The 70144-nt window shown below is 43.5% G+C and overlaps 5 protein-coding genes across 10 annotated transcripts in view; 2 read left to right on the top strand and 3 right to left on the bottom strand.

Annotated features, from left to right (window-relative positions):
* The window catches only part of LOC139409942 (transmembrane protein 141), a 1633-nt gene extending 385 nt beyond the window's left edge, over positions 1-1248 (bottom strand). The window contains exons 1-5 of the mRNA XM_071155350.1: positions 1080-1248; positions 743-809; positions 542-625; positions 282-389; positions 1-113 (exon numbers count right to left, since the gene is read on the bottom strand). The exon at positions 1-113 is cut by the window's left edge and continues 385 nt beyond it. Coding sequence (XP_071011451.1) covers positions 46-113; positions 282-389; positions 542-625; positions 743-809; positions 1080-1133 — 381 coding nt within the window. The 5' untranslated portion in view covers positions 1134-1248 and the 3' untranslated portion in view covers positions 1-45. The remainder of the gene's footprint in view (positions 114-281; positions 390-541; positions 626-742; positions 810-1079) is intronic.
* Positions 1249-17439: 16191 nt separating this feature from the next.
* On the bottom strand, positions 17440-22555 carry LOC139408620 (zinc finger MYND domain-containing protein 19-like). 2 transcript variants are annotated; one of them, XM_071152710.1, is made up of 6 exons: positions 22301-22555; positions 21168-21227; positions 20908-21014; positions 20604-20744; positions 19965-20145; positions 17440-19755 (listed from the first exon to the last, which is right to left on the bottom strand). In XM_071152710.1, exons 1-6 carry the CDS (start codon positions 22349-22351, stop codon positions 19612-19614), a joined length of 684 nt encoding a protein of 227 aa, XP_071008811.1. In that variant the 5' UTR covers positions 22352-22555; the 3' UTR covers positions 17440-19611. The 2 variants fall into 2 exon arrangements, with proteins under 2 accessions (XP_071008811.1, XP_071008812.1); XM_071152711.1 differs by having other exon boundaries at positions 22447-22513.
* Positions 22556-24230: 1675 nt separating this feature from the next.
* Positions 24231-32381, top strand: LOC139409941 (B-box and SPRY domain containing). Its single transcript, XM_071155349.1, has 6 exons — positions 24231-24623; positions 25273-25371; positions 25521-25751; positions 30915-30940; positions 31053-31177; positions 31320-32381. Exons 1-6 carry the CDS (start codon positions 24231-24233, stop codon positions 31853-31855), a joined length of 1410 nt encoding a protein of 469 aa, XP_071011450.1. The 3' UTR covers positions 31856-32381.
* Positions 32382-37668: 5287 nt separating this feature from the next.
* Positions 37669-43364, bottom strand: LOC139408619 (coenzyme Q4 homolog (S. cerevisiae)). 3 transcript variants are annotated; one of them, XM_071152707.1, is made up of 7 exons: positions 43251-43364; positions 41017-41169; positions 40457-40553; positions 40216-40318; positions 40001-40130; positions 39819-39912; positions 37669-39130 (listed from the first exon to the last, which is right to left on the bottom strand). In XM_071152707.1, the coding sequence occupies exons 1-7, from the start codon at positions 43312-43314 to the stop codon at positions 38938-38940; spliced, it is 834 nt and encodes a 277-aa protein (XP_071008808.1). In that variant the 5' UTR covers positions 43315-43364; the 3' UTR covers positions 37669-38937. The 3 variants fall into 3 exon arrangements, with proteins under 3 accessions (XP_071008808.1, XP_071008810.1, XP_071008809.1); XM_071152709.1 differs by having other exon boundaries at positions 43275-43353; XM_071152708.1 differs by having other exon boundaries at positions 43269-43290.
* An 11-nt stretch (positions 43365-43375) lies between these two features.
* LOC139408618 (Tnf receptor-associated factor 2b) lies at positions 43376-63723 on the top strand. 3 transcript variants are annotated; one of them, XM_071152704.1, is made up of 12 exons: positions 43376-43577; positions 43762-43815; positions 50758-50956; positions 52104-52182; positions 52491-52589; positions 54835-54996; positions 55107-55181; positions 60154-60228; positions 61504-61740; positions 62032-62335; positions 62498-62646; positions 62789-63723. In XM_071152704.1, the coding sequence occupies exons 3-12, from the start codon at positions 50787-50789 to the stop codon at positions 63005-63007; spliced, it is 1569 nt and encodes a 522-aa protein (XP_071008805.1). In that variant the 5' UTR covers positions 43376-43577; positions 43762-43815; positions 50758-50786; the 3' UTR covers positions 63008-63723. The 3 variants fall into 3 exon arrangements, with proteins under 3 accessions (XP_071008805.1, XP_071008806.1, XP_071008807.1); XM_071152705.1 differs by lacking the exon at positions 43762-43815 and having other exon boundaries at positions 43379-43577; XM_071152706.1 differs by lacking the exons at positions 43376-43577; positions 43762-43815; positions 50758-50956 and adding an exon at positions 51537-51771.
* The last annotated feature ends 6421 nt before the right edge of the window (positions 63724-70144 follow it).

Below are 70144 nucleotides of genomic sequence, written 5' to 3'. Positions count from 1 at the left end.
TGAAGCAGAGGACTGGGGTTGCCTGTACATGAGCATGTCCTGTGGTCATTCCATCACATCTCCATATGGGGTCTTCTTAGGCCCAGCTGGTTCCTCAGGGGCAGGCTCTGCTACTGCAATACAGACAGACACAGAGAGATGTCAGAGACCTGAGAGCTGAATAAACCGCTGACCTAATGTCTACCCCTCTTATTTTGTGTCCGTCTTCACAACCGGCATTGAGATTTAGTCCACGTAGTATAGAATGGCATAGAATAGAGTAGAACCACAGCTATACTCACTGTGGGGTGTTCGGTCTGGTACTTTCCCTGTCTCTATTAGCATCCATAGGTCAGTGCACTTCATTGTCTCCCAGCGTGTCACTGCATAGCTGCCCACTGACGAAGCCGCTGAAGGGGAATAGAGAGGGCAATGAAAGGAACAAGGTGAGACAAAGAGGTAGACATGATTGACGTTTAGACAATCATTCTAAACTCTATATTACTGCAAGTTATAGCTAAACATCACATTCTGTAATTTGAGTACACAGGCACACTCTCACCTGTTGAAATCAGCAGGTTCCACTGCAAAGGATATGGAAGCCTCTTCTGAATAACTTTTTGTATGAGAAATAATCCACTTGTCCCTACAATAGAGTACAGAAAATGTTAGGGTACATGAAAGAGGCTCCACGATGCATTCATGCATAAATAAATTGCTATTATATGAAGTGAAAACAAAGCATTGGGAGAGTGTCACTCACCCAATATAAAGGTCGCTGTCCCTTTCATGAAGGCATGAGACTGACAGGCAGCATACTGCTGTAAACCCTGAGAGAAGAAAGATCGCAAATGGGTTGAATACAAAATGCAATCATCATGTGAGATTATTTTATGTTCAATATGTGTCCCAGGTTAGGTAGCTCTGGTAAGAAATCTAAGAACACAACTAGCAAGGAAGGCTGTAAAACCTAGCAAATGTATATAATCGTGTTAAAAACGTCAAAACACAAAGCACGTGTAATCTACAGCTGAGCTACAGCAACCATTCAGCAGTGTCTTCCGTAAAAGGTTAAAGCAGTAAAAAGATAAAGGACCAACCGGATGTTTTGCTGCAAGCGCATCGTCCACTTTTGTGAGTCCAAGGTTGACCATTTCGTAAATAAACACTTTAATTAAGTTGACGTATTTATTATACCACTACAATATCCAACATATACAAGCCAATGTGTACATAACTGTTATGAAACTTGCAACTTCCGCATAGAGTAAAAGAAATCCCGAAGGGTATACTTTTATGAAGGTTTCTGTGATACTAAATGACTCACGACGCCTCGTGGTGTGGGGGCGTCAGTGCAGCTCTTAACTAATGAGGCATAAAGTGTGCATTACTGTATTCACTTTTATGGGTAGATAAATCATATTGGTATAGTTTGTTTTCTGCTGTGTAAAGATTTGTCATTTATATATTATGCAAAAGTTTAAGATTTAGCATACAAAAAAATGAAAAGACCCATAATCAAAACTACAATAGAACATGCTTGTCACAGTCTTGATTATTTTCTTCTCTGAACATGTAAGATTTTTCAGTGTGATCCAATGCTTTACTCTACTAGTCATAGTCAGCTTTTATTTAGGCAAGTCAGTTAAGAATACATTCTTATTTACAATGATGGCCTACCAAAAGGCAAAAGGCCTCCTGCGGGGACGGTGCTGGGGTTAAAAATAAAATAATAGGACAAAACACACATCACGACAAGAGAGACACTACAACACTACATAAAGAGAGACCTAAGACAACAACATAGCAAGGCAGCAACACATGACAAAACAGCATAGCAGCAGCACAACATGGTAGCAGCACAAAACATGGTACAAACATTATTGGGCACAGACAACCGCACAAAGGGCAAGAAGGTAGAGACAACAATACATCAAGCAAAGCAGCCACAACTGTCAGTAAGAGTGTCCATGATTGAGTCTTTGAATGAAGAGATTGAGATAAAACTGTCCAGTTTAAGTGATTGTTGCAGCCCATTCCAGTCGCTAGCTGCAGCTAACTGAAAAGATGACCGACCCAGGGATGTGTGTGCTTTGGGGATCTTGTGACTGGCAGAACGGGTGTGACTTGCAGAACGGGTGTTGTATGTGGAGGATGAGGGCTGCAGTAGATATCTCAGATAGGGGGGAGTGAGGCCTAAGAGAGTTTTATAAATAAGCAGCAACCAGTGGGTCTTGCGACTGGTATACAGAGATGACCAGTTTACAGGAGTATAGAGTGCAGTGATGTGTCCTATAAGGGGCATTGGTGGCAAATCTGATGGCCGAATGGTAATGAACAGCTAGCCGCTCGAGAGCACCCTTACCTGCTGATCTATAAATTACGTCTCCGTAATCTAGCATGGGTAGGATGGTCATCTTAATCAGGGTTAGTTTGGCAGCTGTGGTGAAAGAGGAGCGATTACGATAGAGGAAACCAAGTCTAGATTGAACTTTAGCCTGTAGCTTTGATATGTGCTGAGAGAAGGACAGTGTTACCATCTGACCATACTTCCAAGTACTTGTATGAGGTGACTAGCTCAATCTCTAAACCCTCAGGAGGTAGTAATCACACCTGTGGGGAGATTCTTCTTACCAAACCATATGACCTTTGTTTTGGAGGTGTTCAGAACAAGGTGAAAGGCAGAAAAAGCTTGTTGGACACTAAGAAAGCTTTGTTGTACAGCGTTTAACACAAAATCCGGGGAGGGGCCAGCTGAGTATAACTGCATATACATGGAGGAGAGAGCTTCCTACTGCCTGAGCTATGTTGTTGATGTAAATTGAGAAGAGCGTGGGGCCTAGGACCGAGCCTTGGGGTATTCCCTTGGTGACAGGCAGTGGCTGAGACAGCAGATGTTCTGACTTTATACACTGAACTCTTTGAGAGAGGTAGTTAGCCAACCAGGCTAAAGAGCCCTCAGAGACACCAATACTCCTTAGCTGGCCCACAAGAATTGAATGGTCTATCATATCAAAAGCTTTGGCCAAGTCAATAAAAATAGCAGCACAACATTCCTTAATATCAAGGGCAATGGTAACATAATTGAGGACCTTTAAGGTTACAGTGTCACAGTCCATAACCTGAGCGGAAATCAGATTGCATACCCGAGAGAATACTTTAGACATCAAGAAAGCCAGTCAAGCCTCCAGGGTGGCGCAGTGGTCTAAGGCACTGCATGACAGTGCTAGCTGTGCCACCAGAGATTCTAGATTTGCGCCCAGGCTCTGTCGCAGCCGGCCGCGACCAGGAGGCTCATGGGGCGGCGCACAATTGGCCCAGCGTCGTCCGGGTTAGGGAGGGTTTGGCCGGGCAGGGATATCCTTGTCTCATTGCGCATTGGTGCAGCTGGCTTCCGGGTTGGATGTGCATTGTGTCAAGAAGCAGTGCGGCTTGGTTGGGTTGTGTTTCGGAGGATGCATGGCTCTCAACCTTCGCCTCTCCCGAGTCCGTACAGGAGTTGCAGCGATGAGACAAGACTGTAACTACTACCAATTGGATACCACGAAATTGGGGAGAAAAAGGGGTAAATTATTTTTTAAATAAAAGCCAGTCAGTTGATTATTCAAGTTTTTTCAATAGTTTTGATAAAAAGGGCAAAATAGAAATAGGCCTATAACAGTTAGGATCAGCTTGAGCTCCCCCTTTAAATGAAGAATGAACCATGGCTGCCTTCCAAGCAATGGGAACCTCCCCAGAGTGGAGAGACAGGTTAAAACGTTTGGAGATAGGCTTGGCAATGATAGGGGCAGCAACCTTAATTGAGGAGAAAGGGTCTAAACCATGTTTAGAAGCTCAGAAGTTTAAGAAGCTCCTTTAGCACCTCGGACTCAGTGACCACCTGCAAGGAGAAACTTTGTAGCAGGGCAGGGGAAAAAGAGGGATAAGCATCGGGGATAGTCATGTTAGAAGGGGTGGGAGATGAGGAAATGTTGGATGGGCAAGGATGCATGGCAGAGTCAAATAGGAATCCTGACTTAATGAAGTGGTGATTAAAGAGCTCAGCCATGTGCTTCTTGTCAGTAACAATCACATCATCAACATTGAGGGAAATGGGCAGCTGTGAGGAAGAGGGTTTATTCTCCAGGTCTTTAACCATTTTCCAGAACTTCTTGGGGTTAGACCCACAGAGAGAGAACCGCTCCTTAAAGTAACTAACTTTGGCCTTCGAGATAGCCTGAGTGCACTTATTTCTCATTTGTCTGAACAAGAGCCAGTCAGCCTGAGTATGCATGTGCCTGAGTATGCATGTAAATCCGCAAGATCACTGTCGAACCAGGGGCTGAACCTGTTTTTATTTGTGAGGATAACGTAGAGGAGAGGAGCCTTTTCTGCGTGTATGGAGTCATACCTTTTAGGATTGGTAATAATATGAGAAAGATTTATGGAGTCCCATTGCTTTAGGACTTGGTCAGATGGTTTAAGCATGTCCCAGTGTAGGTCACCTAGCAGGACACATTCATACTTAGTGTATGGGGGCAGAAGAGAGTTTAGGGCAGGTAGGGTACAGGCCGGTGCTGGAGGAGGACGATAGCACCTAGCATCAGTCAACAAAGAGCTATTTGAAAGTTTAATACTTAAAACCAGCTAATCAAATTGTTTGGGGACAGACTTGGTGGAGACAACTGAGCACTGAAGGTGATTGTTGGTAAAGATTCCCACTCCCCCACCTTTGGAAGATTTGTCTTGTCGAAAAATGTTACAACCAGAAAGGTTAACATTAGTATTCAAAAATAGTCTTCCTTAACCACGTCTCAGTAATAACCAACACATTTGGCTTGGAGCTGTGAACCCACACTTTTAATTGATCCATTTTAGGTAATAAGCTTCTAGTGTTAACGTGCAGAAAACCCAGGCTTTTCCGAGAGCAGAAATCAGTGTAGCAGATATCAGAGCACAAGTCAGAATTGTGGCTAGCAACAGTAGATGGGTCAGGGTGTACATGCACATTTCCAGACATCATCAGCAGTAATACAATCAAGGCACGGCAGAGGACAAGGAGAGCTCTGCAGTGTTGATTTATGACATTTGAATGTGCATTAGATGACAACAAGATCATATTGTACAGCAATTTCAGTAACATTAATACAAAGCCAGAGAGAGGTGGTTAGAATAGGATGGAAGGCCAAAAGTCAGTGTAACCAATAGAGAGTCAGAGTCCCGAGTGTGGGAACAAACAGTCTGTCCCACGGTTGGGTAAACAAGAAAGTTCATAGTCAACAAAGCATGCAGGAGTCACGAGGCAAAAAACAAAATAGCAAAATGCACACAATTCTTTTTCCATATATAACGACTTGGGGCTAGTCATTGTAAGTTCAGAGTCACTCGCCCCAACAGTGCGTGTGTGCTCGATGCGAGCGAAAGCTTGGGGGTACCTGACAGGGGGAGACAGAAGGTGAACAGATCACCAGGTGGAATTCAAGCAGCAGTGCAGCAGGCAATAGGAGTAGGTGACACACCCACTTGAGAGAAGCTTTTATTTCTGGAAGCAGATTTCTTGTAGAAAAGGCCAGTGGATGGTCTCTGAACAGCAGGAAGGGGCTTCAAAGGCCTCTGGATTTGGGTGGGGCAGGCTGCGAGGCACTCCTGCACTTGTTGGGCCCAAAGGCCTCAACACCTCTCACTTCACACCCCAGTGCTAATTGAAGTTGCATCTGGTCTGTCCTAGCAAGCCTGGCAGCCTTAACTCAGCATTCAGTCCCCATAAAGTTTGGTCAAGTTTGTTGTCAGAGAATGGCTTCCTCTGATTTCGCTCTGTACTCTTGGTCCTGTTATAAGCCTGGTCCTAGAACAGAGAGGGTTATTGTTATAGGAAGGGATTTCAAAGCATAATACACGACACAACGATGAGACGGTCTACATGGAGGTCAGAAACCCGGCAATGTGGTGCCAGGATAACCTCTCCCTCAACGTCACTAAGACAATGCAACTGATTGTGGCATGGACTCTACAAGGTGCTGAAAGCATTCCACAGGGATGCCGGCCCATGTTGACTCCAAAGCTTCCCACAGTTAGTTCTCCTTCGGGTGGTAGACCATTCTTGATACACAGGAAACTTGAGTGTGAAACACCCAGCGGCATTGCAGTTCTTGACACTAACCAGTGTGCCTGGCACCTACTACCATACCGAGTTCAAAGGCACTTAAATATTTTGTCTTTCCCATTCACCGTCTCAATGGCACAAATACACAATCCATGTCTCAATTGACTCAAGTCTTAAAAAATCCTTCTTTAACCGGTCTTCTCCCCTTATCTTCACACTCCCTAAGTCCAGAACAGACTCCGGGAAACACACAGTACTACATGGAACTCTATTCCACGGCAAGTTACTCATGCAAGCAGTAAAATCAGATTGAAAAAAAAAAACACCTTATGGAACAACAAACTGTGAGGAGACACATGCTAGCACACGCACTCCACACATAATGGTATTGTTGTATGGTTCTATTGTACATTTTGTGTTGTGAATAAGTAGTGGTGTAGTAATTGTCACACCCTGACCATAGTTTACTTTGTATATTTCTATGTTGTGGTTGGTCAGGGTGTGATCTGAGTGGGCATTCTATGTTACATGTCTAGTTTGTCTAGTTCTATGTTCGGCCTGATATGGTTCTCAATCAGAGGCAGGTGTTCGTCATTGTCTCTGATTGGGAACCATATTTAGGTAGCCTGGGTTTCACTGTGTGTTGGTGGGTGATTGTTCCTGTCTATGTGTTTTTTCACCAGATAGGCTGTTTTAGGTTTTCGTTACGTTCATCACGTTCTTTATTTTGTAGTGTTTGCATTGATTCGTGTTTTACGTTTGTTCATTAAAACATGGATCGCAATCTACACGCTGCATTTTGGTCCGACTCTCCTTCTCATAAAGAAAACCGTTACAGAATCACCCACCACAAAAGGACCAAGCAGCGTGTCAACAGGCAGGAGCAGCGCGAGGAGACGCGCAATAAGGATTTCTGGACATGGGAGGAAATCCTCGACGGGAGAGGACCCTGGGCTAAACCAGGGGAGTGTAGCCGCCCAAAGGTGCAGCAGGAGAAGAGGCAACAGGAGCAGCCCAAAGAGGAATACAGTATGGAGTACACGACTTGGGAGGAGATCGACAGGTGGGCGGCCGACCCAGGGAGAGTGCCGGAGCCCGCCTGGGATTCGATGGAGCAGTGCGCGGAAGGTTATCAGAGAATGGAGTTGGCGAAGCAGGCACGGCGGCGCGGAAGGAAGCCCGAGAGGCAGCCCCAAAAAATTCTTGGGGGGGGGCTAACAGGGAGTATGGCTACGCCAGGTAGGAGACCTGGGCAGACTCCCTGTGCTTACCGGGGGGCTAGAGAGACCGGACAGGCACCGTGTTATGCAGTGGTGCGCACGGTGTCTCCAGTGCGGGTGCATAGCCCGGTGCGGTATATTCCAGCTCCGCGTGTCGGCCGGGCTAGATTGAGCGTCGAGCCTAATGCCATGAAGCCGGCTCTACGCAGCTGGTCCCCAGTGCGTCTCCTTGGGCCGGCTTACATGGCACCAGCCTTGCGCTCGGTGTCTCCGGTTCGCCTGCATAGCCCAGTGCAGGCTATTCCACCTCGCTGCACTGGCAGGGCGACCGTGAGCATTCAACCAGGTAAGGTTGGGCAGGCTCGGTGCTCAAGAGCTCCAGTGCGCCTGCACGGTCCGGTTTTTCCAGTACCACCTCCACACCCCAGCCCTCCGGTAGCAGCTCCCCGCACCAGGCTTCCTGTGCGTGTCCTCGGCCCAGTACCACCAGTGCCAGCACCACGCATCAGGCCTACAGTGCGCCTCGCCTGTCCAGCGCTGCCAGAGCCTTCCTCCTCTTCAGCGCTGTCGGGTTCTCCCGCCTGTTTAGCGCTGTCAGAGCTTTCCGCCTCTACAGCGCTGCCGGAGTCTCCCGCCTGTTCAGAACTGCCAGTTTGCAAGGAGCTGCCAGTTTGCAAGGAGCTGCCAGTTTGCAAGGAGCTGCCAGTTTGCAAGGAGCTGCCAGTTTGCAAGGAGCTGCCAGTTAGCAAGGAGCTGCCAGTTAGCATAGAGCTGCCAGTTAGCAAGGAGCTGCCAGTCTGCATAGAGCTGCCAGTCTGCATAGAGCTGCCAGTCTGCAAGGAGCTGCCAGTCTGCAAGGAGCTGCCAGTCTGCAAGGAGCTGCCAGTCTGCAAGGAGCCGCCAGAGCTGCCTTTCTGCAGGATGCCGCCAAAGCTGCCAGTCTGCAAGGAGCCGCCAGAGCTGCCAGTTAGCATGGAGCCGCCAGTCAGCATGGAGCAGCCAGGGCCGCCAGTCAGCATGGAGCAGCCAGGGCCGCCAGTCAGCATGGAGCAGCCAGTCAGCATGGAGCAGCCGGAGCAGCCAGTCAGCATGGAGCAGCCAGAGCAGCCAGTCAGCATGGAGCAGCCAGAGCTGCCAGTCAGCATGGAGCAGCCAGTCAGCACGGAGCAGCCAGAGCTGTCAGTCGACCAGACTCTTCCAGATCTGCCAGTCGACCAGACTCTTCCAGATCTGCCAGTCGACCAGACTCTTCCAGATCCGCCAGTCGACCAGACTCTTCCAGATCTGCCAGTCGACCAGACTCTTCCAGATCCGCCAGTCGGCCAGACTCTTCCAGATCCGCCAGTCGGCCAGACTCTTCCAGATCCGCCAGTCGGCCAGACTCTTCCAGATCCGCCAGTCGGCCAGACTCTTCCAGATCCGCCAGTCGGCCAGACTCTTCCAGATCCGCCAGTCGGCCAGACTCTGCCAGATCCGCCAGTCGGCCAGGATCTGCCAGATCCGCCAGTCGGCCAGGATCTGCCAGAACCGCCAGCCGGCCAGGATCTGCCAGAACCGCCAGCCGGCCAGGATCTGCCAGAACCGCCAGCCGGCCAGGATCTGCCAGAACCGCCAGCCGGCCAGGATCTGCCAGAACCGCCAGCCGGCCAGGATCTGCCAGAACCGCCAGCCGGCCAGGATCTGCCAGAACCGCCAGCCGGCCAGGATCTGCCAGAACCGCCAGCCGGCCAGGATCTGCCAGAACCGCCAGCCGGCCAGGATCTGCCAGAACCGCCAGCCGGCCAGGATCTGCCAGAACCGCCAGCCGGCCAGGATCTGCCAGAACCGCCAGCCGGCCAGGATCTGCCAGAACCGCCAGCCGGCCAGGATCTGCCAGAACCGCCAGCCGGCCAGGATCTGCCAGAACCGCCAGCCGGCCAGGTTCTGCCGGATCCAACTACCTGCCTGGGCTTCCTCTCAGTGCTGAGCTACCCATCAGTCCCGAGCTACCTCTGTCCCGAGCTGTCCCTCTGTCCCGAGCGGTCATTAAGGAGGGTAACCTATCTAGGGACGCTAAGGAGGTGGACTAAAACGATTATGGAGTGGGGTCCACGTCCAGCGCCAGAGCCGCCACCGCGGACAGATGCCCACCCAGACCCTCCCCTATAGGTTCAGGTTTTGCGGCCGGAGTCCGCACCTTGGGGGGGGGGTACTGTCACACCCTGACCATAGTTTACTTTGTATATTTCTATGTTGTGGTTGGTCAGGGTGTGATCTGAGTGGGCATTCTATGTTACATGTCTAGTTTGTCTAGTTCTATGTTCGGCCTGATATGGTTCTCAATCAGAGGCAGGTGTTCGTCATTGTCTCTGATTGGGAACCATATTTAGGTAGCCTGGGTTTCACTGTGTGTTTGTGGGTGATTGTTCCTGTCTTTGTGTAGTGTTCACCAGATAGGCTGTATTAGGTTTCACGTTCCGTTTGTTGTTTTCGTATTCATTTAGTTATTTCATGTATCGTCAATTATTGATTAAAGAACATGAGTAATCACCACGCTGCATTTCGGTCCTCTCTTTCAACAAACGAAGAACGCCGTTACAGTAATGTTATATGATCTGTTTTATTTGCAATTTTTTATGTGATGTGCCTTAATGTTTTTGGACCCACGGAAGAGTAGCCGCTGCCTTGGCAACAGCTAATTGGGATCCCTAATAAAATACATGGATTAAACAAGTGACATCAATAAGGTATCATAGATTTCACCTGGACAGTCATGGAAAGAGCAGGTGTTCGTAATATGTTGTACACTCTATGTACACATCTACCTCCTTCTACCCCTGCACGTCGACTCGGTACTGGTACCCCGTGTATATAGTGGAGTTATTGTTAATCATTGGGAATTGATTTATTGTGTTATATTTTTCTATTATGTCTCTGCATTGTTGGGAAGGGCCCAAAAGTAAGAATCACTGCTAGTCTATACCTGTTGTTTATGAAAACGTGACAAATAAAATTAGATATGATATACACTGCTCAAAAAAATAAAGGGAACACTAAAATAACACATCCTAGATCTGAATGAATGAAATATTCTTATTAAATACTTTTTTCTTTACATAGTTGAATGTGCTGACAACAAAATCACACAAAAATGATCAATGGAAATCAAATTTATCAACCCATGGCGGTCTAAATTTGGAGTCACACTCAAAATTAAAGTGGAAACCCACACTACAGGCTGATCCAACTTTGATGTAATGTCCTTAAAACAAGTCAAAATGAGGCTCAGTAGTGTCTGTGGCCTCCACGTGCCTGTATGACCTCCCTACAACGCCTGGGCATGCTCCTGATGAGGTGGCGGATGGTCTCCTGAGGGATCTCAGACCTGGACTAAAGCATCCGCTAACTCCTGGACAGTCTGTGGTGCAACGTGGCGTTGGTGGATGGAGCGAGACATGATGTCCCAGATGTGCTCAATTGGATTCAGTTCTGGGGAACGGGCGGGCCAGTCGATAGCATCAATGCCTTCCTCTTGCAGGAACTGCTGACACACTCCAGCCACATGAGGTCTAGCATTGTCTTGCATTAGGAGGAACCCAGGGCCAACCGCACCAGCATATGGTCTCACAAGGGGTCTGAGGATCTCATCTCGGTACCTAATGACAGTCAGGCTACCTCTGGCGAGCACATGGAGGGCTGTGCGGCCCCCCAAAGAAATGCCACCCCACACCATGACTGACCCACCGCCAAACCGGTCATGCTGGAGGATGTTGCAGACTGCAGAACGTTCTCTACGGCGTCTCCAGACTCTGTCATGTCTGTCACGTGCTCAGTGTGAACCTGCTTTCATCTGTGAAGAGCACAGGACGCCAGTGGCAAATTTTCCAATCTTGGTGTTCTCTGGCAAATGCCAAACGTCCTGCACGGTGTTGGGCTGTAAGCTCAACCCCCACCTGTGGACGTTGGGCCCTCTACCACCCTCATGGAGTCTGTTTCTGACCGTTTGAGCAGACACATGCACATTTGTGGCCTGCTGGAGGTCATTTTGCAGGGCTCTGGCAGTGCTCCTCCTGCTCCTCCTTGCACAAAGGCGGAGGTAGCAGTCCTGCTGCTGGGTTGTTGCCCTCCTACGGCCTCCTCCACATCTCCTGATGTACTGGCCTGTCTCCTGGTAGCGCCTCCATGTTCTGGACACTACGCTGACAGACACAGCAAACCTTCTTGCCTCAGCTCGCATTGATGTGCCATCCTGGATGAGCTGCACTACCGGAGCCACTTGTGTGGGTTGTAGACACCGTCTCATGCTACCACTAGAGTGAAAGCACCGCCAGCATTCAAAAGTGACCAAAACATCAGCCAGGAAGCATAGGAACTGAGAAGTGGTCTGTGGTCACCACCTGCAGAACCACTCTTTTATTGGGGGTGTCTTGCTAATTGCCTATAATTTCCACCTGTTGTCTATTCAATTTGCACAACAGCATTTGAAATTTATTGTCAATCAGTGTTGCTTCCTAAGTGGACAGTTTGATTTCACAGAAGTGTGATTGACTTGGAGTTACATTGTGTTGTTTAAGTGTTCCCTTTATTTTTTTGAGCAGTGTATGTAACATGCTCTGATACTCACCAACAGTGCATTCAGAAAGTATTCAGACCCCTTGACTTTTTCCACGTTTTGTAACATTACAGCCTTATTCAAATGAAATCCCCCCCTCCTCTCAATCTACACATAATACCCCATAATAACAAAACAAAAACAGGTTTAGATGTGCAAATGTATAAAAAATTAAAAACAGAAATATCACATTTACATAAGTATTCAGACCCTTTACTCAGTACTTTGTTGAAGCACCTTTGGCAGCGATTACAGCTTCAAGTCTTATTTGGTATGACGCTACAAGCTTGGCACACCTGTATTTGGAGAGTTTCTCCCATTCTTCTCTGTGGATCCTTTCAAGCTCTGTCAGGTAGGATGGAGAGCATTGTTGCACGACTATTTTCAAGTCTCTCCAGAGATGTTCGATTGGGTTCAAGTCCAGGCTCATTTACTCAAAGACATTCAGAGACTTGTCCCAAAGCCACTCCTGCATTGTCTTGGCTGTGTGCTTAGGGTCATTGTCCTGTTTGACCTCTTGTCCTGTCGGTCCTCTTGGTGATGGGCAGTCTCTAACAGCGCCCTTTGGAAGTGATGGCCGTTACAGTACATGTATAGGCTGTGTTGGTGGCCTCGTCCGTACGGACCTTCACCGCCACACAGGGGCCAACCTCTTCCCCAGGCCCCACTGCACACACACTCAGCTGGTCCAGGGTTCCTGGGGACAGACCACCCACTATAGCCCTAGCAAATATAAATGTACAAAAGACATTTGGTGTTATGGTAAATGTTTAAGGCTGCTGTTAGTAAAATCTGCATTGACTGGAGTAGCATAATTTATCCCAGCTCTATTAGCGCTTGACCACGATACAGTTGATACACCTTGGGCTTTAGCTTGCCCGCCAGTGAAACCCAACTCCGTCGCACATGAGACGCTGTGCATCCAATCACACGCAGCTCCTGTGGAGGACCAGGCCTTGTCCCTCCATCCTCTGATTCTATGGCATGATTCAGAGGTAGAGTGGAGTAGTCGGAGTGAGAGTTCAATGTCCATGTTTGAGGATAAAGACAGACAAGGTCACAAGACTTAGGGTTCCAAGATAGAGAACAGTCTCTGTCCAGAAGGCTGAGGACCGAAAAAGAGTTTCAGGCAACTGCTTACACAATGATACCTTTTGATATTGGTTGACTATTTCCAATTCTACATTGATTGACACAATGTTGCTTGTCCATGTAACAATTATTATTTTTTTTTTCATTTATGTTTCTGCTAAAAATATTGAGCCTTGGAGTGGGTCTATTTGGTGAAAAGGTCCCTATAATAAAACTCCTTTTTATTTGGCAGTCAGCTGACCTGTATGTGATCTCTAGGCCATTCTCAAGGAACACTTCTCCTAGGACACAGGGGAGGAGTCTAGTTGTCAGGGGCAATGGCTTGGAAAACAGCTACAGGTTCCTAAGACATGAGTTCACTTCCTCCCTGAGCTCCTGGCCAATGGAGGGAGAGCTGGAGAGAGACTGGAGGGGAGTCAGAATGGGATTGAGACCACAGGAGGTTGGTAGTACCTTAATTGGGGAGGATGGGCTCGTGGTAATGGATGGAGCAGAATGGTATGAAATACATCAAACATTGTTTCCATGTGTTTGATGTCATTCGCTCCGTTCCAGCCATTATGAGCCGTCCTCCCCTCAGCAGCCTCCCCTGATTGAGAAATAAATGCAAGTAACAACAAAATGTAAATTTCATTGGTTGAGGTGTTGTTTATCCATATTGAAAAGAATATGCCATTGTCATTTTCATGTAATTATACCACCAGTAATTGATAACTAATGGATATTGATATATAATCAACCTTATGATATGATCAATACAGTAATAGACATCCAATTGATATTACTCTATTTTTCAAGCTATGTAATACTGTAACTGACCAACCAAGCATACATGGCATTCGAGGTTTGTTGGAATAATCTGGTTCAACAGAGATGTTCCAGAGAGTACTGTAATGAGCCAATTTTCAGTCGCTACTCGAGGAACCTGTGCTCTCACGTGTAATAATTCCAGCTGTTCGTGACAGTACTTTCACTGCCCTGTGAGAGCGAGAGAGGATGGAAAGGGTGAGGGGCTGTGCTTCAGCCAGGTATCTATCTGGCTACACTATGATAGATTGTGAAATATTTTCCATGTTCTCTAATGGTACAGTAACAGCGAGATTAATGCTTCTTGATGACAGAATGAGCCAGGCACTAGGGTGTCAGACGGAGTGATGGACATACATGGCAGCGAACCAGGAACTGTCCTGGTCTTCTGTTTGTAAGCGGTAAAGAAGGGAATCAAGCAGACTGGGGAAGGAGGGGCTACCCAGCACCAGATCGTGTCCATCTTCTGTTACTAGGCAACTCAATGCAAAACAGGCCTTCTGTCCCGCCTCTGGCTCAGCCACCTCACTCATCAGGGCTTGTAGACGGTGAACCTGGAGAGATTAACAAAACAATACCCCTTTGAATAACAGAGCTTGGTGTGGATTCAAAATCAAGATAACCTGTCAGTGTCAATATTTGATGAAACAATCTGAGGTAGTGAAGCAATAACACAATTCCTACTGGCATGGCATTCTGGGATCAACAGCGCAGTATCATGGCAGCGCTGTGTTTTGCCACACAAGACCTTATCCCCCTGTGTCCTTGCCTCTGTCCGATGTGGCTTTGTGCCAGGTGGCTTAAGGTGCTGGGGACTGAAGGGTGGCATAACAAGCCTTGGCAGGCCACCTTACACAGAGACAGCCTGGCCAGGATCAGGGCAGCAGAGTTGACTGTTCTCCCGTCTTTGGTCCAGCAGGGTCAACAGGCTGGTCAAGACCTGCCCAAACACAGCCTGATCTCTCTGTAGCCACCCACGCCCAGCCGAGCTCTCAACCTGAGAGAGAGGGATGATTCAAGACAGAGGGTTACTGGTAAGGCTGCCACACCCACACACCAAAGAGGCTAAGGCACCAGCAGCATTCATCACAATGTCTGGATCATGTCTGGTTAGGAGTTGCCCTAGAGTCCCTACAAGGCCGTTGCTGCACTTTGGAGCCATGGCCTGCAGATGCTGCACAACCTCTTTCCACCAGGACTTCAAGAAGATAGGCTGCAGTACTGCAAAGCCTGAATGAGCAGGGGAAAAAACATTAACCACCGGTCAGGAGCTGTCACATTGTAAAGCCTGACATTAATATGCTTTAGAGATTATGTATGTGCGTCTCAGAACCATGATCATACAAATTACAAACAGTAGCAGTAAACATTATTTTCAGTAGTCACCTTATACTCAGGCGTAGTCAAGTGAAGCCAGCTTCCAGCCTCCATATCACTTATTGGTGTGACATGGGTCAGGACAGGCCATCAGTTGTCATGTATTGTATTATTTCAGGACTTTAGTGCCTTTTGTGGTTAATGTAACCTTTATTTAAAAAGGCAAGTCAGTTAAGAACAAATTCTTATTTACAATGAAGGCCTACCCCAGCCAACGCTGGGCCAATTGTGCGCCGCCCTATGGGACTCCCAATCACAGCCGTATGTGATACAGCCTGGATTCAAACCAGGGACTGTAGTGACACCGCTTGCAGTGAGATGCAGTGCCTTAGACCGCTGCGCCACTCGGGAGCCCTATAAAAAGGGAGTCTAAGTTTAATGATTTGGATATGATTGCCTGTGTAGCGTTCCAACAAGATGCAGTCTGTCTTAAAATAATACCCATTTCATCATATTAACATAACCCTTAAAATACTCACTGGGTCAGTGCTGAGTGAGAGTTGTGGCTCAGATACAGACGTTTGAAATCCATAAAGGATGTCCGTTATGTCCAGTTAAATATCCACTGTGCTCAGGTGTGCAAAGATATTGTTTTGTTGAAAGCATTGCAATCTGTCCGTTAGTGCTACGATAACACCATTCGAGCCTCTGGGCAAATTGTACCGCAATGAAGATAGACTTGTGACATTTTCTAGTAGCAGTCGCAGTGTTTTTCCAGAATTTTTTTTTTATCCTTTAACTGCTTTTTCACATAGGTCCTAATTCATTAGTGAGGGTTTCTCACTCCTCTGCCTGGGTTGGGTTCGCTTGGGGAATGTGAAGGAGAGGGAGGGGATAAACATCACAGGCTCCTTCTCCTCCTATCTCTTGTCCTAGAGAGCTGCACAGTACCAGACCAGCCCACTGATCACTATGGTGACGTTGAGTAAAGGTTATTCATTCCATTTTACTTAGACACACATCAAACTGTCCAGGCTCCTTTATTTGTACATTTGCCTACTGTCCCCTCTTTACTCTAGTTTATTCACACCTGCAAATAGATTTAGGCAATAGCCTACATTTTCAAGAGGTAACGATCTGATTTTACAAGCTCCACCAATAAATTCCCTGCTATCATTTTCTGAGCCTAACCCTGATATGCAACCCCTTCAAATTGCCCCTTTGTAAAACTATTATAGTATGCTAAATGAAAGATTGACCGTTTCGTTAATGTACAGTGCATTCGGAAAGTATTGAGTCCCCTTGATTCTTCCCACATTTTGATGCATAACAGCCTTATTCTAAAATTTATTAAATATCATCTGTCAGGTTGTATGGGGAGCGTCGCTGCACTGCTATTTTCAGGTCTCTCCAGAGATGTTCGTCAGGTTCAAGTCCGGGCCACTCAAGGACATTCAGACTTGTCCTGAAGTTAGTCCTGCTTTGCCTTGGCTGTGTGCCTAGGGACCGTCGCCCCAGTCTGAGGTCCTGCACACTCTTTAGCAGGTTTTCATCAAGGATCTCTCTGTACTTTGCTTGATTGATCATTCCTGCGATCCTGACTAATCTCCCAGTCCCTGCTGCTGAAAAACTGTTGCACCACCATGCTTCACCGTAGGGGTGGTGCCAGGTTTCCTCCAGATGTAGCGCTTGGCATTCAGGCCAAAGAGTTCAATCTTAGTTTCATCAGACCAGAGAATTATGTTTCTCATGGTCTGAGTCCTTTAGGTGCCTTTTGGCAAACACCAAGCAGGCTGTCATGTGCCTTTTACTGAGGATTGGCTTCCATCTGGCCACTCTACCATAAAGGCCTTATTGGTGGAGTGCTGCATAGATGGTTGTCCTTCTGGAAGGTTCTCCCATCTCCACAGAGGAACTCTCAGAGTGACCATCGTGTTCTTGGTCACCTCCATGACCAAGGCTCTTCTCCCCCGATTGCTCAGTTTGGCAGGGCGGCCAGCTCTAGGAAGTCTTGGTGGTGCCAAACTTCTTCCATTTAAGAATGATGGAGGCCACTGTGTTCTTGGGGACCTTCAATGCAGCAGACATTTTTTGATAGCCTTCCCTAGATCTGTGCCTCGACACAATCCTGTCTCGGCGCTCTATGGACAATTCCTTTGACCCCATAGCTTGGTTTTTGCTCTGACATGCACATAGACAGTTGTGTTCCTTTCCAAATCACATCCAATCAATTGAATTTACCACAGGTGGACTCCAATCAAGTTGTAGAAACATCTCAACGATGATCAATGGAAACAGGGTGCACCTGAGCTCAATTTCAAGTCTCATAGCAAAGGGTCTGAATACTTATGTAAATAAGGTATTTCTGTTTTTATTTTTAATACATTTGCAAACATTTCCAAAAACCTGTTTTTATTTTGTCATTATGGGGTATTGTGTGTAGATTGATGAGGGGCAAAAATATTTAATAAATTTTAGAATAAGGCTGTAGCGTAACAAAATGTGGAAAAAGTCAAGGGGTCTGAATACTTTCCAAATGCTCTGTATCTGAATGAACCAACATCATAAATCATAGGTATGTGAAAAACAGACATTTTTGTGGTGACATATCAAGAGGGTCCCTTAAATTCCCACAAGGGTCATACATCGTGAAACATTTTGTTTCATTTTACAGTTATCCCCAACTTTAGTCTTTATTCTGATTCATGCCTTTTCCTTTACCATTTAACCGTTTTTTTTTAAAAGACACCCAATGGTCCAAACTCTCCCTTCCTCTAAAAAAAAGATAACAGTGGGGTATGTTAAAACAACTCAGTGCAGTGTTATAACCGGTCTACATAACTAACAATCAATGTGTTGCATGTATTACATCTGTCTGCTTGTTACATGCTAGATCTGTGAATGTTTGTCAAGATTCATCATCAACTAAAAGAAAACAGGAAGACTAATGCCACATTCAAAACAACTGGGAAATCTCAAGACTTCCGACTTCAGTGCATTCAAGACAACTGCGAAGTCAGAAAAAAAACTAGCTCCGACTGGGAAAGTAATTTTTAAATGGTCATTGAACTCAGAATTCCAAGTCGTAAGCTGGCATCTTTCTCGAGCTCAGACTTTCCGACCTAAAGATCCCCAACGTCATGATTTGACCTGGGTTATTTCTGAATTCCCAGTTGTCTTGAAAGTACCTAAATCTCATTCCCAGACACTTCTGCCCAAATTCACGAAGAGCCTGGTAGACCAACGGTTCAAACTTCTCCAGCCAACACAGAAAAACCAAGAGAAACTTCCGGCGCATACGCATTGCGTTAATTTACCAATCATCTCCCACAACACCTTCCCCTAATTCTACCCTGTATGCCAGCACACCCCAAGCACAGAGTCACGCGACTAGCTAAAATTAAGCTACAAATACTTTACTCAGTAAGTTCACTCCCATAAAATGCTATGGTCACTACCACTAAAAAGCCAACTTTGAATCATTGAAGTACCAGGCTTATATTCACTGTGTGGAATAGTATGAGAGCGAGGTTACAGGAAGACAAACTTTGAGCAGGTATGCATGAATAGTACACTGAGGTGGTGATCTGGAAAATGTATTATTTCATCTACGATCACTTGGACATAGAACAGATCTCTTTAATGACTGATGTGTAGAAAACAAAACATATTCGGGCCATTTCATACAATCCCAACGTAGCCTGTCCAATGGCCAACCTGGGTTTAAGTTGTTCCCAGGACATCCCTCAAACATTAGCGACAGGGACTGGGTGTGAGCTTCTGGAAGGGAAACCGAACAGATCGCATCGAGAGAGATTCATTCAGGGATGTTCAACACAGGAAAGTAACAATGTGATCCAAGTCCAAAAATCACTAACCCCTTCCCACCATCAAAAAATAATAATAATACACAGAACAAAAGAACCCCCCCCCCCAATGTTCAACACTTCATCTATATCCTTCAGTCCATAATGGCAGCACACACAATACTGCTAGCGTGAAACAGCATGGAAAATCTATCCGTTTTATGTTGGTCTTGGAGCATGACAGGAAGGTGTCTTGAGTATGTGCACCAAAGGTCCAAGAGGGAGTAGTAGTACAGTGAAAAGGTCCATGTCCATTGTACCAGGTGAACAGCAGGCACTGTCATCCCTATATCCCTGTACACACGGCATTACTGGTTGGTGGGCGGGAGTAAGGAGAAAGCTGATGACAACTGTAATCAATTGTAGTCCAAAAGAAGCACAGCCAGTTTCATCCATGTGACCTCTTCTTACTCAAACATACAAATTCATAGCAGCAGGTAGAGCTCCAGGAGGACCTCCCTCTCCAAAAAAAGCAAGTTATGGAGATTTGTAGTTCTGTGAACTGGTTGTAGTTTTTTTTTTCTTTCTTTTTTTAAATCTTCCCACCCTTTCAACCAACCAACATTGTCCTCTGTCATTCGTCTCTGTCAGCAGATCCCCCCCCCCCTTGCACTTATTTTCCACCCCCCCCCCCCATTCTGGTGATTGATTCAGAGATCATCGCTCAGGTTCAGACTCTAGGGCTAGGACCCTCTTGCGCTCACGACACTGCTTCTTGTGGGCGGGCCAGTCCCTCTGCTGGCATTGGGAGCCACAGTAGCGAGCCACCTGACAGCGGCCACAGATGTTGAACTCTCTAAGCTGTGGGCAGATGGAATACAAAGTCAAACTGGTGGAAAGACAGTGTACGGAGACTTATATTAAACACCTCAAAATAGCAACAATAATCTATGTCAGCCTCTGATCACAAATATCCTCAAAGCCATGTACTTCAGCACTCACTTCCCAAGAGTGAGTATATAGAGTGAAAATAACAGAAGAAAGCAGAATATATGGGTAGCAGTACATACTCTCCTCTCGATGAGCGAGCAGGGTGGGTAGTGACACTCATAGTAAGTACAGGAGCACTCCTCCTCCTCCACCAGCTCTCCATTAGCATTGTAGTAGCGGGTACGACTGAGCTCCAGGTACTGCTCCTCTACGGGGTCAGCTGGTACCTGCTGGATGGCCAGCCAGTACAAAGACTGCTCTCTACAGGGATAGAAAAAAAGACCTGTTCAAAGTTGTTCTGACAAATGAAACATTTAAATGGACAAGTAATACCAGGCCAAGTCTGAATAACCTTGTATTTTCTCAATATTATGTTGTCTTTTCCTCAGTAAAGAAGTGATGAATGCTAGGAGAGCAGAATGTAGCTCTAGTAATTGTAGTGGAGAAGTAATGAATGCTAGGAGAGCAGGATGTAGCTCTAGTAATTGTAGTGGAGAAGTAATGAATGCTAGGAGAGCAGAATGTAGCTTTAGTAATTGTAGTGGAGAAGTGATGAATGCTAGGAGAGCAGACTGTAGCTCTAGTAATTGTAGTGGAGAAGTAATGAATGCTAGGAGAGCAGAATGTAGCTTTAGTAATTGTAGTGGAGAAGTGATGAATGCTAGGAGAGCAGACTGTAGCTCTAGTAATTGTAGTGGAGAAATGCACAGCTGTAATACCTTTGCTTGCTGGAGATCTCCTCTGATTTAGGGCTCCAGCCCAGGGGGACCAGTCGCAGGTTGTCCAGACGGTTATCCACTGTAACAGAGTTTATGTGGACTACTTGGAAGCTGGGAGCGATGCCTCCTCTGTGTTTCTCCCTGGATAAACATTGAAATCGCCTTATGACTCAACCGGTCTGCCAGCATCACACACTGAATATGAAGCATGCAGTTTGTTAGATAAAGGCAAAAAAGCTGCCCTAACCGACAGACTATGAGGATGTATTTAGTTGCAGATTTAGGGGATGGGACACCAACTCACCAGAGCAGCTCGTGCAGTGGCCTGCCAGCCCAGCGCCCTTTGCCAATGTCGAAGGCATAAGCAAAGATCTTTGCCCCATTGCCATCTGCATCTACCTCCATGCGTGCCTGAAAAATATGGTGTAACATTGATTTATTTATCCCAGGCCTCATAGTCAAGACATGTCCAGTTGTTTTTACCAGGGCCAGGATAGCGTGGGAATGGTCTCTGACTATAACGACCCTCACACAACACCTCCACATAAATCCTCACCCTCTTACCTCAAAAGCATAGTTCTCCACCAATGGTATGTCCTGTTCATCAATCAATGTGTACTTTGTCTGCAAAATAATGGACAGTTATTGCCACATGTAATGTGGGTTTACACTATTATTGTGTGGGATTAAAAACAATGGGGCAAGATTACAACAATGAGGTGTGTGAGATGACCGAACACATGTGATGGTATAATCAAGACCCTGAGTCAAGTTACATTTGCTTTGAGTATGTTAGCAATCATTTAAACACAGAAGCATTTTGAGGAAACATAGCTATCGATCACACTGACTGGCACGCAAAAGCACAAGTGTTGATGGACTATTATATATGGTCTCTAGATGGATTAATGTTCCAGGGGGTCACTCCATTACACGTGATATGTCCAAGTGGTTCTCATTTCTACAAGGGACATTTCAATGTTTACCAACTGTCCTAGCTAAAAACAAGAGGACACAAATATTAAAGTCACTGTTCAAATTCGTCTGGTAAAAACTGTTTGACGTAGCTAGCCTAAACAAAACACTAGCTAGGAGTAACGTCAGTTACATGTCAATAATAATGGAACATGATAGACGAAGTTTGACAGCCTTCAAATGTAAAGACAAAACAATAAGATTGTTTAAACAATAATAATACCGTAGTTAGCTAAAACACAAAAGGTAACAAACGTTACTTGAGAGCTGTCATGCCGGTGTTCCTGGTAGAGCGTGGCAATGGCTTCCTACTACTTCGCTAGCCAGTGTCGCCAGTTAGCTTACATTACAATTTGCTTGACCGTTTGTGAAGTGTGCATTTGGAGGCCAGGATGTTTTACTTTTTTAACATTGACCCATACCATCGTTGCGTCCATAAATTAGCTAGTTAGCTACGAACGTCGGTTAAATGTAGCTAGCTTCAGCATGGCTAGCTAATTAATAGGTTGTTCTGGGCGGCTTCGAGAGAAGACGAATCCAGCGAAACATTGATATTAGACCACCTAGAATTCGAAAAAGATCCACGACTTATGTCTGTCTGTTTTCCATATTAAAACATATTCGATGCCAGCCATCGCCTATCTCAACGAGCCATTTTGTAAGCACTTTTGTGATCCCCTCCCTTCTTGTCGCACACATGGCAGCCCCCGGATCCAGCTCACCTTCCCGGCCACACGGCCAAGTCGAACAATCCCGAGCTTGAAATCCGACATTGGAAGAGCGGTCGATCAAGGGGCGAAATGTAAGAACAGGTGAGGCGATCTACTCGTGTAAAAGTCGTCAGGGCGACCCCCCAGACCCGACTTACTGCCAGTTTGGTTAAATAGGGTCAATCGATGTCCGAATTTGGTCCTCCCCACCGGCTAACAAACCTCCGTGACACACCGCTGGCGTAGAAGAAAGCCAGGCAAGATTTGGGGGAGGGTTCGAAGAAGCGAAACATTTTTCAACCACTGAGAATACAGTTTTGAAAAGCTTCAATCCAATCCAAAAAAGCGTTACATATTTTGTGTTCTTAATCTATTGTCCTATCCGATTCTCCAATCAAAGACGGGGATTTATTTTGAGCACCACCCATTTCTCTCCTGACGCCATCACGTTTCTATTGCTTGTTCCTGTGTATTCCGACAGTGAGCTGTCATTTTAGCGCGAAAACAGAAGCGGTAGGATTGCCGGGTGCCAGACAGGAGTAGCCCATGGATGGAAAGAACCCTTGGATTACCCTGCCCTTTTTATGTGATTGTAATCCCTGTCCGATTCCGAGTAGATTTAGAGTAGGCCTAGCTATTCGATTCAGAGTAGATTTCTACACTCGGATTCTAGTCTTCTGCGTTATTTAGTCCAGTGGTTCTCAAACCTAGACATTTCGCAATTGTATTGTAGCCCTGAACTAACTCACCTGGTTCACATGTTTCGTTGACAATTTAAAACTGGTGTGCTAGTTGTGGAATAGTTAAAATGTCTGGGAGTCCCTGAGGAGAACCCCTTATTTAGTCCACCAAACAGGTGGTTGTCTGTTTCCTCCTTCAAAATAAAAACGATTCCATTTTTAATGCAACAACCTTTTTGTGTCAATGGAAATGTATCTCTGAAATTGCACTTTAAATACATTTGATATTATGTTTATTTAGGCCTAAGTAAAATGGCCAAAAGTGCTAGGCATAGACTAGAAACCAAGATTAGCCTACACGTTTACTGTGGGGTTTACAGTAAGCCATTTATTTTATAAAATGTTCTAATGCCACATTGAAATCAAGTTGGAAACTCGGAACCTCCGAGCTAAAATGAAGGTAAATTATTTGCATAGAGCTTCCTAATGGTTTATTCTGATACTTCCCAAATCAGAAACTCCAGGCAGTCCTATCAGAGTTTCGGACATGAAGTGAACAACCCACGGTATAATCAGTCATGTGCATATTGATGTGTTTTAAAACAACTGGGAATTTGGGAATCTCCAACTTCAGTGCGTTCAAGACAAATGGGAACTCGGAAAAAATGAAGCACGGACTTTGAATGGTCATCCAATTCAGAATTGCAAGTCATAAAGTCGGTCATGTTGCCACTTACAAAACAATTGGGAACTCGGAAAAATACGAGGTCAAATCGTGACGCCAGGGATCTTTAGGTCAGATAATCGGGACTCTAGAAAGAGGCCCGAGTTCCCAAATTGTAATTCCGAGTTGGATGACGGTTCAAATCAATTTTTCCCAGTCGTATTTATCCGAGTTCCCAGTTGTTTTGAACGCGGCACAAGAGTCTCAAAATAAATGTTCATAATTGAAATGTAGGCCTAGCCTATACGATTCCATGACGCTAAATGTAGATTTATTTTGTGTATTGAATTATACAATATTCAAATATATAGCCTATACTAAACTATAATACATGTAAAGCTAAAAGATCATGTAGGTTTTTTTTCATTGATTCTGCCCCGTTGTTGCAGTTGTTGCTAAACTTGCTTTTCAGCTCTAGTGTACGTGTTACTTCCGTGTTCATACCTTGATACACCTGTGTTATAACTGCAGTAGATTGGCTACTGAAGCCACCTGTCGCGTTCTATTGCTATTAGCCTAGTAGGCTATTTGACGTGCCATGAGCGCGGAGCCAGAATCATGTGGTTTGACACCTGTGTCTTTGCGAGACGACCCAGATACTGGAGTGGAAGTTCGAGAAAGTTCGGGAGACTTTAATATGGATTTACAACAGCCGATTTTCTTCTCCTTGGATGTACACCAACATGAAACTCAGTCAGCTAAAGTCGTCTCCAGGTTATCTAGAAAGGCTGCCGCTACATCAGTGGTGACCACCTCCGACTCAGAATCCGGAAAATTCTCAGGTGAATCGGAACTTTGCATGGAACATGAATCAGACCTGGACTGGTTCTGCAGTTTCGAGCAGAAACTTATATGCTTGCACTGCACCATAGTGGGATCCTGCCAGAGCCACACAGTGACACCCCTGGTCAGCAGAGTGACAGGCGTTAGGGTGAGTGCCCAGACCTTTCCCGAAATCATATTATCCAGATGTAGTCTCTTGTAGTAATACCATTAGAATATACCACCTATTAATAACACCATGTCCTTTTTGAGCAGTTACATTTAAGATGCATATTGTGCGTCATATGGACCTTGGTCACAGTGAATGGGGCCAGGAGACTTTGTTTACCTAGAGTTAGGAGTGAGAATGCAACAGGCAAACTGAGTATACTTTTGGTTGCCTGGGGTACGACAGTACAAAGGGTCAGCTGGTTTGTGTTTTGAAAGTGTGTGTTCACATGCCTGGTGGGTGTGTAGGGTGTGCCACACTTATCCCACACCAGACTGAGGAGTTTCCCCTGTTGATGTGTCATGGGGTGTGAGGAGACAAGAGTTTCAAGCTGTTGGGAAAAGGCAGCATCAATTATCATCAGTGCTCTTCTAAATTATTTTATATTTCAGGATACACAATGACATGTTGGTGATGGCAGTTCAGCACTACAGGAATAAGCTTATCAGGATAGTGGGTCCCTGCTTTTGAGAATGTACCTGATCAGCTCTGTGGTTTTCAAGTCCAACACCAGTCTCGTTTTATGCCAGTCACTGAATGTGTGTGTGTGTGTGTGTGTGTGTGTGTGTGTGTGTGTTGTCCTGAACAGAACCAACTGGTTAACATATGTGAGAAAATGCAGCTGCAGGCCCAGCGCATGGAGCGCTTTATCAACCAGACCCTGACTGCCAAAGAGCGGGCACTGCAGGTGAGCAGCCCTGTGACACTCACACTGTCCCTTATGTGCTTACACTTCATACAGCTTTGGAATCGCAAGCTCTACACACAGATATCCTATGGATTCCATAAAAATATTTTTGCTGTGTCCCCTATGCCCTCTGCTATGTGTCCATGCAGGTAGAGGCGAGCGGGGCTCGGGAGCAAGTGGTGGCCCAGGTCAGTGTGGTGAGGGAGGCGGTGGAGGAGGAGGAACAGCGGCTGCTGGAAGCGGTGCAGAGGGAGGAGGAGAGGGTGGAGCAGTGCCTCCTCACCCAGAGAGCCCACTGGGGCCAGGCCCTGGCTATGCTCACACAGACGCGCACACGTCTGGTGCACACCCTCACAAACACACCGGACATACAGCTGGCAGTGAGTAAGGGAGATGGGTACAGGTAGGGAGGGAGAGACCAATGATTTATATATACACTGGGGCTACAACTGACTCCTTCCATTGCGACGTCCCTCTAAGGCACTTCCGCTAGCTGTCTGAATCGCCGTGTCTCCGGCTCGTCCAGCTACTCACTGGACCCAATTGATCACTCGGCCACGCATGCCTCTCCCAAATGTCAATATGCCTTGTCCATTGCTGTTTTGATTAGTAATTATTGCCTTATTTCAGTGTAGAGCCTCTAGCCCTGCTCAATATGCCTTAGAACTCTTTAGTTCTACCTCCCACACATGCAGTGACCTCACCTGGTTTAAATTATGTTTCTAGAGACAATATCTCTCTCATCTTCACTCAATGCATAGGTTTACCTCCATTGTATTCACATCCTACCATATCTTTGTCTGTACACTATGCCTTGAATCTATTCTACCGTGCCCAGAAACCTGGTCCTTTTACTCTCTGTTCCGAACGTACTAGACGACCAGTTCTTATAGCCTTTAGTCGTACCCTTATCCTACTCCTCCTCTGTTCCTCTGGTGATGTAGAGGTTAATCCAGGCCCTGCAGTGCCTAGCTCCACTCCCATTCCCCAGGCGCTCTAATTGGTTGACTTCTGTAACCGTAAAAGCCTTGGTTTCATGCATGTTAACATTAGAAGCCTCCTCCCTAAATTGATTTTATTCACTGCTTTAGCACACTCTGCCAACCCTGAATCCTGGCTTAGGAAGACTACCAAAAACCCTGGAATTTCCATCCCTAACTATAACATTTTCCGACAAGATAGAACTGCCAAAGGGGGCGGAGTTAGCCTTCAGAGTTCTGTCTTACTATCCAGGTCTGTGCCCAAACAATTTAAACATCTACTTTTAAAAATCCACCTTTCCAGAAACAAGTCTCTCACTGTTGCCGCTTGCTATAGACCACCTTCTGCCCCCAGCTGTGCCCTGGACACCATATGTGAATTGATTGCCCCCCATCTATCTTCAGAGCTCGTGCTGTTAGGTGACCTGAACTGGGACATGCTTAACACCCCAGCCATCCTACAATCTAAGCTTGATGACCTCAATCTCACACAAATTATCAATGAACCTACCAGGTACAACCCCAAATCCGTAAACACGGGCACCCTCATAGATATCATCCTAACCAACCTGTCCTCCAAGTACACATCTGCTGTCTTCAACCAGATCTCAGCGATCACTGCCTCATTGCCTGTGTCAAACGCTCCCTAAAACACTTCTGAGAGCAGTCTTAAAAAAAAAAAAAATGTATGTCTTTTTTTTTTTACTCTCCTTTTTCTCCCCAATTTCGTGGGATCCAATCGTTAGTAGTTACTGTCTTGTCTCATCGCTACAACTCCCGTACAGGCTTGGGAGAGACGAAGGTCGAGAGTCATGCGTCCCCCGAAACACAACCCAACCAAGCCGCACTGCTTCTTAACACAGCACGCATCCAACCCGGAAGCCAGCCGCACCAATGTGTCGGAGGAAACACCGCACACCTAGCGACCTGGTCAGCGTGCACTGCGCCCGGCCCGCCACAGGAGTCGCTATTGCACGATGAGACAAGGATATCACTACCGGCCAAATCCTCCCTAATCCGGACGACGCTAGGCCAATTGTGCATCGCCCCATGGACCTCCCGGTTGCGGCCGGCTGTGACAGAGCCTGGGCTCAAACCCAGAGTCTCTGGTGGCACAGCTAGCAATGCAATGCAATGCAGTGCTTTAGACCACAGCGCCACCCAGGAGGCCGCAAGCAGGCTTTTCTAATCAACCTGGCCCGGGTATCCTGGAAGGATATTGACCTCATTCCGACAGTAGAGGATGCCTGGTTATTCTTTAAAAGTGCTTTCCTCACCATCTTAAATAAGCATTCCCCATTCAAAAAATGTAGAACCAGGAACAGATATAGCCCATGGTTCACTCCACACCTGACTGCCCTTGACCAGCACAAAAACATCCTGTGGCGTACTGCATTAGTATCGAATAGCCTCTGTGATATGCAACTTTTCAGGGAAGTTAGGAACCAATGCATGTTAGGCAGTTAGGAACAGGCAGATAGGGAAGCAAAGGCTAGCTTTTTCTAACAGAAATGTGCATCCTGTAGCACAAACTCCAAAAGGTTCTGGGACACTGTAAAGTCCATGGAGAATAAGAGCACCTCCTCCCAGCTGCCCACTGCTGCCCACTGCACTGAGGCAAAATCTGGAACTCTCTTTCGTATCGTCTGAGATTCCCAAAGATTGGAAAACAGCCGCGGTCATCCCCCTCTTCAAAGGGGGAGACACTCTAGACCCAAACTGCTACAGACCTATATCTATCCTACCCTGCCTTTCTAAGGTCTTCGAAAGCCAAGTTAACAAACAGATCACCGACCATTTTGAATCCCACCGTACCTTCTCCGCTATGCAATCTGGTTTCAGAGCTGGTCATGGGTGCACCTCAGCCACGCTCAAGGTTCTAAACGACATCATAACCGCCATCAATAAGAGACAATACTGTGCAGCTGTATTCATCGACCTGGCCAAGGCTTTCGACTCTGTCAATCACTTCATTCTTATCGGCAGACTCAACAGCCTTGGTTTCTCAAAGGACTGCCTCGCCTGGTTTTCCAACTACTTCTCAGACAGAGTTCAGTGTGTCAAATCGGACCTCTGGCAGTCTCTCTTCTCTGTATACATCAATGATGACGCTCTTGCTGCTGGTGATTATCTGATCCACCTCTACGCAGACGACACGATTTTGTATACTTCTGGCCCTTCTTTGGACACTGTGTTAACTAATCTCCAGACGAGCTTCAATGCCATACAACTCTCCTTTTGTGGCTTCCAACTGCTCTTAAATGCAAGTAAAACTAAATGCATGCTCTTCTACCGATCGCTGCCTGCACCTGCCCGCCCGTCCAGCATCACTACTCTGGACAGTTCTGACTTAGAATATGTGGACTACAAATACCTAGATGTCTGGTTAGACTGTAAACTCTCCTTCCAGACTCACATTAAGCATCTCCAATCCAAAATGAAATCTAGAATCAGCTTATTTCGCAACAAAGCATCCTTCACTCATGCTGCCAAACATACCCTCGTAAAACTGACCACCCTACCGATCCTTGACTTCGGCGATGTAATTTACAAAATAGCCTCCAACACTCTACTCAACAAATTGGATGCAGTCTATCACAGTGCCATCCGTTTTGCCACCAAAGCCCCATATACTACCCACCACTGCGACCTGTATGCTCTCATTGGCTGGCCCTCGCTTCATATTCGTCGCCAAACCCACTGGCTCCAGGTCATCTATAAGTTTGCTTGGTAAAGCCCAGTCTTATCTCAGCTCACTGGTCACCATAGCAGCACCCACCAGTAGCACTCGCTCCAGCAAGTATATCTCACTGGTCACCCAAAAAAGCCAATTTCTCTTTGGCCGCCTTTCCTTCCAGTTCTCTGCTGCCAATGACTGGAACTAACTGCAAAAATCACTGAAACTGGAGACTCATATCTCCCTCAACTTTAATCACCAGCTGTCAGAGCAGCTCACACATCACTGCACCTGTACTTAGCCCATCTATAAATAGCCCATCCAACTACCTCATCCCCCATACTGTTATTTTTAATTATTTTTAAGTATCTCTACTTGCACACTCATCTTCTGCACATCTATCACTCCGGTGTTTAATTGCTATATTGTAACGGTTGTCTTGGGAAGAAGGAGAGGAGGACCAAAGCGCAGCATGGTAAGTGTCCATAATGTTTTTAATAAATACAAATTAACACTCGAACAAAAACATAAACGATAACGTGAAATCTACAAAACCCAAAACAGTACGGTGTGGCGACAAACACACACACGGAAACAAACGCCCACAAACCAACAGTGAAACCCAGGCTACCTAAGTATGATTCTCAATCAGAGACAACTAACGACACCAGCCTCTGATTGAGAACCATACTAGGCCGAAACAGAAAACAAACATAGAAAAACAAACAGACTGCCCACCCCAACTCACGCCCTGACCATACTAAATAAAGACAAAACAAAGGAAATAAAGATCAGAACGTGACATATATTGTAATTATTTCACCACTATGGCCTATTTATTGCCTAACCTTCCTTATCCTACCTCATTTTCACACAATGTATATAGACTTTTTCTATTGTATTATTGACTGCATGTTTGTTTATTCCATTTGTAAGTCTGTTGTTGTTTGTGTCGCACTGCTATGCTTTATCTTGGCCAGGTCGCAGTTGTAAATGAGAACTTGTTCTCAACTGGCCTACCTGGTTAAATAAAGGTGAAGTGAAGTGAAATAAAATAAATAAATCAAATTAACACTAGATGATTGATAGGGGGTGCTGTGTTGAAGCCACAGTGCCTCAATCTTGGCACGCCCCCACCATTGTAAAAAATATTTTGGAAGCTATAGAATTGCATTTGTTAATGTCTACATTTTGTTTTTGCCACGTTTATTCTATTACAGTCATCTTAAAGCAGCAATCAGCAGTTGAAACAATAACAAAGCAATCTCTCTGCCACTGTTTCGCTAAGAAGCTGAAGAATGGGGCTGGAGAAATGTAACCACTCTCAAATTCATTGACCGAGCTATGGATGCAAGGACTAAAAGTCAATTATATAAAATGTATAGTTTTAACTATGATTTGCGGCTATACCGTGTTTGTTTACATTCACTTTGTTGGCAAACATTGGAGTAAAACAAGCTTATATTTTGGGTACTGATGAGGTATGACAGTTGAAGTAAGCTCATGAGGCATTTAAGTTATATTCTTCAAGAATCAATGGGTACAAATCATTAATTTATAAGTCCAAAAATGAATGTAGCTACTGCAGATTGCGCCTTTAAGGCATACTTTTACATTATATTCCATACATTCCTTTGGAGAACTGCTCTTACTGGGGAGTACCAAAATGGCTGACCGGTGGCTTCACAGCATCCTAATACATAGCATCAGCATTCTAGTGTGTATATAAATTATTTAGAACAACTATAGAGGGTGGGACGTGGGAGTGTATAGATGTGGAAGAAAGAAGGATGAAAAAATAGGTGGTGATGGTGGTGCAAATGATGATGATAATAATGATACACTTGATTGCTGTAAATCATCGTTGACGCTCTCTTGTGTTTCAGACCTCTGGCCAGGAAATAGCTGAGAGGTAAATATTCTGTTTTGACATGTATATTTGCTCAACCACTTGGTAAAGCAATCCTGCATTGTTCATTATCCAGATTTACATGACTTTCCTCGTGTGTTTGTGTGTGTATCAGGATTGAGGAGGCAGAGGGGGTGGGTGAGCCTCATGACACCGACCATCTCAACCTGAACGCCAGCTGTAGTGACAGCAAACTCATGAGGGGCCTGTGGGCCAGCGCCATACTGCTGGGACCAACTGGTAACATGATACAGGCCAGGACAACTTCTAGTTCAGGATACAGTAGTTTCAAATAGTTGTAGTTAGTGTCTGAACAACTGGCAATAAGTGCTTAATTAATTCTGAATAAAAATACACTCTTCTCTTCCCTCTCTCTCTTAAGCTTATGGTTCATCAAATCTGACATTTGACGAGCGCACTGTCAGCTCCGCACTTTCCCTCTCAGATGACCTTAGCACTCTGACCTTCCTGCCTAAGTGGTCACGCCAGTACCCGCCCTACAACCCAGCGCGCTTCGACTGCTGGCCCAATGCGCTGGGCACCCTGGCCATCTCCTCCGGCACCCACAGCTGGGTGATTGACATGGGTGAGAGTGGGACCTTCAAGGTGGGGGTATGCTACTCCAGCATGGGGCGCAAGGGCTCGGGCAACGACTCCCGCCTGGGCTACAACATCCAGTCCTGGGTGCTCTCCAAATACAATGGGGACTTCTCCTTCTGCCATGCGGGGAAGAACACACCCCTGCATGTGGTCCACAAGCCCAAGAGTCTAGGGCTACTCCTGGACTGGCCTAGTCAGACCCTGATATTTTATGACCCAGACTCCAGTGCTGTGTTGCACTCGGTCAGACACGCCTTTAGTGGCCCGCTGCTGCCAGCATTTGCTGTGGCTGACCGCAGTGTCAGCATACTGCACTGACCTCTGAAGTACTGTAACTGAAGTGTCAATGATATAGAATTACGGGTAACACTTTCATAAGGCATATCATATGAGTTGATAATATAACAGTGAAAGGGCTCATTAATGCTTACAACAAGTAGTACTACATTATACCTGCTGATAAAATGATACTGAATTACTTATAATATTTGTACATCCTACTAATAGAATTCTATCAAAGCTTCACAATTTATTTGAATGTAATCAAATTGGCCAAATGTTTTCTTCTGCATTGAAGAGGTATGCAGAAGGTTTTTTGATGGGAGATATATATCTAATTTATTCTTTGTCTATTTTAATCTGAAGTAATGAATCTGTAGAGATTTCTGTTTGAGTCTCTTGATCAAATTATACAGTAGTCCTAATGAGTCATACTGTAGTCATTTTAGATATAGGAGTATGCTATTTATATTTCTGTTATTATATGTTATGATAATTTACTGTAAGTTAAGTGACTGTTTGATACCTTTTCTATCTTTTAAAACCTGTCTGAAGGAATGGTTGATCCATACGCATACAAATATTTGTTAATTGTCGGATATGCAATGTATGGCTCTCTTGAAACTCACATCCTACTTTCCATCCATCCGTCAGTGGGAAGAAAATGAATGAAACTCAATGCAAGAGAGTCTAAAAATGAACAGCAGAGGGCAATGTAGTGGCATAGTGATGCGAAGGTTGACTCGTAACCCGCAATCCCTGCGGTTAAAGGGTTGAATAAAGAGAAAACAATACCTTACAAAAAATCCATAAATGTATAAGTCTTGTGCAATTTATGTCTATAGGCTACATTTACGCTTTTATTTCATTATTTTAGGCTATATGGCATTAGTGCGTAAGCCTAAATTTAAGGCTGCGATCACACCGACAGCGTCATGCATTTTGGTTGCGTTGCAGAGGCAGTTGCAGTGCGTTCGGTGTGATGGCTTGACAGAAGTGGTAGCAGAAGGTGAATGTTGAACTTTTGTTGCATACATATATCCTGATGATGCTGTGTACTATTTTGTGCAATGAGACTGTCAGTGTGATGAAGCCTCGGGTACACAAAGTAGTACGCAGCATCAGGATATGTATGCAACAAAATTTCAACATTCACCTTCTGCTACCATTTCTGTAAAGCCGTCTGCGCAACTGCTCTGCAATGCTGCATGGCAAATGAATGTAATTCTGGTGTACCAAAATGTAACACTGTTGGTGTGATCAAAGCGTGTGCCTGTATGCGCACCAAATAGCCTACACGCCAATTGCCAAATGTTATTGGGAACGGGCAGAAAAAGTTATGGAGGCAAAATGGACAATGTCAGAGTTGAATTAAATAAGAGAAAAGCTGCGAAAAGTAATGCTTGGTGAAATGTTAAAAGAGGATAACAGTTCCGACTATGTTATGTGTGATGATTGTGAAACTCTACTTGTGGAAAAATATTGATTTGTCGTTGCTCGTTAAAAGAAACAAAGATGACAGAGAACTTTACCAATGTCAACTAGATTGAAGCATTCACTCTATCATTTATGACATTCTGGGGAGCATGGGGTTATTTAGTCTTCTAATCTAGGGCAACATATACAGTTGAAGTCAGAAGTTTACATAAACCTTAGCCAAATACATTTAAACTCAGTTTTTCACAATTCCTGACATTTAATCCGAGTAAAAATGCCCTGTCTTAGGTCAGTTAGGATCACCACTTTATTTTAAGTATGTGAAATGTCAGAATAATAGTAGAGATAATTATTAATTTCAGCTATTATTATTATTATTATTATACACTCCATTAGTATTTGGTAGCATAGCCTTTAAATTGTTTAACTTGGGTCAAACGATTTGGGTAGCCTTCTACAAGCTTCCCACAATAAGTGAATTTTGGCCCATTCCTACTGACAGAGCTGGTGTAACTGAATCAGGGTTCTAGGCCTCCTTGCTCGCACAAGCTTTTTCAATTCTGCCCACACATTTTCTATAGAATTGAGGTCAGGGCTTTGTGATGGCCTCTCCAATATCTTGACTTTGTTGTCCTTAAGCCATTTTGCCACAACTTTGGAAGTATGCTTGGAGTCATTGTCCATTTGCGACCAAGCTTTAACTTTAACTGACTGATGTCTTGAGATGTTGCTTCAATATATCCACATCATTTTCCTGCCTCATGATGCCACCTAGTTAGTGAAGTGCACCAGACCCTCCTGCAGCAAAGCACCCCCACAACATGATGCTACTACAACCGTGCTTCACGGTTGGGATGGTGTTCCTCGGCTTGCAAGCCTCCCCATTTTTCCTCCAAACATAACGATGATCATTATGGACAAACAGTTCTATTTTTGTTTCATCAGACCAGAGGACATTTCTCAAAAAAAGTACAATCTTTTTCCCCATGTGCAGTTGCAAACCATAGTCTGGCTATTTTATGGCGGTTTTGGAGCATTGGCTTCTTCATTGCTGAGCGGCCTTTCAGGTTATGTCGATAAAGGACTTGTTTTATTGTGGAAATAGATATCTTTGTACCTTTTTCCTCCAGCATCTTCACAAGGTCCTTTGCTGTTGTTCTGGGATTGATTTGCACCAAAACACATTCATCTCTAGGAGACATAATGAGTCTCCTTCCTGAGCGGTATGATGGCTGTGTGGTCCCATCGTGTTTATACTTGTGTACTATTCTTTGAACAGATGAATGTGGTACCTTCAGGTGTTTGGAAATTGCTCCCAAGGATGAACCAGACTTGTGGAGGTCTACAATCTTTTTTCTGAGGTCTTGACTGTTTTCTATTGATTTTCCCATGATGTCAAGCAAAGAGGCACTGAGTTTGAAGGTAGGCCTTGAAATACATCCACAGGTACACGTCCAATTGACTCAAATTACGTAAATTAGCCTATCAGAAGCTTCTTGAGCCATGCCATTATTTTCTGGAATTTTCCAAGTGACTGTAGCCTACAGCACATTTTCTATATTAGCGGGTTAGGGTCGGGTGCCGGCCTCAGATTTTCACTTTTCACTTTTGCCAAAACTTTGGCAGTTGCAGATGTGTTATTGTCAATTGCAGGCGGGTGCGGGTGAACACACAGATGACCCATGCATCCTGTAGCACAAACTCAAAAACGTTCTGGGACACTGTAAAGTCCATGGAGAATAAGAGCACCTCCTCCCAGCTGCCCACTGCACTGAGGCTAGGAAACACTGTCACCACCGATAAATCCATGATAATTGAGAATTTCAAGAAGCATTTTTCTACGGCTGGCCATGTTTTCCACCTGGCTACCCCTACCCCGGTCAACAGCCATGCACCCCCCACAGCAACTCTCCCAATCCTCCCCATTTCTCCTTCACCCAAATCCAGATAGCTGATGTTCTGAAAGAGCTGAAAAATCTGGACCCCTACAAATCAGCCGGGCTAGACAATCTGGACCCTCTCTTTCTAAAATTATCTGCCGAAATTGTTGCAACCCCTATTACTAGCCTGTTCAACCTCTTTTGTATCGTCTGAGATTCCCAAAGATTGGAAAGCAGCAGCGGTCTTCCCCCTCTTCAAAGGGGGAGACACTCTAGACACAAACTGCTACAGACCAAAATCTATCCTACCCTGCCTTTCTAAGGTCTTCAAAAGCCAAGTTAACAAACAGATTAACGACCATTTCGAATCCCACCGTACCTTCTCCGCTATGCAATCTGGTTTCAGAGCTGGTCATGGGTGCACCTCAGCCACACTCAAGGTCCTAAACGATATCATAACCGCCATCAATAAGAGACAACACTGTGCAGCAGTATTCATCGACCTGGCCAAGGCTTTCGACTCTGTCAATCACCACATTCTTATCAACAGACTCAACAGCCTTGGTTTCTCAAATGATTGCCTCGCCTGGTTTACCAACTACTTCTCTGATTGAGTTCAGTCTGTCAAATCGGAGGACCTGTTGTCCGGATCTCTGGCAGTCTCTATGGGGGTGCCACAGGGTCAATTCTCGGGCCGACTCTCTTCTCTGTATACATCAATGATGTCGCTTTTGCTGCTGGTGATTCTCTGATCCACCTCTACGCAGACGACACCATTCGGTATACTTCTGGCCCTTCTTTGGACACCGTGTTAACTAACCTCCAGACAAGCTTCAATGCCATACAACTCTCTTTCTGTGGCCTCCAACTGCTCTTAAATGCAAGTAAAACTAAATGCATGCTCTTCTACCGATCGCTGCCTGCACCTGCCCGCCCGTCCAGAATCACTACTCTGGACGGTTCTGACTTAGAATATGTGGACAACTACAAATACCTAGGTGTCTGGTTAGACTGTAAACTCTCCTTCCAGACTCACATTAAGCAACTCCAATCCAAAATTAAATCTAGAATTGGCTTCCTATTTCGCAACAAAGCATCCTTCACTCATGCTGCCAAACTTACCCTCGTAAAACTGACCATCCTACCGATCCTCGACTTCGGCTATGTCATTTACAAAGTAGCCTCCCACACTCTACTCAACTAATTGGATGCAGTCTATCACAGTGCCATCCGTTTTGTCACCAAAGCCCCATATACTACCCACCACTGCGACCTGTACGCTCTCATTGGCTGGCCCTCGCTTCATACTCGTCGCCAAACCCACTGTTTCCCGGTCATCTACAAGTCTTTGCTAGGTAAAGCCCTGCCTTATCTCAGCTCACTTTTCACCATAGCAGCACCCACCCGTAGCACGCGCTTCAGCAGGTATATCTCACTGGTCACCCCCAAAGCAAGTTCCTAATTTGGCCGCCTTTCCTTCCAGTTCACTGCTGCCAATGACTGGAATGAACTGCAAAAATCACTGAAGCTGGAGACTCATATCTCCCTCATTGACTTTAAGCACCAGCTGTCAGAGCAGCTCACAGATCACTGCAGCTGTACATAGCCCATCTGTAAATAGCCCATCTAACTACCTCATCCCCATACTGTATTTATTTATTTTGCTCCTTTGCACCCCAGTATCTCTACTTGCACATTCATCTTCTGCACATCTACCATTCCAGTGTTCAATTGCTATATTGTAATTACTTCCCCACCATGGCCTATTTATTGCCTTACCTCCCTTATCTTACCTCATTTGCACACACTGTATATAGACTTTTTCTACTCTATTATTGACTATATGTTTGTTTATTCCATGTGTAACTCTGTGTTGTTGTATGTGTCAAATGGCTTTGCTTTATCTTGGCCAGGTCGCAGTTGTATATGAGAAGTTGTTCTCAACTAGCCTACCTGGTTAAATAACGTTGAAATAAAAAACAATAATAATAAAAACAGGTTTATGGCGGTTTGATCGCAGTGGAGGCACTAGAAATGTCTGTAGTTTTCGGTTTGGCTATTTGTTTCAAGTGTATTAGTCTGTATATAAATCTCTTTTCCAAAATTCGTCATCTTTCCCATGTCTTATTCGACTAGTAGTTGTTCTGAAATGTTTATTGCTTGCCTACATTTTACTCCCTCTGTTAAATATAACACACATACACAAATTATTCATTTCGCTTTCCTATCCTGACGTGAAGTTCGTTCTACATAAAGTATTTGACTCTGATGTGTGCCACACAGAAAGTATTTGACTCTAGCCACAAAATTAAGGAAATTAGAAGGAGGGGAGGGGGATTTAGGCAGGCAAGAAAATGGCCTTGGCGAAATCCCCCCCTCTAATTTCCTTAATTTTGTCACTTGAGTCAAATACTTTCTGTGGCACACATCAGAGTCAAATGACCTTGGCTAAAGCAGATCTGATTGAATAGAGCCTTTAGTCTTTTCATAATGCTGTACTACTGTACTCATCCCAGAGTCATTGAAACGGGCATCAACAATGTGCAAAGCATTTATTGATGAGCTACACATCTCACCCCTGAGATACATGAACAGCCCTGTGCTCATCATGAATACATATAAAACATATTACATGACTGCCATTCTTTACAGTTAATGTGCCATGTGTGATACCAATAGGGCTATGTCAGATATAACATTTTTTAAGTCTGTGTTTTACTGATACCAGACGAGACATTACCTATTCTATCAACAGTCATCAATTGATGACTAAATAACCACTCACTTCCACCTCACATAGCCTAACTGCCAATAGGTAGGTTTATAGTGAATCATTGTGACATGTGTAATGGAAATGGCAGATATAGTAGAACAGAGTACCACAGTATGAACCATAATACTCATAAAAGCCAACTGTCAAACAGGGAAAAGGTTCCAATCGTTTTTCCACCATTCATTTTCCCCATAGGGGATTTTTAGCAACCACTACAAATAAGGGCTGTTTTGTGTAGGCTTACCCTGCTGTGATGATTTGGTGACGGTGTAAATCTCTCTAGGTCAAGTTGACTTTTAAAAACAACAAATACACTTTTTCACAAAAACATTGCTACAGTGTCCAATAAAAATGAAGAGGTGTTTCCATTTAGGCAAATTGCGTGTATGCCCTCCCAGGAGTGCAAGTTTCCCCATGGCACGGTCCGTGGTGATACTTCACACATAATTATTCCAACATGGCACATATTAGTCAATTATTGCATTATATCCATGCTACCTGAGGCATGAAACAGACAAGTGGGAGGGCATGCAGATAGGTCAGGTCAGATCGTATTGGTCACACACACATGGTTAGCAGATGTTATTGCGAGTGTAGCGAAATGCTTGTGTGTCGGAACTAGAAGCACAAGCATTTCGCTACACTCGCAATAACATCTGCTAACCATGTGTATGTGACCAATACGATCTAACCTATCTGTATGCCCTACTGCATGCCCTCCAACTTGTCAGTTTCATGTCTCAGGTAGCATGGATAGAATGCAATAATTGACTAATATGTGCCATATTCGAATAATTATGTGTATCCGTGCCATGGTGAAAATTGCATCCAGCCCTCTGGTAATCCTCTGCACCCACTGTGAATATTGGCCTTTTCTTCCTTCACTTGAAATCATGGGGGAAGCTTGACACAATTGCTATGACTCAGTCAGTCCACATACAATGCCTAAATTACTGTATGACATCCCTCCAAAGAGTCCCTGCATTCTGTCCCATCTGGTTGTACATCTGACCTGACATTCGAGGTCAGTGCTACGAATCTAATGTGGCTTTCTGGCTGGTGGCCGTGATGGTGAGCGGGGGAGGCTCGATGTTCAGCTCCTTTCTCAGGTCCTCCAGACTCTGCTCCCAGCGGCGCTCGTAGAAGATGCTGAAGACACAGCGGGCCTGCCGGCCATTCCTCACAGCCCACGGTCCCAGGGACGTCACCAAGGGCTCCAGACGACTGCGAGAGTGGCACAAGGAAACAATCAGGCCGTAATAACTGCATCACTGTACAAATACCAGACTGTGATGTCAATGGTTATTGTATTACAGAGCAGAAATTATTTACAGTCAAAGCCAATACTCAGAAAAATCATGATGACACTTTCAGTAAGTATTAGTTTCCACACACATGGGGGATGTTTTTCAGCCAGGAAGGAAACTAGACTTCCCTTCCAGAAAAACAATACGTGTGAACTGTAATTCTTTCAGAAGACAGAATTCCATTCCTTTCAGTCAATAACTACAGTGTGTTGAATATAACTAGCTCAACTAGCTCTGTGACACTTGCAAATAAACCAACTATATTGTCTTAGTTCCCTGAAGGAAGTCATCCACCTAAATGTCAGTTCTCTTTACACCTCAGGGTGCTGCTCAGGTGTGTGATTGATTACCAAATATCAGAGGTGTCCAGGAAGTGTATGTTCCATTTACCACCAGTCTCCCTTAGAATATACAGTACAACTTCCTGGAAACTGATGACATCACAGATAAATCTTGGGATGTATTCAATAAACATTGCAGAAATGTAACGAGTAGAGCCAAGACTACTTCCTATTCAACATGGCAGACAGTCAGTCTCCTGAAAAGGCCCCTGGTTTATATCACTACATACAGTATGAATAAGAAGAGAGCCTGATGGGCAGCACCTTGTGGACAGACGGAGCGGTCCCAACGCTGCTCCCAGGATGCACATGGGCAGGCCAGTTTGAGCAGCCTCAAACCACTTTACTGCCACTTCACCTGAGTTTGAGGAAGTGAGAAAGAAAATACATGTAGTGAAACACACTAATACCAATACTCTCAGTGAATCCCCTTTCCCCAGACTCACCCAGCATGTTAGTGGGCATGCCTAGTAAGGTGTGCAGTAAATCGTGGACTTCTCGGTACCGCTGCATGACATACGCCAACTCCTCATTATCCACAAATTTCACGTTCACCCTCGAGTCAGGGGTCACCCTCTGAGAAAGAGAGACGTAGAGGGATTGGCAAATAACCACTATGCTTCCTCTATAAAGAGATCCATTATGTCCTTCACAAACTCACATTGTCCTCAAGGAAGCGCAGGTACTCTCTCCCAAAGGATCCATCTGGAAGGGAAGCCATCTTGGACAGATCCAATGTGGATAGTCTGATCCGTGGGCGCTCACTTACACAGAAATAGGTGAAACATGCACACATGAGCATTCACAGACAAGCAATTGTACACACAACTTATTTAAAATCATAGAGATGTATATTTCAGGGTGAACATAGAGTGAGATAGACAGCAGAGGTTTTGGCATACGTTAGAATGGTATAGCCCTCAGGGTCTCCTCTCATTCGATCCCGAAGCGTCATCAGGGCCAGGTGTCCTGTCGTCTCTCCCAGCACTGCCACCATGTCTACATGGGGAACACGGCTTACAGTGAAGAGAAATGTGGTACTTTTTATTGAGAAAATGCAGTACAGTATGTTACACCAAGAGTCACTTTCAAGTTATTTCTCACCCTTTTGAATAATTTATATTTCAAGGACTTGTTTAAATCAAAATAACATCTACGACATAGTTTCCCTATGACTCTTTTAGTTTCTTGTTTTTCTAAAATGTCAGTGTTTTCCACACCTTGATAACTAGGGATCTAAATGACAAATGACAACCATTAAATAACCCTGCATGGTATTGTGTACTGTGTGTGATGAAACGCATTCAAATAGTTTGAGTTTCAAATGCAAAAGAAAGGAAAGTAAAACAGTGAACACAGCCTACCCACATGTTCTGTAAGAACAGTTAAGCATGCCAAACTCCTTACAGATGCAAAATGACCATATGAAAGTATCACAACTGGAAGTGGGCATCCCTCTCACCATGTCTGTAGGGGTCTTGCAGAGCTGCCACCCCGGAGCCGACAGCCAACAGTGCTTTCTGGATGGGGCTGGTGGGGATGTGGCCTGGGTACAGTCCGTCATACTGCACGTCTGCAGAGTCCACGCCATGGTGAAGCTGCCGGACACAAAGGGCTGTGGGTGACACCAAACAGCATCAGACATACAGTAGAGTACACATGTACATCCCATAAGGACATGGTATTAATACTGTAGTGACCTTAGTACTGAGAGATCATGGGACCACAGGTGGTTTCCAGTGCTCTGTTTCCAGTAAACACCTTCAAACTGGGCACATACGCCAATTCAACATCTATTCCACATTAGTTCAACGTAATTCAACGGTTCAACACAAGACAAAAGAGTTGATAGTGGACTACAGGAAACTCCAACACCATCATTAAGTTTGCCCGACGACACAACGGTGGTAGGCCTGATCACCAACAATGATGAGACAGCCTACAGGGAGGAGGTCAGAAACCTGTCAGTGTGGTGCCAGGACAACATCTACCTCAACATGAGCAAGACCAAAGAGCTGATAGTGGACTACAGGAAAAAGGGGGCCGAGCACGATCCCAGGGCTATAGTGGAGCGGGTCGAGAGCTTCAAGTTCCTTGGCGTCCACATCACTAACAAACTATCCTAGTACAAACACACCAAGACAGTCATGAATAGGGCACAACAACATCCCCTCAGGAAACTGAATAGACTTGGCATGGGTCCTCAGATGCTCAAACAGTTCTACAGCTGCACCATTGAGAGTATCCTGATTGTTTGCATCACCGCTTGGTATGGCAATTGCTCGGCATTTGACCGCAAGGTGCTACGGAGGGTAATGCGTATGGCCCAGTACATCACTGGGGCCAAGCTTCCTGCCATCCAAGACCTCTATACCAGGCAGTGTCAGAGGAAGGCCCAAAAAAATGGTAAAATACACCAGCCATCCTAGTCATAGACTGTACTTTCTGGTGCCGCACGGCAGGCGGTATCGGAGCGCCAAGTCTAGGTCCAAAAGGCTCCTTAACAGCTTCTACCCTGAAGCCATAAGGCTTCTAAACAGTTCATCAAATGGCTACCCAAACTATTTGCATTGACCCCTTTTTTTACACAGTTTTTTTTACATAGTCACTTTACCCCTACCTACATGTACAGTACATATTACCCCTATTACCTTGAATAGTATGTACCCCCGCATATTGACTCGGTACCGGTACCTCATAGCCTTGTTATTGTTATTTTATTGTGTCACTTATTTTTCTTACATTTGTATTTTATTAACAAATATTTACATTGGAAAAGCCTGCATTGTTGGTTAAGGGCTTGTAAGTATGCATTTCACATTAAGGTACCTTAGGCTAAGGTTAAGGTACCTGTTCTATTTGGCACATGTGACAAACCAGTGTGTGCCCAGTGGGTTGTGATAGGAGTTTTTCCTTTGCGCTTCATGAGATCATATGACAATGAATAGGTAATCAATACCGAGTCTAGTCCAAGGGGTACTCGGCCCACTGTAGCCATTTCTAGGGAACCCCTACACATTTTTAAGAATACAATGTGAGGCCAAAATTAATTGTCGACACTCAAAATATAAAATTGCAAAACTGTTTGTCAAACAGTTCTTCCATTATAGGTATTTTGGCATTGCTGCAGTTATTTCCATTTAGTTAATTTTATCCCTGTTTTTTCAGGGAAAAGTACTCTGAGCACTTCTTGTTTCAAGTTTTATTAGTCGTACTGTATGTACAGGATATGTACGGTATACATAGCCCAACGAAATGAATAGTTGCAGGTTCCTTCTCGAAAATGCTACAACATTAAGAAATAAAATAAGAATACGAATATAAAGTAAACGATCCCAAAATCTTAGCATAAATATAATATAGTAAGGTACTATTTATAGTCTAATATTTGAGCAGTATAATACATCTGGTAGCTGTAGTTGTGATGTGTCTTGCTTGAGGAAACCCTGGTCTAGTCTGCGCAGTAGATCTACAGATGAGTAGGGGAAAACCAATTTGGTTTGCCCTATTTATTAGCCGTAGTTCTGTGAAGTGATATAATGGAGAACCCCCTACTGTGGAGTTGTGGTACACTCCGCTAACCGCTACTATACGACCTTATAGCTAAATAAAACAAATAATACATTATCATTCTCTAATTATCGAAATATATATTGTCCATGGTTATTTAGTTACAATACAGTCTCACTTGCATACCTTCGAACATAAACGCACCCCTACCAGTGCTTCTTCGACTTGAAACGAGGAGTGAACGCAACATTTCTTTGTTGTGCGCTGGCTGGCACAGGCGCCTTTTACCAAAAATGAAGCGGACGTGATGACGTGTCATGACGGTTAAAAGAGTGTTGAAAAAGGCAAGGGAATAATGAGTTCATTTTAAATGGACTGGAAATGTGTCACTCATAATGGAACTATTGTGTGTGCGCCTTATATGTGCTACAGTCAATTATGGTTGCATTTCTTATCTTGGCTAGAAGACAACGCATCAGCAAACATCGAATGTTAGCCATCCTACTATATCAGGTAAATCAAATATTACAATGTATAACGTTAAGTGTGATGTTAGGGAAAGTTATGTGCTCAAGTTAACGTTTCCAAAAGCTAACTAAACAAAAACATGACTTTCATGATACGTGTTTGAGCCATCATGTTGTTATCGGCTGTACGTTTGTTTAGCCCATGTGTAACTGTTGTTTTTGTCGCACAGCTTTGCAAGTTACATTACAAATGTTCCAGTAACATCACATTGAAGCACGTATTGGTGAGTGTAACACTTGGGTTACTTAGCTAGCAGTTAAATGATTGTGACGATGACTCATACACAGAGCAACTACATTTTTGAGCATGAATTCAGACTCGATCTTAGCCTATGCCTGCCTAAACATGGCTGCGTATTTCGGGTGCTGCACAGAGTAGGAAGATCCGCTTTACTGTTTATGTATTTTTTGATCCGGCAGAAACATATATACATACATACAGACAAATACACGTACCTAAACTTTACAGTACCTCGAAATGTCGGATGGCTCTCTACTTGAGAATTACTTAATGGCAATCTTGTTTACTTTTTTCCAGGGTCAATGTCGCAGCATATTCATTAGTTTATGCCATTAAAATTCTCTTCGTGAAGTCAGTCTTATCAATTGTATGTTATTGTATTGGTTACATTGGCAGTATAATATCATTGACCTTGCTCTCGTTTGGACTTATGATACACAATTGTAATGGCTGATTCCTCATGAAACTAGAACAAAAAAAGACCATGCTTCTCTATATATATAGAAAGAAGGTATGTGGACAACCCTTCAAATTAGTGGCTTCGGCTATTTCAGCCACACCTGTTGCTGACAGGTGTATAAAATCGAGCACACAGCCATGCAATCACTTTAGACAAACATTGGCAGTAGAATGGCCTTACTAAAAACCTCAGTGACTTTCAACGTGGCACCATGATAGGATGCCACCTTTCCAACAAGTAAGTTTGTCGAATTTCTGCCCTGCTAGAGCTGCCCTGGTCCAAACTGCCTCGGGAAGCAATGTCAGCACAAGAACTGTACGTCGGGAGCTTCATGGAATGGGTTTCCGTGGCCGAGCAGCCGCACACAAGCCTAAGATCACCATGCGCAATGCCAAACGTCGGCTGGAGTGGTGTAAAGCTCACCGCCATTGGACTCTACCTGCCAGAATGTATAGTGCCAACCTTAGTTTGGTGGCGGAGGGGTGGTTTTCCATGGTTCGGGCTAGGCCCCTTCATTCCAGTGAAGGGAAATCTTAACGCTAAAGGATATAATGACATTCTAGATTCTGTGCTTACAACTTTGTGAAAGCAGTTTGGGGAAGGCCCTTTCTTGTTTCGACATGACAATGCCCCCGTGCACAAAGCGAGTTCCTTACAGAAATTCTTTGTTGAGATCAGTGTGGAATAACTTGACTGGCCTGCACAGCGCCCTGACCTCCCATTGAACACATTTGGGATGAATTGGAACGCTGACTGCGAGCTAGGTCTAATCGCCCGACCTCACTAATGCTCTTGTGGCTGAATGGAAGCAAGTCCTAATGCTACGTTCATGACCAAGTGGGAAGGTTGTAGTTACCAGTTATGTCGTAATGAGTTTTGTATATTAATGTGCTTTTAAGTGGGAAATACAATCAAGGATAGAGGTCATTAAAAAGCTAGCTATGATTGTTTTGCTCTTTTTTTTCTGCCCATAAGAAGTATATCAGAGCTGCTTTTGATTTCTGAATCAAACGGAAGATGAAAGGACACATCAGTACATTAGAAGTTTCAATAAATAAATAATTAGCTAGCTGAATGACCTGCCAAGACGGCACATGCCTAAACTGTTCTGTGCTGGTTACATTGTCTAGCTGGCTACAGAACAGTTTTACCTATCAATTTAGAAAATGATCACAGCCATTAATGTAAATGCATGCACAAAAATCAATTTAAGCATGTGTTCAAAAGCTTAAACACATTACAATTTGTTTTTTGTTAACACAACTTTTTTTTTGACATATGATGTCAGAGAGCTGCAAGTGGGTAACTTGGAGCACAGAGAAGATGCTGCGTTTACGTGCTATGAGTTATCGGAAGTCCCTAGTTCACTAGAACGACCCTACAGGCTGGAATTTCAAGTGGGGAAACTGAGAAAATGTTGTTGCCGAGTTGTGACGTTTTATTTATATATATATATATATTTATTATTTTTAAAACCTTTTATTTAACTAGGCAAGTCAGTTACAAACAAATTCTTATTTTCAATGACGGCCTAGGAACAGTGGGTTAACTGCCTTTTTCAACCAAAAGATGACCACGTCCGTTTTTGTCAACTACAATATGGGTAATGTAGCTAGTTTGACCATATTGTCAATGTTAAACAAGCAAGTGAACTTTATTATAAGCCTGTGAAAATGTTACCTGTTGAAGAATTGTTCTGACCAAAAACCATGTGAATGAAACAAAGTCCTATTTCCGACATCACAGCTAAGAAATAGGAAGCTCCGACGAGCACTAAAACGCATCTTGATAGACAGGTTTCCCAGAAGTAATACGAGTTGGAGGGGCATTCAAGTGGATTTTTCCCAGTCCTATGTTTGTATTTACACATTTACGAGATGTCACGAATGCAGCATAAAGGAAGTGGAAATTTGACCTGCAGAACAACAATTAAGTTTAGGTATAGGGGGTTGAAACAAATTAAGGTTAGGTTTAGGAATTCGGGTTAGGTTTAGGAATTCGGGTTAGGTTTAGGAATTCAGGTTAGGTTAAGGTTGGATATCGTTTCAGTGAGGGTTAGGGAAAGGCATAAAAGCTACCATCTGCCGGTCAAATATAGCATAGACTGACAATTGTCATTTGTACAAGTACTTCCTTTTTACAATCTTGAACACAGATTTTTGGTTTTCAATCTAGCTTCCTAGTGGTTTATTTAAACACTGCACTATGAGACTGCATTAGGTCTTCCAAATTCTCTTACCTTTCTCCCATAGTGTGCACTTGTGTGAAAGCATCTGATGTTCAGGGCCTCGAGTGGCGGATGTGTGACAGTGGTAGGGTGTCCATCTCTGCGCTGGGGCTCCTGAATGGTGCAGCGGTCTAAGGCACTGCGTCACTACAGACACCCTGGTTCGAATTCAGACTGTATCACAACCGGCCGTGATTGGGAGTCCCATAGGGCGGCACACAATTGGCCCAGCGTCGTCCGGGTTTGGCCGGAATAGGCCGTCATTGTAAATAAGAATTTGTTCTTAGCCGACTTGTCTAGTTAAATAAAAATGTAAAACAGTGTGTGTGGAGTCAGACTGCTTCATGGACTGCCACTTTCGTTGATCTTCTTAGGTCCTTGTTTCCAAAGACCTATTGGGACCCAGTGCATATGCAGCAAAGGTGCATCTGATGGCTTGGTGCATCTCTATTTGCCTTCCATAGACCTAGACGTATGTTTTATTGGCGCCCTGGTCAGTTGGAATTTCCACTCTGTTCGAGTGTTGCATGCTGCATGGAACGTTTCTCGTTAGTTGTTGCATCCCTTTGTCTGTTAAGAGGTGCTACTACCATCTGTCCAGGAGAGATTAGGCTCTGCCCGGCTGTTGGTGTTGCTGTGGGAGAAGGAGGATGTAGCAGATGACTAAGTGTATCGCTGCTGCCTTTCTGAGACCAAGAAGTAGGCTTCGTTCACCTCGGCCCGGATCTAGAAATGCCTTGGCTTTACTGGGTCAGTGGGAGGCCTATTGACAGTGCTTCTTGAGTATGCTACGTCTTTACGGTGTGGAGCTGAGGACTGTGAGATTGCGCCCCTTTAGCGTGGGAATTTCCTTTCTGGGACACTTGTGATGAGTAGGCCTGTCCTGGAGATACTGAGTATCCCAGAGCTTGGCTAATATGGTCTTGATTATTGAGTTGCACAGAGAACCGTGATTCAAAACCAGAGCGTTCATACCTTGGTTCAATTCCGAGATCCTCTGTATTTATTGTAGCCTACACGAAATAGCCTACCAATGATCAGAGGTCTGTTGAATATCAACCCACCATCACTGGATGGTCCAAGTTGCCAAACATTTTGAGCAACTGAAGTTGATAAAAATAGATGTGCTAATGATTGAAAAAAATCTAATCTGTTATGGATTGTATCTGGCACCTCCCATTAGTTTAATTGGATAAATCTTTCTCAGATAGCAAACTGGCCAAGACAATAGATATCTACTGTCAAAATTATATCCACAAAGTGACCATGTACCTCATGTGCAAGAGCCAGTGATTCACCCTATCCAACAAGTACATGAAATTAGGGTTTGGAAAGATGAGGAACGTGATAGATTAACTTTATTTTTGGTGGAGGGGCTGCGAAGTTGCACTATGAGCAGTGGTGTAAAAATAATTAAAAGTTCTACTCAAGTTGTTTTTGGCGTATCTGTACTTTACTATTTATATTGTAGACAACTTTTACTTATATATTTTCCCTGACACCAAAAGGACTTGTTACATTTTGAATGCTTAGTATGACAGGAAAATAGTCCAATTTACTCGCTTATCATGAGAACATCCCTGGTCATCTCTACTGCCTCTGATCTGGCGGACTCACTAAACAACAAACGCTTTGTTTGTAAATTATGTCTGCATGTTGTACTGTAACCCTAGCTATCCGTAAATACATTTGAAAAACAAGAAAATTGTGCCCTCTGGTTTGCTTAATATAAGCAATTACTTTTGATATTTTTGCAATTACATTTACTTTTGATACTTAAGTGTATATATAAAACCAAATACTTTCAGACTTTTACTCAAGTAGTATTTTACTGGGTGACTTTCACTTTTATTTGAGTCATTTTATATTAAATGACTACTTTTACTCAAGTAAAAAGAGTGCCATCTTGTAGTAGTAGTAGTAACAACAAAATAAATACAGGGTACCGAGTCAATGTGTGGGGGTACAGGTTAGTCGAGGTCATTTGTACATTGCATCTACTTAGCTGGTTTGATTGGATCGGTAAATTGTGTGACAAACCCTTTGCTGTGGGGTGGTCACTCTCTGCTGTATAGGAATTGATAAATTGCCACAGACCGCAAACTCTCTTTACCTGACTCTACCAATGGTTTACTGATTAGGGAGAACAAATCCCTAGGTACGCTATGGTCTCCAGGATACCAGTAATGTGTTTTATGGTTCTGTTTTACACAGGCCATCTTTTCTCCGCTTGGCCTGTCTTACTGATATGGTTTCTATGGAGACTCAAGCAAGCCTAAAACTTGTAGTAATGCTGCATTTACGATGTTATATATTGCTATATGTTATATATTGCTGTCGTGATTTTAGCATGTAAATCTTGGTGGGGCAAATTCACCCAATTTTTATAGATGCATGCCAGCAAACCCACTACACAACACTAAACAATACATTAATTGCACTATAACGGTGACAAACGGTGCCCACAAACTGTTAGGGCATATATAAAGCTGTCCCAACAGTGGCGCTTTCCTTCAGCACCACTTACCACCGCTACACCTGGCTATCAGCGGGGCCTTGTCTGGCAGCGAAACAGTTCATATGGTTTCTACTGACACCTTGTGGATTTGTGTAACTCGATAAGAACCGCAATTCTCCTTCAATAATAATGAATGCCGACATGAGTTGTGACTTTTGAACAATACACAAACATTATTACATTTATGTTTAGTAAATTTCATAATGTTTGTTCTCATTAACGCTTAGCTCAAAGTATAAGCAAGTGCAAGCAAACAAGCTGCGACGAGGTAGGCCTATTTGTTCAGCACTTCAATGGACACCAACAGAAGTTTATCCTTTTAAACTTGAAAAGAGAACTTTTCAGACAGATGTTTTAAATCCTTAAACCCAGACTTGGACCACACACCCTCTCCACCGACTAGCAGGCAGGCGAAGCAAAATGGGGATTGCTTTGCGACACTCGCAGTTAACCACTTATTCCTTCCAAACCACTCATTGTTGAATTTGTGATTTCCGACTTGTTGTGTAATGTTTATGGTCGATGAGCATCCATACGTTTTATCTATACTTTCTCTTCATTTGACAAGAATTTAAAAGGATTTGCCAGTAGAATGTCGATGTGATTCATGATGACTGCTTGTTTAGCTAGCTAGCTTGCTAGCGAAGATCTTGAAAATATGATGTTGACATGATCAGTCCAATCAAAGCTAGGATAGCTATTACGTGATTTTACATTTTATCTGTGGCCAATGACCTTGGGCCTTCTTGGACAGGCACTTCTAATGTAAATCTATGGCAACACCCAAGGGTGTTTGAACAGCCTAGCTTGCCCTGTAGATTCTGCAGTGTCCCCATGAGTGACAGAACACTGAGCCAATCACGGCGAAGATTACCAACGCCTACGCTCTGTATTTTCGCTGGCTGCCCCTCCACCACAGTAAGCACTGAGATGGGCTGAAAACATCTGTATTTTGGTGCTGCCTTACTCAAGAACGAGGCCATTTTTGTATGCGGCTCTAAAAAATAAAGTAAAAAATACAACTAATACAACTGATTTGTGACATGAATTAATGCCAAAAGAACATGCTCTATTTTTCAATTATTATAATTTTTTAAAACTAATAACAAGAACCCCACCTGCCCTTAATGGTAGGTCACCATTGGTATATTGTATGAAATAGGGTTGTAGTCTGTTGTACCTTACTGCCAAGTCATGCACTTGTCATCACAGCTTTGTTCATCACAACCCACATTTAGCCTAGTTCTTCCCAGCTGTGTCATATGACAAAACATGTATCACATGCTGGATCACAAGTTTTGATAAATGCTTTTTCATTCTTACCTCTGTACAAAGCAACCCACAAGCCAGAGCCTGTGTATTCATTCTACAATGGCCTTTATTCTACTTTACCCAACTGGCAGTTGGTAGGCCTATCTGTTTCACAATACATCCCCTTTCACATCTTATTTCTCTTTCACAAGATGTCTTGAAGGGACATCACTATACCCTTTGATAGTATACAAATTATTCTCGTAATACAATGTGCTGAAGTTGTATGTGGATGTGTTAGGGGGGTGCACAACTGTGACTGCATCCCACGTGCAACAGCTGCAAATGAATAAACATAACTGTTTTGAGTTCTGTAGCTAGCCTAAACTTGCAGTGGCCTGGGAGGGGGTAGGAGGATTCGCTGCAGTTGATCTATCTACTCATAAGTGTTTGATGTTTGTTTACACAGGAAGCTGTATCAGAAGTTGATGGAGGAGCATGGCCCTGCCCTCTTTAGATTCCTCCCTCCAAGGGATCCCGAAGAATGTGCTGGCTGTTTCCATGGAAACTAAGTACCAATGCCAGCAGTGTCACCAGGTCCTGAGGAAGCCGGTCCAGGCTCAGTGTGGACATCGCTTCTGTGTCCACTGTTTCAAACTGCTCACCAGGTAGACTACAGGACCTCCTCACCTCAGCCACTCTCTGTGGCTCTGCAAACACTGTTCTTTCCCCCGCCTTTCAAAACCCTTTCTCACTGAGCATGCTGCTCTACCCCACCCTGTCCTGCTGCTGTAGTTGCAGTACTGCAGCGTCTCTCTGTGGCGTTGTTGTTGCTCCCATCAGCATCTCACCCTTCCACTTGATGAGCCATCATGGACTGTGTGTCTGTCTGCGGTGGGAGTGTGGTAATGCTGTCAGATGATCAACACTAATGCAGGTCCAGCCTCCACTGGGATTATCTGGAATGGATTTTAGCTCTGGAGGTGGTAACACTGGATCAAGCTGCTCTTGCTGATTACTACTCAAGATGTCTACTCACCAGAGTTTTTACTCTCCATATCACACTGCCTAATTATTTATGTTTGTTAATCTGATCATTAACACACTGGTGTTCTTTTAACTTTGTGCACCTTTTTTTTCTGTGATTTCCCCCTTTTTAACAATGATCTTACATTTTTGTCACACCTTTTAGTCCTTTAAAGAGAAGTGGAATCATGGAATTTTTTATAATTCACATGCTGCTACAATGTTTTTGCCCCTTTTTTAATTTGTGAGCTCCAGTCAAAAATGTGCAGTGGAATTGAAAGATGGAATGGAGTTGAGCATCAGCATTATGTAGTTACAGGATGTCCTGATTTTCTCACCTGATTATCAGTGAGGTTATTGGATGTATGTTCAAGACTGGACATTTCTGACTTGTGAAATGTAAAGAAATCATAGAATCTGTACTGGGAAAAGCTATGAGTGAAGGAGTACGTGGAAGGTAATTCGTTGCCTTGCATACTGATGCGCCTGTCCTTGTACTGTATGTCTTGCCCGTGCTCTCTAATTCTAGTGTTATTAATACCTATTATTACTGTCTTGTTGTATATCTGAGTATCACCTATTTTTATCCCTATCTTGACATGACATGCCCAACAAAAGTGTCCTGTATTTTGCAAAGTGCTACATAGTTACATGATTCATCTTTCTAGTTTAGCCCTGTGCTTTATATCCCACTGGTGATCATCAGAGATGCTGGTAGTGGATCCGGTGAGACTAATCCACTGAAATCATGTTTAACTGTAAAATCCCATGACGTATGTCTCCCATCAGCTCTGGACCCAAGCCCTGTGAAGCCTGTCAACAGGAGGAGATATACGAGGAGCCCCAGTCCATTCTCAATAGCAATGAGGTAAGCGTTTGTACCATTAATTTGACTTCTAAGAATATCACTGGTGACTCATGTTGCTCCTGGTGAAATACTGGAGTGTTTTCATTCACAAGATTCCGATTCATTACAGTTCGAAGCTTGTGGGAGAAAATGAAACTTGAGGGGGAAGAAGTGAACTATGTAGGATATTCCCCTGCTTAGGTAGTTGGCCAGATGTCATTTTCACAAGGCACCAACCACATGCTTCAACCATACCCCACATTGTCTGGACAGCTCACAGTGAACCAGACAGCTATGTAATTATAGTACTCTTTGTTCCCCCCCCCCAGGCTTTTCCAGACAATGCAGCCGGTAGAGAAATCGCCAGCCTGCCTGCCAAATGTTTCAATGGGGGCTGCTCTTGGACAGGTTGCATCAAAGAATATGAGGTATAGTAAGGACTTAAATTCATACCTGTAGGTTTACTATTAAATTTGTGGTGCTTGATTTGGCACATATTTTGAACTTTTGGTTTGAAACAGGATGCCTTTGTCTCATTGAGGCTCAGCCTGGAAAGTCCCTACATGCTTTGACTGGCACACTATGAGGTGGAAAGTCCCGAAGTCTCCCTGCCTAGATTAACCATGTTTACAGTATTCAGTACAATGTTTAGCAATAATAGTCATGATAGTGATACTGGCTGCTATACTAAACATCTCAATGTCCTTTGACTTTAGTGCCTTAAAAACAGGAGGGAAGTATATTTTTGAGGAATGAACTTTGCCCTACAGCGCTGAAGGTTAAAAAAACATGTACTGTTGTATAATACAAGACATGTCAGCCTGGGGGATGTTTTAAAAGGCCATTTTCCTTTTTTATTTGGTGAGTGTTGTATTTGCTTCTTTGGGTTATAAAAGGGCTGTCAAGACTGTCAATTATATGTGACATTCTTGTCTATGCTAATGCAGTGAAAAGGGGGTTTTGGGTAATGATTGATACCGGGTGCATGTATGTCTCCAAGCTGTGGGTAGAAGTTTAGCCTATAGTGTACTGCAAATCAACAGTAGTTTAACATGGGGGGAAAAAGTAGTGATACTAATACTAACAGTATCTACACCGCAATAGGGCTGATTCAGGAGATAATTTTTTGCATACGTGTAGATAAATGTCACCCTGACAACTTGCTGATTAGCTAAACCTCTTGGTTTAGACTATCCACATGAAGTGTGACCATCTGTAGATGCTTTACAGATGGTCATACTATCAACAAAACTACCTGCTGGCAAGCAAATGCTTGCAAGGTTACTGTTAGGGTTAGGTTTAGATTAAGGTAAGGGTTCGGGTTAGTGGATAGTCTGTAGATACTCTACAGACTATTCAAAAGAAGTGTTACCATAATTTGTTTTATCATGCAGAACATACGGGGGTTTCTCTGATCTTTTTAGTGAGATATGTCAAGATGGAGAAATGAAAGACAACCCTCATTCAGTGTCACATACTTTGATACACTGGGGAATGGGAAGATATATACTGTTGCTTACCAACCAGGCATGGGCTGAAACTTTTTCCATTCAGGGAGTGATGTTGATGCTGGTTAAAGTTAGTGGTGGGTGGAGCTATATTTGGGTTTGTTTATGGTAAGAGTTAGTCATAGAAGCCTACAGTGGGCCATGCCTATATGGTTAGTCCCAGGTCGAAATGAAGAAAATAGATGTGTACTCACCAGTTCTCCTGCTCCCACTGATGCTCAGAGAGGAGTGATTACACAGAGCAGAAATGCCATACACCCTCTCCAACCCACCCTCCTTTACCCGACCACATGTTTTTGAGATGAGACAAAGAAAAACAAAACACAGTAAATGTTGAGTTATAATTTGCTTGTTACTGCATGAACTGTGCAGCAGTATTGTGTTTGCGTTTCATGAATGCCAAATACTTTAGTTAGTAGACACAAAGGCTTACTTTGCACATCCTCACAAATACTCCTAGACCCCACACTCTTATCATGCTTCCCGCTCAGAGGGGGATGTTTGTATTTGAACTTAAACGTCCCTAACTGCCTGCTTATCTGCTGGGTGCAACAAACTGCTTCAACTGTTGCAACAACCACAATCAATTGATAACTGGGGTGCATCCCACTATTACACTTTATATACCACATAATAATGAAATATAGCAAAACCATTTGATATAGAAACACAGGATTTTCAGCAAATAATTAAAAAATTATAATAATATGAACATTAATAATAACATTCCACCCATGAGGCCACTCGAGGGTGATCAGGTCATTTGACTGCAGGAAAGGGATCTATGCACAAGTTTACAGTCATTGTAAACTACATTTCCTCCCACGGTACACTCATAAGTAAATGTCAGGTGTTAAACCTACCTACAATTCGAATACCATTCAACTTCAATGTAAATTCTAAGAACAGTAATAACGCCACTCCATTTTGTTTAAGGAATTTACATAAAGTCTGATAAGGAATGACTGTCCTTTACGGTATAATCTCAAAACCCAGAAATAAACCTCTTTGTGCACTAAATCTAACAAGCACTGTCAAACTACTCAATTTGGTTCTGGGGGTTTTCAAATGTGGTGTTCCTCTCAAAGCTTGTGTCCATGTGTTTACAATCTGGGCTGCATGTGATGAATTTGTTTGAATAGTGTCTCTTTATTTTTGTTTCTAGGCACAACACGAGGGCAAGTGTGAGCATGAGCACGTACCATGTGAAGCCTGCCAGGTCCTCATCCTGCGTAGTGAAAAAGAGAGGCATAACGAGAGAGAATGTGAAGAAAGAACATTGAACTGCAAGTACTGCAAAGTCTCCTTCAACTTCAAGCAGATCAAGGTGAGGGAACCAGTGGCCAACAAATGTAATGAGATGCTTATGGAATGTCCTCCTTACTCTCTGGGATGAACTGATATTCTCTTACCAACGCCACTTCTCATGTGTTACAGGCTCATGATGAAATCTGCCAGAAGTTTCCCATGCAGTGCAAGGACTGTGGAAAGAAAAAGATCCCACGGGAAAAGGTCTGTGCTCTTCTAGGGCTGGGCGATATGGAAAAAATATCATATCATGTTTTTTTTCAAATTTATGACGCTATTTTATGTTTTTGATTAATAAAAGTTCTGAAATGTGCTTTTTGAGTAGTGTGACCCTAGGGTGGCAACACAAACTCAGCAAAAAAAGAAACGTCCTCTCACTGTCAACTGCGTTTATTTTCAGCTAACCTAACATGTGTAAATATTTGTATGAACATAACAAGATTCAACAACTGAGACATAAACTGAACAAGTTCCACAGACATGTGACTAACATAAATGGAATAATGTGTCCCTTAACAAAGTGGGGGTCACAATCAAAAGTCACAGTCAGTGTCTGGTGTGGCCACCAGCTGCATTAAGTACTGCAGTGCCTCTCCTCCTCATGGACTGCACCAGATTTGCCAGTTCTTGCTCTGCAATGTTACCCCACTCTTCCACCAAGGCAAGTTCCCGGACAGTTCTGGGGGGAATGGCCCGAGCCCTCACCCGCCGATCCAACAGGTCCCAGACGTGCTCAATGGGATTGAGATCCGGGCTCTTTGCTGGCCATGGCAGAACACTGACGTTCCTGTCTTGCAGGAAATCACGCACAGAACGAGCAGTATGTCAGGATGAGCCTGCAGGAAGGGTACCACATAAGGGAGGAGGATGTATTCCCTGTAATGCACAGCGTTGAGATTGCCTGCAATAACAACAAGCTCAGTCCGATGATGCTTTGACACACCGCCCCAGACTATGCTGGACCCTCCACCAACTCGATCCCGCTCCAGAGTACAGGCCTTGGTGTAACACTCATTCCTTTGATGATAAACGTGAATCCGACCATCACCCCTGGTAAGACAAAACAGTGAGTCGTCAGTGAAGAGCACTTTTTGCCAGTCCTGTCTGGGCCAGCGACGGTGGGTTTGTGCCTATAGGCGACGTTGTTGCCGGTGATGTCTGGTGAGGACCTGCCTTACAACAGGCCTACAAGCCCTCAGTCCAGCCGCTCTCAGCCTAGTCTGGACAGTCTGAGCACTGATGGAGGGATTGTGCGTTCCTGGTGTAACTCGGGCAGTTGTTGTTGCCATCCAGTACCTGTCCTGCAGGTGTGATGTTCGGCTGTACCGATCTTGGTGTTTTTCAGAGTCAGTAGAAAGGCCTCTTTAGTGTCCTAAGTTTTCAGAACTGTGACCTTAAATTGCCTACCATCTGTAAGCTGTTAGTGTCTTAACCTCTCTGGGATATGTGGGATGGTTGTGTCCCACCTCGCCAACAGCCAGTGAAATTGCAGGGAGCCAAATTCAAAACAACAGAAATCCCATAATTAAAATTCCTCAAACATACAAGTGTTTTACACCATTTTAAAGATAAACTTCTTGTAAATAGAGCCACCGTGTCCGATTTCAAATAGGCTTTACGGCGAAAGCACACCAAACTATTGTTAGGTCAGCACCTAGTCACAGAAAACCATACAGCCATTTTCCAGCCAAGGAGAGGGCTCACAAAAATCAGTAATAGCGATTAAATTAATCACTAACCTTTGATCTTCATCAGATGGCACTCACAGGACTTCATGTTACATTTATTGTGTATGTTTTGTCTGATAAAGTTAATCATTATGTCCAAAAACCTCATTTGAAATTGGTCTGCTATTATCAGAAATGCATCATAGCAGACCAATTTCAAATGAGGTTTTTGTACATAACGAATGAGAGGTGTCAGAAATAGCTTTATAAATATTCACTTACCTTTGATGATCTTGATCGGAATGCACTCCCAGGAATCGCAGTTCCGCAATAAATGTTTGTTTTGTTCGATAAAGTCCATTTATGTCCAAATACCTCCTTTTTGTTTGTGCGTTTAGCCCAGTAAACCAAATGCATAATGCGTGATCACTTGTTCAGACGAAATGTCAAAAAGGTAATTTTACAGTTAGTAGAGATGTCAAACGATGTATAGAATCAATCTTTAGGATGTTTTTATCATAAATCTTCAATAATGTTCCAACTGGAGAATTCCTTTGTCTTTAGAAATGCAATGGAACGCAGCTACCTCTCATGGGCGCACACGTGATCAGCTCATAGCCTTCTGCCAGACTCTGGTTGAAACAGCTCTCATTCTCTCCTCCTTCACAGTAGAAGCCTCAAAGGTTCTAAAGACTGTGACATCTGGTGGAAGCCTTAGGAAGTGCAATATGACCCCATAGACACTGTATATTTGACAGGCAATGACTTGAAAAACTACAAACTTCAGATTTCCCGCTTCCTGGTTGGATTATTTTCTCAGGATTTTTGAGTCATGAGTTCTGATGAGTTCTGTTATACTTACGGACATCATTCAAACAGTTTTAGAAACTTCAGTGTTTTCTATCCAAATCTACTAATTATATGCATATTCTAGCTTTTGGGCCTGAGTAGCAGGTAGTTTACTCTTGGCACCTTTTTATCCAAGCTACTCAATACTGTCCCACAGTTAACGACCATTCCACAGGTTCATGTTCATTAATTGTTATGGTTCATTGAACAAGCATGGGAAACAGTGTTTAAACCCTTTACAATGAAGATCTGTGAAGTTATTTGGATTTTTACGAATTATCTTTGAAAGACAGGGTCCTGAAAAAGGGGCTTTCTTTTTTTGCTGAGTTTATATTCTAAATGATTTCAATGCGTATTTCTCCATTCGGATTGTTTTATACTGTTCAATTTAACTTCAACCTAAAATAATTTCCTGCATTTCCGTCCATTTCTGCATTTGCTGCACTCATTTCCCCACTGCCACGATATGGGCAAAAATACTAGGACTTATTTGAAACCAAATATTGCAATTGTGATTTAGATTAAAAAAACTTGGGTGAACTTTTGGAATCAAGGAAATTGAATGTTTATTATAATTATATAGTTAGAATATAAATAATAGTGTTGCTTGACATGACAACGAATGAAAATACCATGGACGAGTAGTGACAGGGTAGGAACCAAAGTGATGTTCAGTGTTTCCTAGGGGACCCTATATTCTTTGTCTACATTAAGTCTTTATTCATATAGCCAACATATTCATGCTTTGCCTATTCCTCTTTGTTTTAGATACTGTTGCACAAACAGCATGCTGATTTAAGCCTCCACCAGTACTGGTATAAGGCTGTATTAGCTAGCTTAGCTGGCTAGCTAATAAAAGTACTAACTAGCGATTAGCATTAGTGGCTAACACGATTTATCTTAACTTGCTAAGAAATTACAAACTAGCTGTTTGCAGATGTAATAAACACAAACTAATATTGTAATTATAGAACGCTTGTGGATTTAAATTAAGATCAAAGTGAAAACAACATCGTTGTCATCAAAATTGTTGCATGTGCTGCATTGACCATGCAGACTACAACAAATGCGCTTCTTGAGTGACGGAGTGGGACTAGGTCTGTGTGGAAAGTGGCATGTAGAGCGAGAGAGTGGAGGAAAAATGGACGTTACACACGCCGTATCACATTTAACAAACCAAACAGTCAAATGCCGTTATAGAAGGTAAAGTAAGAACCCAAACTGGTTCGTGCATAAATACCTGTGTCTATAGTAAAATACGGTGTACCGCACAGCCCTATGCTCTACTGTATCTCTGTGACCTTTCAGGCAGCCTAGCTGTTAAGAGCGGTGGGCTGGTTCGAATCCCCGAGACGACTAGGTGAAAAATCTGCCAGTGCCCTTGAGCAAGGCACTTATCCTAATTTCTCCCGTAAGTCGCTCTGGCTAAGAGCATCTGCTAAATTACTAAAATGTAAATGTAATTTAGTTAAATTTTTAGGTCAGTTAATCTTATTTTATAGCATTGTTGGTGCCATACTGTTTCTGCTTTCAATAAGGATGCATTATTGCCTAGCCAAGAATAGCCCACATAAAAATAATACAGTTTACTATAGAATACTGTAGTACTTACTATAGAATTCTGTAGTATACTGCAGAATCCTATAGTCCACACTAGTATCCCTCGATTGTGTAGTGCTTACTATAGAATGTTGTAGAATATATTCTACACACTGTAGTATCCCTCGATCGTGTAGTAACCAGGCAAACAAAAAAACAAGGCAGTAAGAAAGGATATGTAAACAACATAGTCAATTGCTGGGTTTCCAGACGAGTGCCAGTCGGTCATCAATGGAACCTGTATTTGCTTGTGGGTCCCCTCCCCCATTTCCCAATGTGTGCCACCCATTACTGAAAAACCTACATGCCAAGTATAGACCATATATTGTGTTGCCTACAGGTTATAGAAAAGAGCAGAAGCGTGGAACTTAACCGTTCAGACCACAGTCCTACCTACATACAGGTTATGGACAATTTGCTCTTTTTAGTTTGTCCAGTAAGTTTCTTCTAGGAGAAAGTAACGACAAGATTACAAATAAAATAATTTAAAACTTAATTAAGCAAGACTATAGTATACAGAATACTACAGTAATGTCTGAAAAACACAATAGTAAGTACTTCAGTAATATCTTTCTCTCTGCATTGTTGGGAAGGGGCTGTAAGTAAGCATTTCACTGTTAGTCTACACTTGTTGTTTACGGAGCATGTGACAAGTAACATTTGAATTAATGTCTTCAAAACACTGCAGTAAATACTACAGTATTCATTGTACATTATAGTGAATACTACAGTAAAGTCTGCAAAAAAACTACAGTATATAGTGATACTACAGTATACTGTAGTGTTTTTTTTTCATGTGGGAGGCCAGAGCATGAACAGAATGGCCTATGTTAATCATTTATCACTCTTTAGTAGAAGTCTGTCTTACTACAAAGTCTTCTCATAACACAACTTAAAAGGTAGTTGCACTTTCCATTTGAGTTGGACCTTTGAACTTAGATCAAAATAACCTCTCTCAACTGTCAACCTTCACATTTTAAAATATGGTGGGTAATTTCAGGGTTTGCCCCCCCATTCATCTTCATAACCCTGACCTTTCTCTTTCTGTTCTTTCCCTTCAGTTTCTAGATCACAGCAGATCCTGTGCCAAGTCTAAGACTGCATGTCCATTCAGTGAGGTTGGCTGCAAGGCTGTGGTATGTGTAGAAGATAAATTATATCTAATCAGATAAAACCTTATCTATATGATGATCTTTGAATCTTTGAACATAATGTCCCAGCCAGCTCTTTAGTACTGGTTTCTTGTTTGTCATAGAGGGAACAGGTTTATATTTTCCTATGACCTGACCTTCCTATGACCTCATTTGTTAGTCAAATAAATATGCCTATATTTGTAGCCTTGTAGATCAAGAGAAACTTGCCCATTGTTGGGGTGCAAAGATGACTATCATACTGAAAAAATATATAAATGCAACAATTTCAAAGATTTTACTCAGTTACAGTTCATATAAGGAAATCAGTCATTTGAAATACGGTCATTAGGCCTTAATCTATGGATTTCACATGACTAGGAATACAGATATGCATCTGTTGGTCACAGATGCCTTAAATGGACATCGGGATCTCATTACGATATCTCTGTGCATTCAAATTGCCATCGATACAATGCAATTGTGTTCGTTGTCCGTAGCTTATGCCTGCCCATACCATAACCCCACCTCCACCATGGGGCACTCCGTTCACAACATTGACATCAGCAAACCGCTCACCCACACGACGCCATACACGTTGTGAGGCCGGTTGGACGTACTGCCAAATTCTCTAAAACTACGTTGGATGTGGCTTATGGTAGAGAAATTAACATTAAATTCTCTGGCAACAGCTCTGGTGGACATTCCTGCAGTCAGCATGCCAATTGCATGCTTACTAAACTTGAGACATCTGTGGCATGGTAATGTGTGACAAAAGTGTACATTTTAGTGATTTTTTTATTATCTCCAGCACAAGGTGCTCCTGTTTAATGATGCTGTTTAATCAACTTCTCGATATGCCACACCTGTTAGGTGGATGGATTATCTTGCCAAAGGATAAATGCTCACTAACAGGGATGTAAACAAAAAATGTGTGCACAAAATTTGAGAGAATATTTTTGTGAGTATGGAAAATTTCGGATAATTTTTATTTACTCTCATGAAACATGGGACCAACACTTTACATGTTGCGTTTATATTTTTGTTCAGTGTATCTCTGATTTAGATCTGCCCTTGGGTATTGGACACATCCTTAAGAGAGCCATGTCTCAAAAGAGACATCTAGTGTTTGTAGAGAGTACATTATCTTTATGTGCAGCCTTCTACAATTTAATTCCAGCTTTAATCTCAATATTGAAGGGCATCTGAAATTGACACTGAACAGTATCGAACAGACTAGTTAACTCGGTGTGCTAAACGCCTTGTGTTGTGTCACCGCAGATTGATAATGGAAAGCACAGTGACCACGAGCAGACGAACGTCGTGGAGCACATGCGTCTGATCCTGGCTACGTCTATGGTGCGGCTGCAGCGTCCGGAGGCCCCGGGGCTGGGGGAGTGGCAGGAGGACTCTGGGATTGGCCTGTACCGCGCTCCTGAGGAGGGAGCCACAGCTTCTGCAGCCACAGTTGGGGGTGGAACCTCTGCCTCTGGACAGACCAGTGGCCTTGACCATAAGGTGGGTCTCATTTGAGCAGATATTTGCTATGTAGGAAAGCTAGGAAACTACAGCTAGCCTGTCTAAATTTCGCAGTCCAAATGTGGTGGTTGTTGTCCCTCCTCCTGTGTGACAATGATAATCAAGCTGGTAAATTATGAAACAGACTGGCGTCCTACATGTACCGTGTTGTTATTTAACTATAATAGATGACCTGAATATTTGTCCATCTGAAGTTGTTGAAGATACAGCAACTCATAGTGTAGGATTGGTATTCATTGTGTTCTCTGGTCTCCCCTTGTGGTCCTGCAGGTGACAGTGCTGGAGAATATAGTGTGTGTACTGAACAGAGAAGTAGAGAGGAGCTCTCTCACTTTAGAGGCCTTCTCGCGACAACATCGACTAGACCAGGACAAGATGGAGAACCTCAGCAACAAGGTGCGTCAACTAGAGCGTACTCTCACCATGCGGGATCTACAGCTAGCCGAGACAGACCAGACTCTGAGGGAGCTCCAGTTCTGCACCTTTGACGGTGTGTTTGTTTGGAAAATCGCTGACTTCTCACGCCGCCGGCAGGACGCTGTGGCCGGGCGAACACCCGCCATGTTCTCACCAGGTTAGATCCACGCTGATTATGTTATTCTCTACACCTGCGTATCCTTACTGTATTGTAAATATACCATACCAATACACATTTATGCACTCATGTTTTCCTTGTGAGTGTGTGTTAGAGGCAGATACCGAGGGCCTGTCTAAAGAAGTGTATCTTCCCCCACAGCGTTCTATTCCAGTAAATATGGCTATAAGATGTGTCTAAGACTGTATCTGAATGGGGATGGAACAGGTCGAGGGACACACCTTTCTCTTTTCTTTGTGGTGATGAGGGGCAAGTGTGACGCTCTGCTCAAATGGCCCTTCAGTCAGAAAGTGAGTTTCTCTACCTTTCTGATTCCTTATTCAACTCCATCTGTCATATTAACCTGATGTTACTTATGTCTAACATAATTAACTACAAGCATTATAAATCAAACAAAATATGAAGTCTCCCTACTCATTTTCTTCCCTATAGGTGACTCTGATGCTGCTGGATCAGAATAACAGGGAGCATATTATTGACGCCTTCCGACCTGATGTCAGCTCCACCTCTTTCCAGCGGCCAATCAGTGAGATGAACATAGCCAGTGGCTGCCCACTCTTCTGCCCATTAGCTAAACTGACAGGCAAGAGCTCCTACCTTAGGGATGATACCATTTTCATCAAGGCCATTGTAGACCTCACAGGCTTGTAAGAGGCTGTGGAAGCCCCCTACACAAAGGCACAAAACGCAGACTAATATATATAACTCCTGAAAATTACATGATATAAGTAATATTATAATAAAATGCATATATTTATTATTATAAGTATATCATAGACACTGTTTATTTTGCTGGCTGAAGGCACTGGAATGAAAATGAATTCTGCTAGCAGATCTTTTCAATTGGTTAAAACAGAGAAAAATAGGGTGAGTGATATGGCCAACCCAAGTGTTGGCTCTGACTACTAGAAGTGCAGTATTATGCAGAGGATGCTGTGACTTTTTTTGAATGCAAGGCAATAAGAGCTTGTCAAAATTGGTCAGCAAATGGGCTCATTGCACATAAATCACGTTATGTATTTCTATTATATTTTCCAATATTTCTTAATTTGGAGACACTGACGTGATCGTGCCAAAATGACACTCAAGTTGTGAAACTGCTTTTACTTGAGGTAGCACCTGTTGTACGCATGGACAAGGATGTGTTGGAGATCCTGCCCATTCATCATGTGAGCAGGCACAACTTTTTAAATGGCAAAACCCACAGGTCGGTAATTTATATTAAAGAAATGTTCCATAAACTCCGCCTAGTGCTTTCTCAAAAAAGCTACAAGCCGGTCCCAAGCCCGGATAAAGGAGGATGGGTTAGGTTACGCGTAAGACTAGCAGGCGCAATCTGTAAAAAAAAAATATTTAAAAAATAAAAATTGTGGGGGGGCAACAGTACAATTATACTAGTTGATCATAGATGGCAAATGCTCCTTGAGGAGCAACGGGTCTAACTAAGTAGCTTAGAGCATTCCAAAAACATAAGTACGCTTTCCCATTTAAACAGTTGTGCACTCGCATCCAGTAGCGGTGTGTGGGTAAAATCACTGGGGAAGCCAAGCCGGGGGGGGGGGGGGGGGCATATTACAACCTATGTGTTGTGATCATTGCGTTGTTTGCTCTATAACCTGTTAGTTCATATGCCTTGACACCGTAATATATAGGCCTAAGGCCGAGACAATAAGAAGACACAGTAGCAGAATAAATTCAACCACAGCTTTTTTCATCACAAAACAGGAGAGCAACCTCTGTCTGGTGAAGTCCACAAAAGATATTGCATGTAACAGTTACATGACCTACAGCAGACTACGAAACAACTATTGATTTAGAACCACTGAGTTGCCGCAAGTCACAAAGAAAACAGGAGCTGCCTCCACTATTCCAGCACCATTTCAACATTATCTAATCACCTATGCTTAGTCTAATACAGTGACAACTAAAATTTACCACAAAAAAAATTGTCCAACCAATGTAAGCTAAATATGATGTAGCTGTCCATGGTTCTGATTTCTGTGTGTATGCGTGCAAGTAGAAAAACATGTTGACTCACCCTACACCCTACCCTAGAAACGCCAATGCCATCCTCCGCTTTCCTGTTGCCTAAACGATCTGACTGTCATACACTTTAAAAAATGTTTTTTGTTGTCCAAGGCTACCTGGCTAAAATACTAGTTCACTAGCCTAACTTCCTTTCATTGGCAATGATGCGCCAGGCCAGCTAGTTAACATTAGCCTAACATTACTACAGGTACACAATGTATGAATTTATGGTTGGATCAGAATAATCATTGACCAGTACGGATAATTAAGTAAACCACAAGTCCAATTCTCTATCCATTGCTAATTTAGGAATGGGACAATTTTAGCTAGCTAGCCACTGGAGGACAACGACACAATGGGATGCAATTAATTCAAGTTTTCTGTCAATGATGTTTGGCTTCTAATGTGATGTGATTGGCCTGAAGCCAAATCTAAACTGGCTTACCTTGAGACTTCTTTTTTTTTGGTGTGCCAGGACCATTCACAGCTGATCTCACTCAGTTTAGCTCAATGTTGATTGGCTATTTTATAGAAAAAAATGATCAAGGGAGGCCAAATGCTCCTTGGCATCCATGAATACACACCACTGCTCACATCCATGCTGTATGCGCTGTACTTAAAGCCTAATAAATCATTGAACAAGGTGGGTGCATAATACTGTGCATGTGCACAACAGGCTTTACCTTGAATTAAAGTAATTGAAGCAGTATCAAGTTTGTGTTACCGTTAATGTCTTCTACGAAGCATGGCAAAGAATTATCAAAATAGCTGCAAAGCGGACCAAATTTGACACCTCTTAATTGACCTTTCAAAGGCACCACATCCTCTGCATTATCCTGAGCTTCAGGCAGACATGGGCAATACTTAATTTGAGCATTATATGCCATTTTGACTGAATGGCGCCGGAGGAGATGGCTGCCGATTTTACGGGCTCTTAACCAATTGTGCTATTGTGTGTGTTTTCGTGTTATTTGTAACATATTTTGTACCTCGCTACTATTATTTTACTGCTGCTCTTAGTTAAATATCTATTTTTTTTTTATTTAACTATTATTTTTCTCAACTGCAATGTTAGTAAAGGGCTTGTAAGTAAGCATTTCACGGTAGGGTCTACACCTGCTGTATGCAGCGCATGTGACAAATACAATTAGATTTTGATTTGATCCGCTCGAGGCTCAGATGAACCGATCATCATATCTTTCCTCAGTATACTTTTTAGTCCAGTTCTGTTAGCTAGGTAGATGAACAGTGCCTATATAGCTGTAGTGTACAAGAGTACGCCACAGTAGACATGTACCCAATTAAGATATATGATTAAATATACTGTAATAAAATACAGTATATTAACTAACAATTATATGAACTATATGTTATAGGCTAAGCTGAGAAAGCTCCTGCTCTTTTCAAATACGAAATGCATATTTTATCTCAAATTTCAAGATTAGTATTTATACTGAGCTAGTGCATAAATAAATGGTAAGTTAGCAGACTATTATGCCAGCATAATTGTATTGAATAGAACAATTAAGTGTTTTTGAATGTCATACTTGTGACAGGTTAACCTTATCTATCTTGTGTAGAGTGGATGAGAATTATTTAAGGACATCTCCTTCACTTGTTGTTGTTGGTCATTATTCAGCTATAACTAATATACAAAGACATTTGATGTGTTAATGTAGATTATGTATATTTTTGTCATTAATGGTAGAGTCATATGTAGGTGTATTGTTGAAGGGCAGGTTACAGAAATATAACAGCACAGTGTGTAATGTTAATTATATGCATGTGTTAAAGGAAAGCAATTCTGATTTAATATAGTTACCTGTTTTAAGTTTGTCATTGATTTATTTGTCTTATTTAACCAAGGAAGTCGCACTGATCTTGCAGGAGTCATTTTGTTTTATGCTCTCATGATTGTGACTGTCAAGACTTGTGTGCTGTAGAGTCTTGTTTTTATTGGAACATTTTGAGGTGTTTGATTTGATTGCATGTTAATTCAAACGCCTATCTAGAGAATTAGAGGGGGGGAAAGTATACCTGTTTCTCAATACATTATCTACCAATGAGAATGGTGTTGTGAAAATAAATACATTTGATAAAACTGTGAGTCCGTGTGACTTTACTTCCAGAGGGGGATACTACCAAACAAGCTAGATCTACTCAGGGTTTTCTAAAGCTAGCCAGCTTCACATTACTGCTCAGGCTTCATCCATACGACGATGGATATTGATCGTCTCCCTACAACTCTAGCAGGCTTGTAACGGGCGAGTGCATGTCGCACATGGCTACTGGAACTCTTAATTGAGACAATCCTGAAACCTCGATCAATGGGCGAGCCAGTGCCACATTGTTTTCATTTGTGTTGAAATCAAAATGAAAGAAGTTCTTGCAGGTTATGGTGTGAAATAGGTTATTAGTGACGTCTTTGTATTACGTTAAAGTTCGTCTTCGGTGTGCTTATTAATGCACAAGCAGTTTCCCCCACTCCAATTAAAATAATTGTATTAAGTCAAAGTTAGTGCGTAAAGTTGTGCGTAAAGTTTTAAATGTATTCTGTCATTAATGTGATCTTTAAAATACCTGACGTGATTAAAATCAGGTGTCAGTCTTCCTCAAATGAACAGGATGATGATGCAATTTGATTTCATTGGGCCTCAACTCGAGACTCGGACACCTTCATTCGGGTTAATGGAGTTAGCCAGATTAGATCTGAAGGATTCGTTGCCATATAAAAAAAGTAATGTACCTGGCTAAAATGTGAGCCACTTACATGGTACCGATTTATCCCGAGTTGAATCAAGTTACCTCGCTAACAACATTCGTAGTATAGGGCTCTGGGGAGATCTACTTCATGGATACTACACACCTTGTGATTGTCTCTTTGCTTTGGTCAGAGAACATGAACCAAGCATGTGATTTTGTTATATGAGCATTGATTGTGAATTTTGCCCTCTGATCACAAGGATCTTTTCCACTCACATTGGAAATGAAAGGTAACAGGAATGTGTCTATTTGAAGTTCAATCAAATCTGGTGTAGGGTTGCAGATTAGCCAGAGACAACTGAAAAAGAGCAAGACATATTTTTTTTAAACATAACTTAAATTTGACATTTTCTATGCACAATAAAATGATGCATGACCAGAGCTGGGGTAGGTTGTGGTTACATCCAATCAGAGAAGCAACAGGCACACATGTCTAGCTCAGGTTTAAGGAGAGAGTGTTTTAAAAGCATTAGAGGACTGAAGGCTTTTGCTGCAAGAAATGCAGATATGACCATGCCCTACTGTACTGCTTTGTCAGTAGGCTCTATAAAAATGCAACACTTACATAAATCGTGTGCTAGTTCAGATACGAAATGCTTCAGTCTGGTTTTAGACCCCGTCATAGCACTGAGACTGCACTTGTGAAGGTGGTAAATTACCTTTTAATGGCATCGGACCGAGGCTCTGTATCTGTCCTCGTGCTCCTAGACCTTAGTGCTGCTTTTGACACCATCGATCACCACATTCTTTTGGAGAGATTGGAAACCCAAATTGGTCTACACTGACAAGTTCTGGCCTGGTTTAGATCTTATTTGTCGGAAAGATATCAGTTTGTCTCTGTGAATGGTTTGTCCTCTGACAAATCAACTGTAAATTTCGGTGTTCCTCAAGGTTCCGTTTTAGGACCACTATTGTTTTCACTATATATTTTACCTCTTGGGGATGTCATTCGAAAACATAATGTTAACTTTCACTGCTATGCGGATGACACACAGCTGTACATTTCAATGAAACATGGTGAAGCCCCAAAATTGCCCTCACTAGAAGCATGTGTTTCAGACATAAGGAAGTGGATGGCTGCAAATGTTCTACTTTTAAACTCGGACAAAACAGAGATGCTTGTTCTAGGTTGAATCTGACAATTAATCTTAATGGTTGTACAGTTGTCTCAAATAAAACTGTGAAGGACCTCGGCGTTACTCTGGACCCTGATCTCTCTTTTGAAGAACCCCATTTCAAGGACAGCTTCTTTCCATCTACGTAACATTGCAAAAATCTGAAACTTTCTGTCCAAAAATGATGCAGAAAAATGTATCCATGCTTTTGTCACTTCTAGGTTAGACTACTGCAATGCTCTACTTTCCGGCTACCCGGATAAAGCACTAAATAAACTTCAGTTAGTGCTAAATACGGCTGCTAGAATCCTGACTAGAACCAAAAAATTTGATCATATTACTCCAGTGCTAGCTTCCCTACACTGGCTTCCTGTCAAAGCAAGGGCTGATTTCAAGGTTTTACTGCTAACCTACAAAGCATTACATGGGCTTGCTCCTACCTATCTCTCTGATTTGCTCCTGCCGTACATACCTACACGTACGCTACGGTCACAAGACGCAGGCCTCCTAATTGTCCCTAGAATTTCTAAGCAAACAGCTGGAGGCAGGGCTTTCTCATATAGAGCTCCATTTTTATGGAACGGTCTGCCTACCCATGTCAGAGACGCAAACTCGGTCTCAACCTTTAAGTCTTTACTGAAGACTCATCTCTTCAGTGGGTCATATGATTGAGTGTAGTCTGGCCCAGGAGTGGGAAGGTGAACGGAAAGGCTCTGGAGCAACGAACCGCCCTTGCTGTCTCTGCCTGGCCGGTTCCCCTCTTTCCGCTGGGATTCTCTGCCTCTAACCCTATTACAGGGGCTGAGTGGGGCTCTCTCATACCGTCCCTGGGAGGGGTGCGTCACCTGCGTGGGTTGAGTCACTGATGTGGTCATCCTGTCTGGGTTGGCGCCCCCCCCCCCCCTTGGGGTGTGCCGTGGTGGAGATATTTGTGGGCTATACTCAGCCTTGTCTCAGGATGGTAAATTGGTGGTTGAAGATATCCCTCTAGTGGTGTGGGGGCTGTGCTTTGGCAAAGTGGGTGGGGTTATATCCTTCCTGTTTGGCCCTGTCCGGGGGTGTCCTCGGATGGGGCCACAGTGTCTCCTGACCCCTCCTGTCTCAGCCTCCAGTATTTATGCTGCAGTAGTTTATGTGTCGGGGGGCTAGGGTCAGTTTGTTATATCTGGAGTACTTCTCCTGTCCTATTCGGTGTCCTGTGTGAATTTAAGTGTGCTCTCTCTAATTCTCTCTTTCTCTCTTTCTTTCTCTCTCTCGGAGGACCTGAGCCCTAGGACCATGCCTCAGGACTACCTGACATGATGACTCCTTGCTGTCCCCAGTCCACCTGGCCGTGCTGCTGCTCCAGTTTCAACTGTTCTGCCTTATTATTATTGGACCATGCTGGTCATTTATGAACATTTGAACATCTTGGCCATGTTCTGTTATAATCTCCACCCGGCACAGCCAGAAGAGGACTGGCCAACCCACATAGCCTGGTTCCTCTCTAGGTTTCTTCCTAGGTTTTGGCCTTTCTAGGGAGTTTTTCCTAGCCACCGTGCTTCTACACCTGCATTGCTTGCTGTTTGGGGTTTTAGGCTGGGTTTCTGTACAGCACTTTGAGATATCAGCTGATGTACGAAGGGCTATATAAATAAATTTGATTTGATTTGATACAGATATCTTTACCCGATGGCTGCAAAACAATTTCAAAGGAATACTGCCTTGATATTGGCAGTTTTCACATTAACCGTATGACCTTGGACCAGGTGGGGTATTATGATAGGTGGCACTCCCATTGTAAGCCTTTATGGAAGCATTTATTGAGCATATTTGCTGACACAATAGTAATAAAGACACGTCTTCCTATGAACCCATCCCATGACCAGTTGGATGTTTATCC

This window comes from Oncorhynchus clarkii, chromosome 5 (assembly GCF_045791955.1).
Source record: "Oncorhynchus clarkii lewisi isolate Uvic-CL-2024 chromosome 5, UVic_Ocla_1.0, whole genome shotgun sequence".
NCBI lineage: Eukaryota > Metazoa > Chordata > Actinopteri > Salmoniformes > Salmonidae > Oncorhynchus > Oncorhynchus clarkii.
This window is presented reverse-complemented; position numbering and strand designations above follow the sequence as displayed.

What these genes read in the sequence shown, in the direction of transcription:
- LOC139408620 (XM_071152710.1), bottom strand. Translation starts at nt 22,351, where the DNA reads ATGTCGGATTTCAAGCTCGGGATTGTTCGACTTGGCCGTGTGGCCGGG. An exon ending in CCACTGCACGAGCTGCTCTG is followed by an intron (nt 20,745 to 20,907) that starts GTGAGTTGGTGT and finishes ATGTTTATCCAG; the next exon opens with GGAGAAACACAGAGGAGGCA. An exon ending in GAGATCTCCAGCAAGCAAAG is followed by an intron (nt 20,146 to 20,603) that starts GTATTACAGCTG and finishes CTATCCCTGTAG; the next exon opens with AGAGCAGTCTTTGTACTGGC.
- LOC139409941 (XM_071155349.1), top strand. Translation starts at nt 24,231, where the DNA reads ATGAGCGCGGAGCCAGAATCATGTGGTTTGACACCTGTGTCTTTGCGA. An exon ending in CCAAAGAGCGGGCACTGCAG is followed by an intron (nt 25,372 to 25,520) that starts GTGAGCAGCCCT and finishes GTGTCCATGCAG; the next exon opens with GTAGAGGCGAGCGGGGCTCG. An exon ending in CATACTGCTGGGACCAACTG is followed by an intron (nt 31,178 to 31,319) that starts GTAACATGATAC and finishes CTCTCTCTTAAG; the next exon opens with CTTATGGTTCATCAAATCTG.
- LOC139408619 (XM_071152707.1), bottom strand. Translation starts at nt 43,314, where the DNA reads ATGTTGCGTTCACTCCTCGTTTCAAGTCGAAGAAGCACTGGTAGGGGT. An exon ending in GGGTGCGTTTATGTTCGAAG is followed by an intron (nt 41,170 to 43,250) that starts GTATGCAAGTGA and finishes TGTCACCCACAG; the next exon opens with CCCTTTGTGTCCGGCAGCTT. An exon ending in GAGGGCTATACCATTCTAAC is followed by an intron (nt 40,319 to 40,456) that starts GTATGCCAAAAC and finishes TTTCTGTGTAAG; the next exon opens with TGAGCGCCCACGGATCAGAC.
- LOC139408618 (XM_071152704.1), top strand. Translation starts at nt 50,787, where the DNA reads ATGGCCCTGCCCTCTTTAGATTCCTCCCTCCAAGGGATCCCGAAGAAT. An exon ending in GTTGCATCAAAGAATATGAG is followed by an intron (nt 52,590 to 54,834) that starts GTATAGTAAGGA and finishes TTTTGTTTCTAG; the next exon opens with GCACAACACGAGGGCAAGTG. An exon ending in AGGTTGGCTGCAAGGCTGTG is followed by an intron (nt 60,229 to 61,503) that starts GTATGTGTAGAA and finishes GTGTCACCGCAG; the next exon opens with ATTGATAATGGAAAGCACAG.